Consider the following 62,537-nt stretch of genomic DNA (forward strand, 5'->3'; position numbering starts at 1 on the left):
TCATAATGTGGGTGTAAATTTTTACCCTGAAATACACTYTTGCTTGTTGTGTTCTGCAGCTACTTCTGTGTACCTGTAACGCCATAATCTGTATGGAGCTGAGGCGTTCAGTGTTGTGCCTCCAGGGCCGCCCATGACTTGTCTGTGGGTAGAAGTGCTCTGTGTAGGTGGGAACATGTGTTTTTCAGAGTACACATGCTTTTGTTCCTCCCCCCCAAGGAATGACATCAACCTCGGAACGCAGTTTTTTAGTATAGTATGTGCAGGACAATGTTTCTTTTATATTTGTCTTGCGTGTTGGCTTGCCAAGCCCTCAGCTTGTATAAATTGGCATAGTTCCACTGAATTTGATAAAATTATGTTGACTAAAACCAACAGAGATTATGAATTAATTAGTTATCAGACCATCACTCACTTGAATTTCTGTAATGATCTCCTGTGATTGTTTTAGGGACACAATCAATGTTCCGGAGGGGGCTGCAAAGTCTTTCTTCTCTAGACCACAGCTCCCTCCTGRTCTTTAAGTGCTGTTTATCTGTCTCCTACAGTCATATCCTGAATATGTGTCTTAAAGTTAGTTCTGTTAGTGCTCAGCAGCAGTTAGTGGCCTTCGTGCCCTGGGCGGGACGGGACAGCAGCTGGATAGCTTCAATGTGTCTGTCAGTATGGTAACTAGCAATGTATTGGTACTRAGGCGCTTGGGCTGGATGGCATTTAAGCTTAAATCTATTACCATGAACTCGAGGCTTTTCAAGACTCACTGTTTTGAGGCAAATACAGTAATTAGCATGGGGTGTACTTTATGGTAATTAGGAATGTTTTACACATCAGATGGTGTTAACTTTTGAGGGCAACCACCTGGACTCAACTCTTTGTAGCTAATATGAAGAAATATAAAATAATAATATTTCAGTGGTACAAAATGCCTATGATAAAATATTTTAACTGTTTAACCACTAAATAATAAAGTCATCAAGTCAATTGGCCTAACATGATTTTTTTTTGTGATAACTTGTTGTTGCTACAGGTCATTCTGTAGTTTGTTATACTGTAGTTTCTGCAGTCTAGATATAAAATATATGTATATTGTGGTAAGCTATAAAGTGGTGTAAAAGGGACTATCATAATAGCTGAAAATTGACATTTACCTGGATGTCCTGCCAACATTTTTAGTGCCAGCTTGGATGTAATTTTAACTGTATCTTATGAATCAAAATCAGGAAAGGTCAGCATATGTATCTTTACTGTATGTTCTAGTTGCAGAGCTAGGGWTTTATTTCTGGTTACTTTGCATCATCTGACAAAGTTCTGTTGTAGTCTGTGGTGGTGTGGATTAGAGATCCTGCACCTGAAGCTTTCACCAGATTTTTGATGCCAGTTTAGATCCAGACCTAGAAGAAATTATTTGATGATTCCAGTGACAATATAAAGGCAATCTGTTAATCAACAGATGTTGCAGAAGTGCTACAATTTTCTAACACCTCTTTTACTAAGAGCTGTGGCTCTTTCTAAGTGGTGTGGCTTGAATATTAGTCCTATTTTCCTCCTCATGGCCAATATTTCTTAAGTATAAACTTCATTTATGTATATTTGGGCTAAGCACACTTGTATTTTCCATTTGTGATTACAAGTTGTTATGCAGTGAGGACTCTAATACTGCCGTGAAAATCTTGAAATTTATAGACTTCATATGGACTGCAGGAAGGATTTTGTAAGAGAATGATCTTGTGGTGACAAATTTGTCACTTAGAGGAGCCGTTATGTGTTATGGCTGCTGCATGAACAAAGAATAAGGCAACAATAATGTGAAATAGTTCTGYCTCTTTAGTAGAATTCTTATTGGCCAATTATTAAATTTTAACTGAATTCTTTTTTTAAAAAAACTGTACCATTTGCTGTATTGCTGAACTGTAAAAAAGGACAATGTTTTAAGCATTCCCTTGTTATGTCTGTGCACCTCGAAAGCTYTCCTCACTTATGTATGGGATGAAACTTTTTTCTAGCTCATGAAAAACTTGCTGGTTTCATGTTTGTTCTTTCCATTGCCTCCTTGTAGTCTTTCCTTTTAATTAAAAATAAAGAATGAAAGGGGAGGGAGAAAAGGAAATACAATGGCAAGCTTTTATTTTTACTGAATTATGAGTTCATGACTACTGATATATGTTCCTGTGGATTTTGTTTCAAAACGTTAGTGAAATACAGGTTTTATTTTGGGGATAAACTATATTTTGGAGTAATTGCTCTATGACCAATAAATGGCAAGGACTGCATTTCAGAGGAATTAAATCACCTACTTCAAAGTAGTAAAGGACTTATGGACATCTGTGTATCTATGGAATAATGTTAGATAAATCTGTTAATTATGTGGTGCCATTAGAAATGCTATTTTTGGCTGAAAAGGATCAGTACTTGCCTGTAAAGTAAGGAGACATCAGACTATTTCAGCTAGCCTTGGCAGGGCTGATTGGAATGCGGTCTGCATTTCTGGCATTTGTGCCTAAGGAGGATGCAAAGGAAGGCTAAAAAAATGAAAAGTTAGACAAAATTATATAAGGCTTTAAGTAAAAGAAAGGGCAAGATGTACAAATTAACTTGAAAAAAACTATAATATAGTACATCCCATTGTGTAAATTCTTAAAAATTAAGTCTACATAGTAATTCTGCGAAGCAACAAAGATAAACATAAATGCAATAGGAAAAAGAAACTGTGTTCATGTGGAGGGGAGAAAGTCTAGATTACAAGTTTGTCTCTTTTTCTGAAAGACATAGGATTGGGATGTGAGGTTTAGATACTGCTTCCAGTTTAACTATAGACTATTTCTGTATTAAACTCATACTGAATAGCACTCTGCAATCTGTAAAGGAAAAATGTTAGCATTAGCTCCTTCTTGGCGCTGTCAGGCTGCACCAAAAAGTGAGATTAACTGGTTCTTCATGCCGTAGTCCTGTATAGCACAGACAATTTCCATCATAGACATCCTTATGGCTTACAGTTTAAAATGCAAGACCAGTGAAGCAGATGATACAAACTTGATGCAGAAACTCTTTTTATATGTTTTGTTTTTTTCTTATTCCAGAAGTTGCTGGGGGGGGGAGGGGGGGCGGAGGGGAAGCATGGTTACTTATAGGTAACGAGACAGGCTCTTGACTTCTAGCAACCCCTCAGTACCACCCGCCCCTGTTTCCAAGCTCAGTACTGAGGACACTTCTTGAGGAAGATTTGCCCCACTCTCATGTGACAGGCGTATTCCTTCTCCTCTCCCTCCTTCTTGTAGAACTACTGCTCTTGCTGTGCCAAGGTCCATTGCTTCCACTGGAACTTTGATGTGCTTGACCTAAAAATGAGTGAATTATTTACGATGGCACTGAGGAGACATTTTATGCAACATCACTGTGGCCTATGGGAGGTGGTATCAGTACATACATGTGCTATTAACCATCAAAAAAYACAGAAATGATCACGAAACCTTTCCTCAGTGTTTTACAGCTACAGTTACTTTCTAGGGATTGTACTGTGGCCTTACAGCACAAGGCAGATGCTCCKGTGGGCTGTTGGGTAATGCTGTGTCATGCCGCAAGTGAGAGTCCTGCCTCGAGAAGCAGGTTTTCAGTTCTCTATCTTGGTATGAAAAGATGATATCATTGAAAGATTACTAGTAATTTATGCTAGATACTATTTGAGCTGAGAGCTTGTTCTGTAGGAATGCATAAAAACATGTAGTCTGGGTGAAAATCTGTGTTTTGCCATTAATTGGGTGTGTACTGGCTGTGGCTAGGTTGGTGCTGTCTGAGGTTTCTTCATGGTTCTCCACTAGCAGGTGAGTTGTTGCTACTTAGTATTTAGTGAGTGTAGGAAATAAAATTAAGGTAGAAATCCCTTAGTGGGGAAAGCACTTGTGTAGCCTGTTTATACTGAGAACTGTTAATTGTASGAAAGGTTATAAATGACTTTATTTTCTCTCTGCACTGCAACTGGTGTGTCTACACAACTATCATTTAACCATTCCCAGTTACAGCTGGAATGGTTCCTAGTGTTCTCCTGTGCCTGCAGGTGATTGCCTGCCAGGATGCCAGTTCTTTCCTGTGCTGTCAAATTCTACTGTCTTGTCTTCTGGTAAGTCTCCTGTCTGTTATAAATGCATAGTACCTCTGTAGCTTGCATTAAACAATGCATTGCAGAAACAGAATTTCATCTATTCTAGCTTGCAGTATTCAATCTTGGTGAATATTCTTGTCAGAACATCCTAGCTACAGCTTAGTTTGAAAGTTACCTTCTAGGTGACTTACCACTGAAATAAATATTGCAAATAAGTAAAGCCCATATTAAAAGCAGGACTCAGTTTTATATTCTAAGTTCCCATTTCTGTAGGAATGAGTAAACATAAAGATACAGGCTTATCTCTAAACAGTGTCACTGAGAATTCATACATCCATAGTGCCCTTCCTGTTAGCATTGAACTCTGCGCCTCTGGCAGCAATAACATCCTGCAAGCAGCAGAAACCTGGATGGTGTTGTCCTGAATATTTTGGAGTTAAAAACAAACAAATCCCCAACCATGAATCTTGCGGAGTGCCCAAACACGGGATTAATTCAGTTTCACGTCAGTGTGGTTATCTCTGAGGAACTGATTTCTCTCCCCCTCGTCCAGGAATGCAGCTTCAAATAAAATCAGACTTGCATGGTATTCAAGAGACCTTTATAACTGAAATATATATTTATCATATAATTAGACTGCTAATACAAAGTTGAAGAACCAAGTATGGATGGATGTATCTTTCTGTGATAGATTTGATGTTTTATATCTGTTTAGCAAGTACAGTGGTTAAGAGAACCATTGTGTAGCTTATTATTTATAAAAGATCCTCAGGCTTTTCTCAAACAATTGCTAATGGACGTCTCTTTTACAAGGAGGAACAATAAAAATGACCTGTGATTACTGAACTTTAGGAAGTTGTGCCTTCTCTGGAATATTTGACTTGCAACTAAATCTAAAGGCAAAACTTACCTTGGAGACCTACATGGTGTTAGAAATTTACAATTGTCCTGTATGTATGTGTGGGGTAAGGAAATAAAGACAGAGTAGTGTGCTTTTTAATTAAACCTTTGTTGTTATATTGCTATCAAATTCTGAGCATGTGACTTGGGTACCCAAAGCTTATACTAAGTTTTACGGTTTAACTACAGTCTGTTATAGTTACTACCAGAAAGACAGTTCTTTATTCCTGGTTTATTGTTTAACACAAAAAAGAGGCAAGTCCAATAATGTTGTTTGATAGTGTTTATTAAATCCTTAAGCTTAATGTGAAACCAATCCTTTTTCTGCTTTTTCTGCTATAATATTTTATCTATATCTTTGAATTGTCTCCTGTTGGTACGTTTATCTTGACAAGACAGCGGAGTTTGTATACTAAGCTTATATATACTAAGCTAAGATGATGTTAAATATCTTTCCTTCCTGTATTCAGAGTCCTCAGGAATGCAGGTACACAAACAATTCCCCCGATAGCATTGATTTCCACATACATACTGCTTGTACATTCTGGTGGCTTGACGAGCCTGAGCTCTGGGGACGACACTGCTTCAGAAAAAGGCAGCTTTTTTCATCCCCTATTCCCCAGCCGCCTGACTTAAGCACCCTTAAAAACAATAGACAAAAAAAGTGAACATTCTCAACTACTTTTCAACCAGAAAATACCAAGCTATAAGAACGTGCTTCTCGCTATGGCTCTCAGAGATGATGTTCCTCTTATCGGCAACTGTAAAATGTGGGGCCACAGTTGCATTCATTGTTCAGTGAGCTTGTCCACATAGTTAAACCCACCGACAGCAATGAATGTTGATTGTGACCTTTTGTGTAAAGCTTGGCAAGGTGAGGGGGAGGCCTCGTGTGCTGGGTAGGTTGTTATCTTCGGTGGTAAGGCCTGAAAGCATGAAGTAAGGAGGAGGATGGTTAGCTGGAGGGTACAATCAACGGTCGATGGTTTTCACTTTAATTCCAAACTCACCGACAGCGTTGAATGTTCACTGAAGCAACCACTACAAGAGAACTCCATTGACTTGACAGCATCCTTAAATGTCTGAAAGGAGGGGGGGAAGATCAAAATTGACACAGTGATTTTAATCGCACAGATGATGCAATTTCTGTCGTTGTTCTCTTACCGACACCAATACCCTTCTCTGCCCATCCTATTTCAGTCTTCAGGCAGGAAGCTGGCAGTTTTCCAAGCTTCTTATCTATGGAAAGAAAAGATATTTATTCAGGTTTTAACTATATAGGTTGGGCATCCCGGCAGAAATGGTTTAATATGGTCTGTTTTATCAGAATGAATTTTGTGTTGGCAAATAAAAACAAAAAATCCCACTATTTATCAAAGCTGGCAAAGAGATTATGAATCAGTGTTGCCCAATTGACATAAAATGTCTTCTGTTGATGTGGTTCAGTTGGAATTAACCTTGTTTAGAATTGATGAAAAAACACTTGCTTTTAAGACTTGATTTCTTCATAAACTTCATAGGGACAGAAGAACTTGTTTGTCTTTCAATGTCATGCGTGCAGGACCTGCTACAATAGTTTTCAGAAGGGAGAAAAATGAGCTTATGTCAAGGTTTGATACAAATTCATTCTCTTTTTTATCTTAAGTGGCAGCATGCTGTTGGTATCAAGAAATGAATCATCACAAAGTGAAAGGCTCATTCTTAAACTTCCAAGATAGCACAACACCGATTTCCAATTTTGCCAACTCTCCAATTTGCCCCTTTTCTAAAAGGGGAAAAGCCTCAAGTAAATGTAGCGTGCTGCAGTTTTCATCTTATTGAAAAGATGTGTCTTCACTGGGAGTGGGTGAAGATTTTAGAGAACAGATTAGAGGGCAAGGGTGACAGCCTAGAAATTTACTGTGCTTATGTGCAATTGTGAGCCAGCTTCTTTTGCAGAAGAGATCGGGCTCCTGAAGCCGCTTGGTCTGAGTGCTTTTCCTTGGGGCTGTATGTGCCTCACAGCACTCAGACTGACTGGTTCATTGGCTTCCATGAACTGCTACTTATAAAACTACCTTGTCTTTTGGTAAAGTATTTAATGCTCTGTTTTTTATAACTTTATTTTAACATAAAACAAATGCTCTTTCTTAAGGAGCACAAAGGGAGCCAGAACCTAAAGACCGCATGCAATTTATAAGTGTGCTGCTTGGGTAAACTCGACAAAGAAATGTCATGACAAGCACCTAGCTGTTTCTTTCAACTAATTGCTTGGTAGATATTTTTCTTGTTTAGCTTAACTGTTTTCTGTCAAATGAATCTAAAGGACAGCAAGTCACTCATATCTGCTACTGGAGAGCTAGACATGAATGGGATGAAACACATCTCTGGTAGATTAGGCCTATTTTGTGTAGGAATGCTGCTGTGATTATGAATGTGTGGGACTTCAAAGCAGTGTGGCGGCGAGCTCCTCTGCTGACGCAGCAGCACGGGATAGCTGCTGCCCATGAATGCGTTAACCCTCGAGCTGCATTTTCCATTTGTTTGTACTGGCTTGAGCACAGGAACCCCATGGATGTTAGGGAAGGAGTTCTGGGTTACACCAGCATGAACGATGAGAGAATAAGGCTCTTGAGCTCAATAGTCTTTTGTACTTATCTGCATGTGTTCAACATTGTTCTAGCCAAATGAATAGACTTGATGGTTTAAGGTCACTCGTGTTTACCATTCTCCTTGTTATAGGCCTGCTTCTGTAAGACACTTCTTTTAGTGTTATTTGTATGCTCTTACACCCTGCTTCCCTCTGCCACTTCATATCTCAGTACGGGGCCTGAAGCCTGGCCCTTTGCGATGGGTGTAGGGAAGGAGGGGAGCTGTGCTGATGTTACGGCTGGGTGAAGCGCTTTCAAGTTATTTTCACTGCTTACTGTTACGTTCCCCCTYCCTGCACTCCTAGTGGAAAAACCTCAGTACATCTTGGTTGCCCAGTCTGTGTTAAAGGGGATGAAGACTTGTCCAGAGCACAAAATAAGTAATTCTGTGTTACAGCCCTGATGTGTGCAGGTTGTGCCGGGTAAAAATGCTTTCATCTTCTGTCATCTGGTTTTCATTTTTTATCCCCCCACTGGGCTTAGCTAGCTGTGTTACAAATGCCAGCTTTATTTTAAGTTTTATTTCAGATCTGCAGGCTTATGAGAACATTCAGACTGGATTTTTTAAATATTTTTTTATCTTTTAATTTAAGGTTAGTAGGTCATAAATAAACCAGAGCACTTCCCTGGCTATGAGCTACAGAGTCATAGTGTACATGAAATATCACTTTAAAAAATTAAAACAAAAAAATAAAATAAACCCGGGAATCTAATGTGAATTGACAGAGGCACATGAGGAAGTAGTTCATTGTGTTGCCATAAAGGCCATAGGGATTTGGACTGCTGGAGTTGCCTGTCTTATGAATAGATAAGGTATCTTGTCTGATGACCTGTACCTAATTTAAGTGACTGCTTTTGCCTGCCCTTCCAGAGGGCAATTGTGTGAAATAGAGCATCTCATCTTCAGTCTTCAGTTCTTTTCCTCCTCTTGATGGCCTGACCTAAATGGAAGATATGGGTGGTGTTCTGCACACACAAACAATTACCTCACTACTAGGCAAGCTGCATCTTTTGTTCTAATTAGCTAGCTCCTGCTTTGATTTCTATATATCTCAAATCAAAARGCAACTGTTCAGCTTCATTATACTGGTTAATACTGGCAACTAGATTTTGTCATATGGTACACATGCTTAACAGCTGCTGTGTATAAAACAAGAATAAAAGCTCCCTTTGCCGGCCTAGGAATGGTGGCTGGAGCCGTAAGGAACTCTTCTGCCCTGCTTAGTGCCCCACTTCTTCCTTCTCCCTTTCTTCCTTCCCCACACAAGCGCTCGTGGATATTTTTGTGTGGAGATGGCAGATGTTACACAGGTCTGGCTCTGCTGGTGGCATCACTCTGTGTGTGTGTGAAGCAGCCTTGCTAATCCTCTGGCAGTGCAATCCTTCGGGAACAAATATGTAACTGAATTAACAGATCTCAGGTTGGGGTTTATTGAATTTCCCAACTCTTAGATCATTTCCCTAATGATGCATTAGAATAATGTATACAGTTGTACATGGTCAGAATAGTATGTTAGCAAACTTCGGTGGTAGATACTTAACATCTTTTTSTTTTCCTGACATTAAATTTTTCCTGGGAGGGGGAATAAGACCTTTYGAAGGCAAATACTCATTTTTCAAAAAGAGACACCGGAACAATGGTATTAATGCTGATACTGCCAAGTTATCTTGGAGGCACAGTTGTAGGCTGCWTGCATTAATTTCATCTCCCACTTGCCCTCTGCCACAGTCTGTCAGCAAGTTTCCAGTTACACGCTTGGGGACAGGAAGAAATGCAGTGAGGCTGGATGTATTTGTAATTTTGTCACAAAAGTGAATTCCAGTGGCAGTGTCTAAAAATGGCACTAGCGCACTTGGGATCAGATTCTCAGCCAGTGTAAAATGACACAGCTTCCTTGACGTCACTGGAATCTGCCTTTACACCAGCTGGCATCTGGAGGTTCATCTGGAAAAAAAGTGAAGTAGAAGGATCAGTCATTAGTTTTTAGTATCCTTTTTATTTTTCATCTCTGATTAAAGTATCCTTCAATGCCAAATCTTCAGGTACCTGCAATAAATTAACCACGATAATAAATCTTGTTAAGCATTGACATTATGATGTGCTTCTACTAAAGGAATTAAATCCAGCTGACTGTATTAGAACTTCAAGCTAGTCTTGCATGTCYGCACGCTATACGCTGAAAGAAAAAAGGCTTCATTGGACAAAATGAAGAGTGTGCTTTTTGGTGACCACCTTGAGGTACAAACAGCAAGAACAGGGAGCTGCTGTTTTGGATCACAGCGTGCACAGTCCTGTGGCTGCCGCAGTGCTCTGCAAACACGCACTCCAGTTGTTGGCGCGGTGTGTGCAGCACAGGATTGACTGTAATTGTTTCTAGAGAAATCAACCAGACAATCACAATGTTTTCATTCTGTCTTCAACCTATGGAAACATGGTAACATCTTTRTAAACTTCTCCTGGAAGAAGATGCATTAGGGAATATTTTCCCATTTACAGGAGTACAGCTGTCTCTAGAGAAGAGCAGCAGCTGTGCAACATCTTGAAGTGCTAGTGCCTGCCAGCCYGAGGCAGAAGGGAACATGGTGCTTGCCTTGTTTAAATGCTGCATTCTGTAGGGTTGCTTTTCCTTACATTGTGGTGTGAAGAAATCTCAAGTTATGCAGAACTATTCTCATGATTGCCAGTGAAGTAGGAGTGGACATACCAAAAAAGCATTCTGAAGTGAAATAATAACCACAAGATCCCTTTTAAACCAAATGAAAGCATGGTGGCATGCATGCAGATTGACCTACAAACAGTCTGCATTTTGTGGAGTCTTCTCAAAATTCTGCTCACTCCAAACCAAGTACGTCCCCAAATGTGCTAGTTCATCTGTTTCTAGCCTCTGACAAGCTTTCTGAGCGAGTCTGGTGTGAAAAAGATGACTGTGCTTTTGAAACTAAACCCATCAGATAATATTACATGTCTACAACATGTCAAAGAGAAGGGATGCTGATTAGCCGAGCTAATTTAGCAGCAGCTCATATGTGAGGAGTACTGGTGATATCAATTCAATCAAATATTTGATTGCACCTTCAGAAATAATTTAATTGCAGAGTCTAAGGGAATGCTTTGCCCATTAGAATGYTGCCTGGCTAGTGATTTATTAAAACTAGATATTAAAGACACTTCCAAAACAAAATTTAATGTAAAAATACCCAAGATAGCACTGCCTTTTTGCTTACTGCGTTAAACTTATTGTACCTCATACACTACAAGTATTACTTGACTATTATATTTAGAAAACCACAATTACATTTTTTTCTTTTTCTAAGCAGGATTTTATATCTGGGCTGCTTTGCCTGACTATGCAATTTATGTGCATATTACTTCAGGTTTTTAGTCCTGTTTGCAATTGTAAGAGCTTTTCCAGCATATAAGGTTGCAGCTCTGGACCTGTTAACTTTGTCTTTTAATTTAAAGACAAGAAATGGGCAAATAAATTTTAATACTGTCTGCACTTTCCCAGTCTTTTTGGACTACAATTTCACTTTTTGTTGCTGGAACACATTACTATTTATGGAAGATATGCACATATTTCAGTGTCCATAAATCATATGCAAACATCTGCTCTTTAGATCAGGACATGGTGTATGGTAACTGTTTTTTACATTAATATCCATGAACCAGTGCTCACCTACTGACACTATGCTTAGAGTTTAATATTTAGCAGTAATATAACTTTTTCGAGAATGGAAGTCAAAATGTTAGCATAGGTTGTGTGTGACCCATACCCCAAAACATGTAAGGAACTTTAAGCAATAGCTGGGGTAAAGATTAAGAGCCTTGTGATCAGCTTGACCTAAAGCACACGAGGTTGTGTTAGCTATACTCTGTAGTCATTGCTGCCTTTGAAGGTAATTTCTTGCCCTCCCACTTCTTGTGATACCTTAAACAGGTACCCTTTGCTTAGCYGAGAAATCCAGGTTATGTGTGAAGATCTGCGAGTTTGTCTTCATGCTGCCCTGTTCCTGTGTGAGCATGTGGAGTCTAAGACCAATACTTGCAAAACAGTTTTATATTTTGCTTAGCTTTTATTTGAAGCTTGTATGTAGCTATCCTAGGTAGCAAGACTGGTGTTATTTCAATATATACTCCTTTATCTTAAAATCTTATTTGAGAAATAAGACTAAATGTTGATCTCATGGAAATGAAGGCTTAATATTTTGAGGCTGGAATGCTAGCAAAGGATCTGAATTTTGTTGGGATGGAAGTCAGCATAAAAATGGAAAGAAAAATATTCAATATGAATAAGAGGTATTAGTCTGAATTCTACTGTAATCAAGTCTTGGACAATAGCTTGCAGTTTTTAGCAGCTGAAGGGGATGATTACTTTTGACTTGCCTGGTCTTTCGTGCCTCTTAATCCTCTTGGTTTAAAATAAATTAAAATCAACCAAAGCTGTTGCAGAATAAGTGAATGAGAATCTTCATCTTATATGGTACCTATGGACTAATTCCAGATAGTTTGTATAGTTTTTCTTTTTTTCTTTGCTTTGGGCCTCATGCCAGTAATGTGGGGTATGAATGGGTTTTGTCTTCACAGTGACTATATAGCTGCAAATTTAAAAACATGTTTATTGCTTTTTAATTTTTATTTTGGCTTATATTTATAAAGGTTCCTTGATGCAGAAATAAAAATCTGCTTAAGCACAGCTTGGCTTGGGTATTCTCTGTGTGCCTGTATCTGACTGTGGCAGAGCCCGGTGCAGTAACAACTGGCACTAATATCCTCTCCTCCTCTTCCTGGGATGCTATGCAAACGGATTGCAAGAATTACCAAAATGAAATAATCATGTTCTTGCTACACAAGGTTACTTCTGACTAATGGCAAGTTATTTAACCCTTAAACTTAGTGGCTAATACTTAGAGCCTTGTAAAATGTGGTGATGGTGATATCTGAGATGTCCCTTCATACGTTCATAGGACTGCACTGCACACAACTTGAGCAGAGAGCTTGAGGCGCCTGCCCTGGGCCCTCAAAGGGAGACACGTTGTCCTTGGGAAGGTGCTGCTTGTTCTCTGCCTCTTTCCAGGTTAAGCATCAAGAACTTGTCTCTACCTGCTACCTGGAAACGTGAGGGGTGGGAGGGGGGGAAGACATTTTAAATGCCCTGTATCTCACAGTGCTGGGTACTAACTAAACACAGACTGCATTCAGCTAGAAGTGATTTCTGAGAACTTAAGGAAGTAAATGACTATCTGATAGCATTTTCCTGTGTTTTAAGTGTGTTTTGGTATTCCTGTGTGGTCTTTCTTCTGAAAATTCAGTATGCAAACCTATGAGGGTTGTGAACAAAGACTCAGTAACTTATGTAGTTCGACACAGTAGAGAGATTGTGCTTCTGCTTTATTCCTAAAAATACCGTTAGTCTTTCACAGAAGTTGCACAAATGCAATTTGAAAACACATTCAGGCTTCATGCCTGTCTGTACATGTTGGGTGAAATCTGCTTAAGTATTAGCATTAGTAGTTAAAGTATTTGAGGGGCGCTTGAATAAACAGCGAGTGTAACCCCTGCCTAGCAGAGCTGGAAAACAAGATTTTCACAGGGGCGGCTGGAACGGCCYCGCTCCCGCTGCCCGTCACCCTCTGTGCGCGCGGGTAAACAAAGGCCCTCGCGTAGGGCTCCCAAGACCTGCCCCTTTGGTGCTCACCGTGGCGTGCGGTCTGGTGCAGCCGAGCCTTGGGGACAAGAGGAAACACCCTGAAACCCTTTTACTGCTCCAGTTGAAAAACAAAATTGGTTTGCGTCCAGGGTTGGCAAAGAATCCTTTTTTGCCTTTTGGTAGGGTAAGTTCTTATTTTCAACAGTACAGACCCTTCTTAAACACTTTATGCTTGTTTTTTCTTTTTTTATGGCTTTTAGTGTCTTCAGCTAAGCCTTTAGGCATGCTAAATGATGTAAACAGAAGTTTTGGATTTTTGTTGCTGTTATCTAGGAACAACCACTCGGAACAAATATGCTATTGACCCAACCCTGTAAAGCTCTAAAAACAGCATCAACTGAGACTTTGAGGAATTGGCTACATGGTTTAAATGTTTAGCATAGCAAAAGCCACTCTAGTACAAAGCTTCTTGTACTGGATCCAACGACTTACAGCACAGGCAAAGCATAATCCTGTGTGCTCATAGAGCACATGTCTAGTTTATTTTCTGCTTAAGTTTAAAATAAAACAAACAGTCCCCCACCACACACATGCAAAATACCCTGGTGAGAGTGTTTGTAAGTAGTCTATTTTGTCTTGAAAAAAAAAAACCTTTACAACAAAAAGGTAGGGGATTGCAGAAAAAGCTATAAAAGCCTTATCTTTATTGTTGAAAATAGATGCGCCCTTAATGTTTTTAATCTGTCTGTACTCTCTTGGCTATCCCAACATCCTCCTCCTTGTCCTTGTTGAGCTTAACTGCCCTTTGAAAAGCACTTTGTGCTCCAGTGACCACTTTAAACTTTCTATTGATAAAATTAAACTGGACTCCTAATTTATTTTTCCAGCAGAAGGTGCAAGTTGAAAGTGGTCATTGGCCCACAAACATCTGTTGAGAGCAAAGATGATTTGGGTGGGAAAGGCAGAGTGAGGTTTAGTCTCCTTTTCTGTGTTTCTCAATCCCTTTCTGCTGCCAATTTATCATATTCTTTTTGCCTTTTTCCCCCTCTGAGTCCCAGGAAAYTGCAGTTGAGTTCCTATTTCCATCCTCTAGTTGCCAGGTCGTACCCTGGTGGCGTGTTGGGCTCTTTCCCCAGCCTAGCAGCAGCAACGCGGCTTTTCTCCTGCTGCCCCCGCTGCAGTGAGCAAGGTCAGGGCACAGAATAAAGCAGGGTCTGGTGCAGCAACTGAAACTGCTGTAAGAGTTCAGATCCTGTAGGAGTTGGGCAAAGTGAAGGAGTAAACAGGGATGAGGGACACGGTATGCAGCCATGGAAAGCACGGATAAGGGAGAAAATGTGTAGCTACTGGAAGTGGATTTAATAAACTGCTCCATATGCTTTGCATATGCTCAGATTTTTTTTTAACTATATGAAACATGCACACTATATAATGTAAGGAAGAAATTCCTTTTGGCTGTTTAAGGACCAGGTATTGTATAACTGAAGCATCAAAAGGCTCAGCAAAATCAGGAGTTATTTCAGGATGACTGGGTTTTACTCTTCGGCAGTAACTTGTGTGTTTACGCTCCTTGCCTGTAATGAAGGAGCCCTCCTTAGCGAGAGAGGATGGCACTTTGTGCAATCAGCACCTTTAAAAGCAGTTCTGGCTGAGAGATCAGCTATTACCATCCCAGTAAGGGCTCTTAATCACCACGCTGTAACTTAAAGCTTGGGGGRAGATGTGGGCTGTTCTGCACAACTTCGTGTCTGTGAAGTGGTGTTTTTGCAACAAAACCTCTGGATTTCTAAAGCCTTTCTTTCATACCTGCAAATTTTATTACTGATAGTAATTGGGGAATTGTGGCTCACAGAGTCAGGTTCCTGTGTTGCTTAAAGGTGTTTTATTGGTATTTTTCTTTAGAGACGTTTGGATGAAATTCCCTTTGGTGGGATGGCTGGACCACTTAAGTTCTGTATAAATTCTACACTGTTGAACGCCTAATGCACAGACATTAGGTTGGCTTTTAGCAGATAGGGTGATTTTCTTTCTTAAGTGAATATGACCCAGGTGCTAAAAAGCTGTAGCTGAGGTGCCATGGTAAAAGCACAAGTCAGCTAGGTACATAAATATTACATGGCTACATCTTTAATGGGTTCCTGTTGTAGACTTGCTTTGTTTAAATATTTCCATAACCCTGCTGATTTATTGCGTCTTTCCTAGGAGTATGCTGTTAGCAGGAAACGCGGCTGAAGCGCTTTCAATCATGCTGGAGGATCATTATACTTTCACTTGAATAACTAATTAGTTGCAAGAAATTAACCACTGCTGTTTAGCACAAAAACATGTCCAAGAGGGCTTTCATTTTTGTTGTGGAAAATGACCTCAGGCGCTTGAGGAGGGGGCAGAAAGGAGAAATAATGATCCTGCTGTCTTTTAATGTAACTTTTGTTTTCAATTCAGCCTGATAACTTGCAGGCAGCAAGGCCGGCTGAATAGGGCGTGCTGCACTTGGGCTTGGGATAAATACCTTTGGATCCCGTCTGTGCMTGGGTCTGGCACTGACCTCATTCCATTGACTGGAGCTGGTTTGGGTTTCTGGATCCTGGCCTTCGAGGCTGCAGGAGGCAGCGTTTGCGACTGACAAAGAAGTGAACTAGTGAATGGGGTGCAGGATATAACCAAAGAAAAGATATCGCCCAGCTGGTCAAGTCTCTGGACCTTGTTTTTCCTGTTAAGTGATGATCCTGCTTTGCTGGAATGGGAGGGAGGGGAGGTGTCTCTGAGTACACTGCGCAAGGGCTCAGTGTTACTCCCRTATGCCATTAACAGCGCTACTAATGAAATGCAAGACGGAGTGAAATGAAGGAGGAGAGTGAAGGATAGCCAAAATATTTAGCAATCTGCTTCTTCTAATTGAGGGGGATCTGAGGACAAATGACTTCCAAGATCTGGGCTCTTAATATATAAAAACAGCTTGATGGGGCCAAGTGAAATCATGGCCACTGACTTTTCTGGAGCTACCGTTTCTTCCCAACTATTTGAGAAATAGGTGTATTTATAAAACAAAAATGTTCCAACCAAAGATGCRTTAAGTCTTCTCTCATCTGTCAGTTTTCTTCTCCCTCTCTTGCAGAGGAAGTGAATTCCTCAAATATTTGGAGAACGGGAGAGAAGTATCGTGCAGTAATGTAAGGGCAAAGAGGTTGGGAAGTATATTCATATATCTTGCTCTGCCCTTCTCTCTACCCCTGCTTGCAAAGTTAGAAAGCTAAATCTTCAGTATGTGCCTATCAGCTGTAGTGACATAGAAATGCTGGGAATTACTCAGGGTAAAAAGAGAGCAGGCTGCTGTGGCCATAACAAATTCCTGCTGAATATCACAAGTAAGGAGCTGGAGCCAAAAGAAGGGGGGAAAGGGGCAATKCAAGTTCTTATCTACTGAAAATCACCTACTAGCCTGTGCAGAGTGTGCGTTACCACGCAGCTGCACGCTCCCTGCACGCCCAGTGGAATTTCTGCTGCAATTCCAAGCCTCCCTCTTCTGTTTCGCTCCAAAGCGCGCTCCGAGTGCCAGATTAGTGCCGACATTCGTTAAATTATGAGACCATTGTAGCTTGTTCTAATACCTGTAATTCATTTAAACTATATAGATATGTCTTTTGGTGATTACAGCTGAGTAATGTAACACGTAACACTTGAATGTAAAACCATCCAGAAACATCCAAGTCAGAGGCTATTGACAGATGCCTCAACCCAATGCCTTCCCTCCCCCTCCATCACATATTCTAGTTTCAGCTGCTCCATTTCTATCTGTAAGCTCCTGTTGAAGGAGCTGAATGTGCCTTCAAATTACAGGATCTGTATCTAAGAGCAGTTTCAGACTCCAGTTTGGACTTGTGCCTGTGGTTCAGATTGGGTTCATTTAAGAAATGAGTGCTTAATCGAATTTGAGTCTGGAAGCTCTTTCCTGCTTTGTCACGTTAGACTCCAGTTATTGCCTTGCTAATGTTCAGATAGCAGCTATCTCTGCTGTGAAAATCCATGGTCCTTCCTAGTCTTGCGTATTCAAATGAGGTGGCGAATGTGTATTTTAAAAAGAAATAACTATCTACAGAGAAGAGAATGTAAGACTGCCTTGTTTAATAAAAAAAAGAAAAAGAAAAAAAGAGTTAAAATACAATTAAAACAAACAGACCACTAAGTTTGCTTTATGTTCAAACCTTGGTAATTGAATGAAATTGCAAATCGTAGATTGCTTGTTTAGCTCATGTTGTGCAACAACTGCAAATGAATTGGTAGCAAAGCAAACCCTGCGCTGCTTTACTGAGGAAATGCATTTATACAGGCCACATGTGCTAAGCCAAGGTATTACAGGGAATATCACCTTAAGTGCACTATAGGAAAAGTAGGTCGTTATGTGCCATTGTCTCCATTAGGAAAACTCATTCATATCACTTGCATGTAGTTAACTTTCTATGGGTGCATGCAGYGGAAAAGGCCAAACGAGAAGGTGGGTTTGTCACACTTCCGAGAATCTGCCCTGCATTTGGGTCTGTGCTGTGCAGACAAAATATGAAGGGATTAGGTAGAAAAGTGTGTTCCAGACGTTTGATTTCTTCATAGCAGTGGAAAGAAAGGTTCACTGTGCAACTGAAAGAGACTCTGGATAGGAGAGGGAATGGTTGCTTGCCTGGTATGGGTGTCTGGTCTGCATCTTGTCCTCTTTTCACCCTTCTGCCGTCTCCTGAGGCTGCTGAACCAACCTGATTTGTTTTCCTTGCCGGTCTCCGTGAGCTGCAGGTCTATAAACATAGTTTTATGTGTATGAGAAAACATGTTTCTCTAGCATTTTAGCATGAGCTAGTATTTCCAAGCTTTTAGGTTTTACCGATTGATTCCACTTTTGCATTTGGCAACAAAATGTGCCTGCTCTTTTCAGGCAATAACCGATTGCCTCACGCACTTGGTGGTAGCGAGTTGGGGGTTCTGTAGGTCACAACTCCTTGTAAATGCAGTGAACATGGATGACCTCACGTCTTTATGACTGCAAAGGCTGGCTGGAACAGTATACCTCTGGATAAATAACTGCTGCTATTATTTTTAAGGAATGGAAATAGGGATGCTTTTACTAGTCAAAAATAAGAACCAAATCTGTGCTTTGTAGTGTATGCTCTTGCAAAAGTTAAGGAAAGAACTAGCAGTATTTCTTGGATTGTGGCTTCTTTGTACCTAATATGTTTGATATGTTATAGATGTTTGTCAAAGCTGCATAGTCAGGAGCAGAACAATGCACACGGTCAACATTGCCTTAACTTTGGCATTCTGCCCAGGATATTTTTTTCTGTCTCTTTTTTCAAAAAAAAAAAAAAAAAAAAAAAAAAAAAAAGCCCCCAGTGTCTGTGTCTAGGGGCTTAGGACCAACTCTGTCTCATTCTTTCCTTTTTGAGCCTTTGTATAATACTAGTATCAACTATTCAATCAGCATCTTTGAAAAGCACCTACCAGGCTGCCAGATTCGTGAGGGAGAGAAGTTAAATGGTGCCAAAAATCAATCACTTTGTGCTAAATATGGTTGCTGGCTCCTTTCCCTGTCTGTCAGAGCCTGTAAAGAAGTCTAATGCTCTGCTTTTCAGTGAAAAGATGGCAGAGTTTAAAGAAAATGACATCTGAAGCTTCTGTTACGTAACACTCTCCTTGCCAGCCTGGATGGCTAGGAGTAGAACTGGTCTCAAATAGTAGCAAGGTCCTATCTTGACTCCTTTCTGGCATCTTACGTGGCATGGGATGCGTTTCTGTCCAGCTACTCTACTTGCCTTTGGGCTCCACACTTTTGTTTAGGAAATTTACATTTAAAAAAAGTTCTAATTTAAGCAAAAAAAATCTTTAACACCCACTTTTGAAAACCCAAGCTGAAGACTACTTTTAAACAGTGATCTAGAGTGGATGAAAAGGAATAGACTCATTCACCACAGTAGATCACTTTAGTCCTTTTATTAGGAAAAGGTGGGGAAAAGTAATTTTCAACTATTTTGCTGCCAAACCGCCTTGCTCTTGTGCCGAGCTTCAACCTGCAGAATACCCATCAAGCTGCTCAGCTGCCCTTTGCTTGCATCAGCCAGATGTCCGCATGGGCTCGGCACATTGAAAGCCRGAATGGTGTAATATTAAACTGAAAAAAGTAATGCTGAATCTACAGTGCAAACCAGTCTTTTTCACAACCCTAAATGGCACTAGAAGAAAAGCCTTTTTATTTTTTTATTTTTTTTCTCCTCCTCACCCCCTTCTCTGTAGAGTGAAAGGCCCAGGATAGAAGGTGGAAGAGCGAGAGCTCTCCTGCCTGCAGGAGCAAATAGGAGACGCGAGGTCTCTGCCTCTGTGTTGCCTAACGMGCTCTAGCTTAGCCTCCTCTCTTGCAGACGTGAATGTTTAATTGCTCCTTGCAATTAAATTGCTCCTTGCAAAAAGGAGAGGGCTTGCTGCTGTAGTGGCAAGAGAAAACTGCATAACTTTCTAGGCTGCAATTTTAGGCTCAYGACTCCTCGTTACTCCTCTGCCTGATGTAGGAGCTCTCTTCACCATGCTGACTTCTCAGTGCTTTTAGTACAGATTCCCTGGACATTCTACATAGTTGACTAGACATATATATCTCGACAGATACTTTCAGGATAAATGGTTGAAAGATAACAGCATTTATCATTTTTGTAACTGTCTCTGTTGATTTGGTTTTGGAGTTTTGGGTTTTTTTCTCCATATTTAAAAAAAAAAAAAAAACTTTAAAATTTTATTTTTGATTGGCTCTGTCCTCAACTAAGAGGCTAATGTTTCTTTGCTGGATATTCTCTTTCCTTCTTAGGTCTGACTTGACATGACTCTTTATGCTGAAGGGAGAGTTCCTGAGTGCTGTATGACACAACCCAGCCAAGCTGTCTGCATTTGGGAGGCATTTTCTCCAGCTGGATTGTCCTCTGTGAAGAGGCTTAACAGGTAAGAGAGAGCCACTAAGAGCCTACTTTCATAACTGATTTGTTGCTGAAACTTTATGCTGATATTTTTGGCACTTTCTGCTCCTTCATAAGATTTAGTCTTAAACAACCTTGTTATTCCTCTCCAGCTGCCTCTGGGGATGCTTGGGAAAAATAGTTTTTAAAATGTGCAATAATATGAACCTTGCTGTCTCTCACTTGATTTTTTTTTAATTTGTTAATTTGAGACAATGAAGGAGAACAAATGTTGCTTATGTAAAATAAGACTGCAAGTGCACAAACACGAAAAATCTGTCTCGAGTGCTGTGGTGAGCAATAGCGGACAATGAGGCACAATTGAAGAGCTATTTTGTCTAAGGTGGATGCTTTCTAAAGTAGTTCTGGTAGAGCTACTCCTTCAGACTGCACTTCTTGCCTTRACCTTCTGTACCTCTCTTCTTTCTATCCGTGCAGCATTGTCCTGCATCTTCTCTTCGTGGTGAGGTGAGGTTCATGGGGGAATGCTGCCTGACAATGAGCATGTACCTGCAGCTGGGGTCTAATGATAAAAATCAAAAATATGTTGCAAACATGCAAGGCAAGGTGGGTAGAGAGTAGCCTCAGGAGCTGGCCTTGTGAACTGTGGCAATATAGATTGCATTGCAAGGTGCTATGTGTCTGTGGCTCATGACAAGATGGTAATTTTAACTAGGAGATAAGTCAATGCACTGTTAACGAGTTGGTAGTGAACTTGTCACAGACACTCACTTAGGACCTGGTTATGTTTAGGTTTGTTTAACTTTTTTGTTATATAATATTCACATCTCCTCCTGACTTTTTTTTCCTCTCCTCTTGCAATGAAGCAGGGGCAACAAAACAAAAACCTAGAAACTGGGCCCATGTTGAACAAAAGGGCATTATGTTATAGGTGTTTCTAAGGGTATTAATTCCTTGGAAACTTGATTACTGGTAAAGTAACATTTGTTTTACTCAATTTGAAAGTATCAAACAATACATGTTGTTTTCCTACTAAGCTTAGGAAAAGTCAAAGATATGAAAATCTTTGTACGATATGAAGCAAGATATGAAAATAATTGTACAACAARGTATAAACAGAATGTATTTAATTTCCTGAGACTCATGGAAATACTTTCTCTAACATAAGACTTGTAATCTTAAGATGGGGATTCTAGGAGGGGAGTTCGTTTCTCAAGAAATGAGGAAAAATCAGCTTCTACAACAGTAGATCAGAATAAATTAAAGATATATACTTTAAAAGCCATAATAATCCATGTCAGAATAAAGCATTGAAAGTAATGTTAAATCTTATGAATGTTCATGGAGAACACGTGCTTTAATTCCAGGTTTATACACATACGTGGGAGTGGTGCTCAGGTGCTTACAGTAGAAGACTGAAATGGAACAAACACAGATKATTGTCATTTGGTTCTTGTTGAAATGCAGTGCTGTTGCTATTCTGCCACTGTAATCAGGCAGGCACTTYAGAGTTCAGCAGGGTCATATCAGTTAATTCTAGGCTGTTTCCCCATTTTACCCCTGAAACTCAAGTTGTATCCAAAATGAATTAAATTTCTATGTGCTTTTCCCTTGCTATATAATACTTCTTTTTCAAGCAAATGTCTGAACAGACTATCTCGTGTTTTTATCATTGCCTGAAGGTTAATAATCCAYACCTTTATCAAAGCAGCAAACTCCTTACAGAATAGACGGTGGTAGGAAATCAAACCTAGTATCTTGGAAAAGTTTTTCATATTCACTTAAAAGCAGTGAATTGTTCCAGGGTTTGCTTTAGGCTAAACAGTAAGTCTTTGGAGTAATTTTTTTTTCCAGAAGGACCTGTTGTTAAGTGGGAATTTTATGCTGACTTTTAATTAGAGTTGAATTTAGGAAAGACTAATTACTTCTCTGCAAGGAAAATTTTTTTTTCAGATCAAATCATCAGAACAAGCCATCAGTACTTGGAATGAATCCAGTCCAGGCTGACTGTACCAACTCTGAATAGCCATTGAAACAGTTCTAATGAACATTATTTTTAAAGAAACTGAATATTAGTAAGGCATTGATGAATTGGTCAGATTAAAATGATGAAATAGTAAAAGTATCTTCAATTAATTGTCCATAGCTAGACCCAGTGATCACTAGCAAATCACTTAATACACTGTTAACACAGTGGTCATGACTAAATTTAGAGTATTTCCCAGCAGTTGCCATGGTGTAGTATCTGGCATACCACAGTTATTTCTTAGTAAAAGGACAGCTAAGCAAAGTTTGGAAATTAAATGCTATAGCTAAAATGTAGGTATTTTCCATTTCCCTCATTGGCTGATGATGCAGGCTCATGTATAGACTTGACTGCATATTTACTARGTGCTTAAAGTTTATCTCTGAATATTACTGACATGTCAGAAGAGGCTGAAGGAGATGGAGAGAATAAGGGGGAACTAACAGTGGTACTCAACCTGAGGAATGGGTTATAGAGTAGATGAAGCCAAACTCTTCTCAGAGTACAGTAAAATTTTAAAATGTTAAAAGGTACCGCATGGGAAATTCTGACTAAGTTTAGGAAAACCGTGAGATGGCAAAGCCCTGACATAATTTGCCCCAAGAGGCATTGGTAACTTAACATATTTAATCAATGGGACAAGATCCTGCAAGAAGTAATGCAAGATCTAGCCCTGGTTTGGCAGGACATTGGACTAGATGTGCTTCCAGCCTCAGTTCTTCCTGGAGTCTCTTTGTCAGTCATGTTGGGTACATTGGGGAGGCTTGGTGGCACCACCCAGAGGCACTTTGCTTAGTAAAGATGTTTCAGAAATCTGTATTGTTATTTAAGGGTATATGTACGATATTTAAGGATTCATTTGTGTCCCAGGAGTAGTAATATCCATTTCTGAAGCTTACATGTATAAAACCATTGACATTTCTTGCAGTGTCATGTAAAAGCTGGTACTGAAGCAAAGGGGGTATGCAAGTGGCCAACTTTCTAATGGCTAGATGTATTTTGCCTCCCACTCAGTAAAAGTATTAAGTATTTCTGACCTTTTTTGCATCAAAATCCTTTTCTGGTCTAATAACRGATTTTTGATATGCTCTAGAGAGCATTAAACCTCACAAGACTTCAAAAAGCAGATCTGTTTCTACATGGTTTTGTCAGCTGCTTGACAAGAACCCTTATATCTGAAGGACACTCTGAGCTTTCTGTTCTAAAGGTCAGGAGTAATAAATGTATCTCTTTGACTATTGGCACTTTACATTTTCAAGAGAACTCTGCATTATTTGGGCTCTTCATATGTGTAGATAACTTCAGTGCCTGTTTAATGTTCTGTTTGAATGGTGGGAAGTGCTGAGTGAATAACAGAGTGCGGCCTCTTTTTTGTTTTGTTTTGCTTTTATACTCAGCTATTCAATGCTAAATCATTGTAGTTTTGGCTGAAGTTTAAAATAGAATGCTTCACCATTAAATTGCAGGAGAAAAAAGCTAGATCTCTCTTAAATATAAAGTACAATTCTGTTTGCAGTGGAAAGCACGCCGCTCATTTGGAACAAATGAAGACAAAGCACTGATAGTTGGAAAAAAAGTTGTATGTCTTTTGATAGAATCAATTTTACAAGATGAGTTGAACTTATGAATATATTCTCTTGCTTTGATAGTCTTGGTGGCTTTGGTGTTTGCTCAAAAGTTTCATGGATTTCTGATATTTAGCTCCTCTGATCTGCCTTTACTGAGTAAAAATCATTAGAAATTTGTGTACTGTCTTAGAGGTTAATCCAATATTGAAAAAGCTGGTTTACTGTAGTTTAATAAACTACTTTCTTAGCCTGAATATTATGAAGAACTAGCTTGAATTTTTAATGTTCACAGTGATTATCAGAACTTTATTATGGGAAATCCTGAAATCTGAAAAGAGGCATAATGCAAGCTTAATTCTTCTTTAAATGAATAAACCTTTTCAGTACAAGTGGAGTTGGTTGCTTGAGAGCTTCCAGCAGCTCTCATGAGCAGACCTTCCCCACATCGATTCTGTGACCAGGAGGCAGCTAGTTCCCTTTCAATTTTGATAGAATAATAATAATAAAACCCTTAACTAATCTCAGGTCAAAAATCAGTATTTATTCAGCTTAATGACATTATATGACCAGAGGTTCACTGTTCAACTYCTCAGGATCATCTAGAAGAAAATGCCTCAGATCTGTCACATAGTTTTGAAGTTGAATGTATTCTTACTTGAGATGTCAGTGCAATTTAATTGCTATTTGTTACTGTGAATAACTTTGTTATTGCGAATTACACGTGCAGGTAAACGTCCGACTCCAGAGTACAGTATTTCAGTATATCTGGGATATGTTATTGCAACTAGAAACAAAAGCTTAATGTTAAAACAAAAATATATATACCTGATCTGGTTTAGTTTAACTATGCTAGCTTCTATCCATGGCTTCCTAATCATATCCTGTATTTTCAGTTTAAATTCTCACACAAAGTCTTTTGTCTGGCCCTGTATTTTGTACTTCTAAAAAACTTCATTAATGTAGACAGGAGTCTTGGCTATGTGAGGAATGAATTATTACGGCCATCTGTGTAACAAATTTCTGTGGCCTCTACAGGTGGCAGGTTGGGTGCCGCCTCCTAGCACAGGCAGGCATTTTCTGCCCACATTTCTGGGCTCGCAGCATTACCAAGATCCAAGGCCAAGTGAGGCTGCTTATATTTTTGAGTGACTCACGGTCAGTTCACGCATTTTGTATAGAAGTTGCTTTTGTGGATAGTTATCACTGTGTTTTCTTTGTGCCTGCTGGTTTTGAATATGCTGCTTTATGCTCCCCTGAAGCTGCACACAGAGCTAATGTGCCCAGAAGCTGCCGGTGTTCAGCTGCCCCGGAGCAGCGCGCGGTCCTGTGACTGCGCCCCGGCCATAATATCTCACTTGTTCCTACCAGGCTGCTGTAATGCTCTGGTTTCTAGCCTTGTTGTCCTCGCCCTCACACACGTGTGTCTGCACTTGCCTGCTCATGCTTGTGCGTGCTCGTGTGCACGCACCCTCTCGCTCGGTCTCTTTATGTTAAAGTATTTTTATGCACAGCTGACTCTGTTCAGCTTTTTGGACGTGAGTGTGGGCGAGCAGGCTCCCTTTCCTGCACAAAAGCCAGGCGCTCGCTGCACTGAGGCGTCATGTTTGGGGTAACTGTTTGCCGTGTTTGGTGTGCAGCTTTCTAGAAACAGTCTCTGAATTCTGAGAACCTTCCAAAACTCCACAGTGGTAATTGTGAAGCTTCCCCCTCCTTTTTTAGTAACTATTTCTAAAAGAAAAGAAATGCTGTGTGAGTGAAACTTGTTTAAAGTGCATCAGCATTTCTAGCAAGAGGCTGGGGTAGTGGCCCCAGTGATAGTACATTACTACTTTGTGCTGTTAGAAGCCAAGCTAAAGGGTGCAGCTGTTGTTAGTTGTGGGGTTTCCTCTTAATTTCTTTTATTTTTCCTWTGTCCTTCTCCCTCTTTACCCTGAATCCCCATATGCACGCCTTGTGCTAGTTGTTAGGCTRGTGTATGCTATGAATGCTAGTGGTTACCGATTTTGGTTAAACTCTTTTCAAAATATTATGCAGTACTAGCAGAGTTTAAATCCAACTTCTGTGAATATGTTGAAACTAAAACATTAGAAGGATGCTAAACAGATGTATAGAAAAGCTATTTTTATTAGAACAAACTCAAATTCAGTGCTCAAGTGTGTGCATATAGGTATGTCTTATGCTATGAACTTTAGTCATGATTTTTTAAAAAACATTTCTCTGCTAGGAAAATATATGAAAGAGGTCTTTATCTCTAGGATAAAGACAGGTAAAGAAAAATAAGACTGTTATATTAATTCAAAAATTTTTGCTCTTAGAAGTTGCTTAGATTTGTGTTATCTGTACATGTTAGTCATCTGTAGCTGCTCTTCTAAGCAGAGGCTTTGAAACATATGATAAGCTGAGCATCATAATGGTGCTTTTTATTTATCCTGTGCACGCACTTAGGTAACAGCTCGAGTTCATGCAGAGCCTGGTGCCAGAATGGGCACCGAAAACCCCTTGTGATTGTTTGGCCTTGGGGAGGAGCCTTGATCCACAGTCAGGGGAATGTTGGAGATGCAGGGCCAAATGGAAGCACTCTGCGCTCCTCCTGTCTCGGCGCTAGCAAAGGAAGGGCTCAGGGAAAGCAGGATCTCATCCTGCACAACTACTGTGATGAGTCACTTCAAGCTTTTTTTTTTTTTTCCCTTGTAAGCAAATGTTTACTGGCTTTAAATAAGGTTTATTTGTCAGGAAATTCATCATCATACAAATTCATACATCATACAACTGAGTTGTCCTGTACTTCTGGTTCCTACTGTAGATTTTTTTTTCTCTCCCTTGCTATCGCCTAGGAATCATTGCTTATGAAATCCYTTGGCTCAGTGTGACTTTCTTACTCTGGCTTGTCAGTAATTAAAACAGCCTGTTGTATACTTAGTACTGCAAACTCTAGTACTGCAGTTAGAGGCTGTTGCAGAATTTGGCAAGTTTAGTATGCAAAAATCATTTTGTAGATACATGTGTGCGAGTTGACCATTCATCGGATATTACATAGGTGTGCAATCTGTGGGTGTGAAACTGGAGTACTTCTTTGCTTATTAATTTCTGTGGTTTGTATTTCATGAAAGGTGCTGAAGCTTACAGAATTTACATGTGCCACAAGGGACTATGGACTGTGGTAATTTCTGCAAATTATTTTGAGCTTTTGGAAAAAGGCATGACTTCTCCCATAGAGTTCCTGTTGTCATAAAAAGCTTSGCTGGCAGGCTGGTAATATCTTACTTTTTATTGAAACTCAGGGAGAACTAGAGTTTCCCTACAGCCTAATCTGTGCTAGAATATTGTTCAAGTTAGCGGAGGCATTTGAAGAGGAGTGTCTGGAAGAGCTTCTGGGTCTTGCAACAGATGTTGTCAAGCCAAATTGCCAATACCTGTGAGTGGTCATGAACTTTCARAGGAAAGTTACTTTCCATGTGGTAACTGTTGCAAAGCCTATGTCCTTCGGTTTCATGTCATTCTTCTCTACTTGGGAAAAGTAGAGAATACAGAGGGAGAGAAGGAAACTTGTCTAGGRGAGTGTTCAACACCAGTGATTCTCCCGCTGCCAAGTAGGGCTGTTCTTATAGGACAAGAAAAGCTCCGTAAAATTTGGATTCAGTAGAAGCAAAGAAACATGAACAACTTGAAGCCCTTGACATTTGTGTGTCTTGACTCATTTTGGAACATATGCTAGCATGGTTCAATGCATGTGCACTCCAGTTCCTTTAATGTGTTCATGACAAGGTTGGGGGGTGACCTTTGATTCCTTCTACTCATTTTCTACAGGGCTGCTCATTACTATTCATCAGCTTCCTATGTTCGTACTATTCAGCAGCTTCCTTTRACCTGCCTGTGGATACACACCACCAAATGGGAGTTAGAAGGGAAGGAACATTAGCCCTGATTTTCCTCTCAGTAAATGGAAAAACTCAGAGAAGTGCTCAAGGAAAACCTTGATTTTTTTTTTTTCTTCTTTCAGTTTATCAGAGTTTGATGCAGCTGCATAGTTCTTTTTCGATGTGTTCTGAACTATGACCTTAAAGTGAAACAGAGCCTTTTTCAGGAGAGATCAAGATTTGTACTTCTGTCTTGATCACCAGGGTATTGGCCATGGTCACCTTTATGAAGGATCAGAAAATGCAGGTGGAGCTGAATTGCATTGTACTGCTGTCTACTATCAAGTGCTGTGCGCAGGAAACTAAACTCTTCTTGCTGGGAAAGAAACTTTACTTTCTAGCGAAAACCCTGCAACACTACTTAATGCATAGTGAGCATGGGATGCCATGCAGGAGGCTCCCAGTTTGGCCAACCCAACCTGCAGTTGGCCTGTTAATCCAAACCCAGATTATGGCTGGGTRTGAGTATATGGAGAAGAGGAAGGACAACTTCTTCAATAGAGGGGCTTTGAGAAACTCAGCCTAAAAGGTCTGGCTGCAGGGCTGTTTTACTTGTATCCCACAAACAGTACAGTTACTATAGTGTAGTTTATATCTAAAGATTGCATGGAACTTGGCCTGGATTAATTACTTAGGAACTGAACGTGCAGTTTTTATTATAGTTCAGGCTGTGTTGGTACCTGAAGAGACTAACTTAAAAGCTGGACTTGCGTGCTGAGGAGACAGCTTTAGATCTTCTCTTTTACCTTCTCTGTAAAGAACAATAATCGCTAATGAAACTTCCCTCTCCCTTGAGGAGGAATGTCTAATGTGGAACCAACTTTTTATAACTTAATATCTTAGAGGTAGGAGGAGGAGACATCCATCCGCTTATGCCAAGCTTAGACATTTTGAATTCCACATGTTGTCAGTTCCTGCCGCTCTGTCAGTGGCCTGTTGGCTCCGGGCACAGAGCAGTTCCTGTACTGCATGGAAAGTGCAGCTGAAGCTCATGCCCCTAGGGCGACAGAAACCTTTATTTTATTTTCCTGTGCTTATACTTTGTGGCCAACTTTCTTTTTCCTTCCTAACCTGCTTAGCCTGAAAACTTAAAAAATTTGAAATAGAAAGTTGTGAGATGATAGTTTGTATCTGTCAAGAGTATATGCAACTCAGCTGTCTGGAAAGAAAAATCGAGATGGTGGTTTGCAAATTCCTAGCAGCATACATTGCTTCAGGGTGGAAGAGGCTGGCACCGAGTTAGGAGTGGGGAGAAAAGGATCTACCCACCCTTCAGAGTCTGAGAAGTTGGACATTCACTTTGCCTGTGGTCTAGAGTTGTCACTGAATGACCGAACGAACCCAAGACATCTCCTAAATGAGACTGTCTGTGCAGCTTAAACTCAACTCGGCCTCTGTTCCTTACATCCTACAGCAATTAAAGTGATGTTCGGATGGCATGGTGAGGGACAGATGTGAGGGTCCCCACAGCCAGCCCCTTTACTCATCTTGTGCAGGGGTCACATGTATTTTGTGTGCATGTGTCTGTCAAATATTGACACGTAAATGGCACTATAAGAGAGGATGCTGAAAAAGGTAACTCAGCACAGAGAAATAAGTGATTTAACTTCCACTACCTGACACGAGACTCCTTTAAAGTACAAAGAATGTGCAGTTGTGCTGTGCTTTGTGTAATCCTGGCATGACAGGCTTGCCCCGTGGGTATTTTGCCACACAGGACTCTTGAGCTTTGTGGGCTTGGGCAAAACGCTGGCTTGTGATGCGGTTGCTTTTTTTCTCTCAACTATTACTAATACAAAAGAAGTGTCCTAAGGAAATCCCTATGTGCAGAATTAAGAACGAAATAGAATGTATTTAACAAAGCAGTGKGACCATATGTTACTTAATAAAAACTACTAATATGTGTCTTAAAGAAGAAAGCTTTGTTAGGGTTCAAGCACAAGAATATATTAGGCATGGTTTGAACAGCAGTATTTTTGTACTGTGTAACATGCTTTTGTKGGATCAAAATCTTCACCCCTCCTGTTTGATCTAAAGGTCCAACTGTGTTCCATTAATTTGTTAAGTTAACRCATTATGCTTGTTATGTGATTAAAGGYGGATTAGGACTTTGTAGAAGGGACAATTTTTCATTCTGTTAGTGTTGCTTTGCTTTTTCAGAAATATGTCAAGTTAACTACTCCAGTTGACAATCTGTTTTTTTCCTTTCCCTTCTGTGGGGGAATAACCCAAGATGTTTTAAAGAAATATATTTTTCCGTGGGCTTTTTTTCTGGGGAGACTTTGCATAAGGAAAAGAGAAGAAGCCCCCTTGCTGCCCCAGCRTGGTCGATAACCTGGTGTTTATGGTGCGCCTCCGGAATGTCAGAGCTCTGCTTTTTTTGGAGAAGGGCCTGGAAACCTGGGTTTCCAATAGTCTGTGTGAATGTCTTAGCTGTCAGATGACTCTTCATCTGGGAAGAGGTCRTGCTGATAGTGTTTTCTATTCCACCCTTTCTTTTGTCATGGCCTGCTTTGCCCCAAAGAAATATTTAGTAACTTAGAAATACCTTTTCTTAAAACTTGATGGAAAGAAAAGAGCTCTTCAAACCTATCAAACCTCTATCATTTTGTGAAACAATCGTCCTTTCTAATCATCCCTACAAGTAATAACCCATCGGTTGCTTATAGTATCTCATAAAGAACAGACTTGGACCTAGACTTTTCTCTTAGCAATGAAGTACTGCAGCTGTGTCTGTGTGCAGGGAGGATGGATCTGTAGTTAYAGCTGAAGAGCTCTGTTTGGAGCAGTGGAAAATTTCTAGACTTATTCCACTCAGTCTTGTGCAGAAGCATCTTGCTGTCCTGCACATGTATGTACTTGATGTTTTGCTCTTTTTCACACGCAGTGGACACTACAATAAATGCTGTCACTATAAAAGCTGCTCCAAGAAACAAAACCTGCAGTGTAAGGGGAAAAATATCCTGTTTTATAAGGCCAAAATGATCCTATTATGGAAATGAAAGTAATATTCAGTATCACATGTTGAAATCCTTCTCCTTAATTCATACAAAAATATACAAAACTTTAATTTTATCATTGAATATAAGTAGAAATTGATGAGGTCTATTCCAAAAGGTACAGCATGCATGTGTACTAGGACACGTGTTTAGTTGATGCTTTTTTCTTAACACTTATCAGTAAAACATGTCTTCATGGATTTCTGAATGATTGCAAAAGGAAATTGGTTCTGACATGCATCTCAAGATAGGTTTCCACCTTGTTTAAAGATGGTTTCTTTTTTTATTAGAACAATTTACTAAATTAAATTCTACCTTATTTCTAACTAAGCTGCTCTTTATTGCAGAGGAACAAGAGGAGGTAGCACTAGGTACAGTTGATGTCCTTCAGAAAGACTGAAAAAACAGTTGAGTCTTTCTCTAAATACAGCACTGAGTCTTTCTCTTGCAAGGCTGCTCTGACATTCAGATGTTTGGCTGCACTTGACAGTGTGCTTTGGGTACTGTTTAGAAAAATCTAGTGCCCCATAAGTGCAGTACACGATGAAAGGAAGCAATGTTCAAGACCTGTTGTGTTGGGGTTGTTGTGAACCGCTTTTCTCTTAGTGCTTTCAGATTGCTGGAAGCAAGTTTTCAGGGTCTCTGAGTGCAAGTCTTATTTTCAGGTCCTCCTTGACTTTGCAGTTTTGACTTTTCTAAACCTGTTTTTACAGTTCTTACTGCTGCCTTCCTAACACATGCGGTGAACAGCTGCAGCACTGAGTTGACATGGATGATGTGAGCTAGACTGATTTTGATCTGCTATGATGTGCAAGCACAGAGGCTTGATTTAAGAAGGAAGAATTATATCCAGTAAGGGATGTCTGCAAATGTCTTAACCCAGACCTGGGAAAGAAACGCAATATGGTGTTTTCTGACCCTCTCTGTACTGAGTGGCCCCTGAGCACATCAGATAAAAGTTCAGAGCCTTTGARTAATTGCACATTCCAGGTTCCTCATAACACCTTCAGCAATCTTGTTGCTCTTACCCCTTTTTAGGGCTCTGGCAGTAAAATCTGTCAGGTAAAAGGCTGCACGTTCTGGATTTCTATTCTGAGACCCGTTTCACACACACAGACTCAGTGTCTGTGCCAACTGACCGACCTCTGAGCCGGGCTTCCCACTGAAGTTTTATTGACCAGTTAACTATACACAGCAACTCCTCACTCCCTTGTCGGGAGGGTGGATTTTGTTCACTGGATCACTTCTGTCTCCCTTATTTTCCTGACTTCATGTCTGGACTTGTATAGGAAATGTATCTCTATATTTTGGGTGTGTTTTTTTGTGTTGGCTYGTGGTTAGAAGTTCAAAATAACTGTTGAAATAGTATCCGTGACACCACTGTATTGTATTTACATTTAGTACTATTTAGTACATTTAGTATCTGCATTTCTAGATATAAAATTCATAGTTGAGTTTCAAGTTAAAAATTTCAGAAAGGCAAAGGAARTTCTAAACAGACCAGTATCAACATCCTTTTTCTGTGATCAGTTGGATATTAGTATCTGTGAGAGTTGGATATTAGGACTATAACACTGTGTATGGATGGCTCTCTGCTTTTTTCTCTATCTTCCCCTCAGCTCCTTCTTTTTCTTCTGTTAAACTGCAGTTTAACAGTTTGGTAGTGGTTGTGGGGGCAGTAGGAGGTTTGCAGGATTCAAGCGTGTGTAGATTTTTGGGTTGTCTCTTGCCTGTGAGAGGTAAGTGTTTTGTGACATCCCCTAAGAGCTCTCCTCCTCATCTCCTCTCTTTGCCATCAACTGACTGTATCCTGGGTGTATATACAAGACTGTGTGTGTGCTCATGGCATTTGCTAAAGGAATGCTGCCAGGTTATTGAGTCATAGATGTCATCGCTGCTGTAAAATGCGTTCTTCAGACATGGAGCTTGAATGGGATGATAACAAAATAGTTACTGCTACTCAAGAGCTGCAGCAAGTGCTGACTAGTGGCCAGGCTGTTATCAGCAAAACCAGGGCTCCTGGGTCCTCCTCTCTCTTCTGCTGCTGCATCAAATGGTCATCTTGTCTCATGCTTACACCCACCACAAAACCTTGGCTGCACCCCCCTCCAATTTGGGGGAAGTAGAAACGTAAAGATGTAATCTCCACTCTTTACATTTCTAGCTCTTTTCCTTGGTAAGACAGAATGGAAAGCATAAACTAATGGTAAATGTCAACTAACCACTAGACTTGAAAGAACCAGCAGCTGGTTTCTGCTTACGAAGCAGAGAGCTGTGTGGGAAGAGATGTAAAGAACAGACCAATACCCACTCTTGCTGTTAAAAAAGGACTGCACTGAATATGGGCTTTAACCTTCAGAATGCTTTTGCTGTTCTCRCATATTCTTAATTTAGACTTGTATGAAAATCCAAATGGCAATTGATTAGTTTCAAGCAAAAGCTTTAGACAGAGGCCTCTGCCCACCCAAAATGTTAAATTCTTCTAATTCTTCATATAAAATGGGGCACTTAATTTCTCTAGATCTGTGCTATAGTTGTTAAATTGTTATATGCCTTTCCCTAAGGCTTGTGAAATGTCTTTAGAGAAGCACAGTTTAGAGGTTGAGAGCTTTTCAAATCCACTGCAATGTTTCTGTGCAGCAACACTGTTAATGCTGTTAGATGAGGATGGAAATGGAAGCACTTAAAATGCATCAGCAGCAAATCTGAACTGGTGGTTTTGCATTGACTACAAATATGCACAAAGGAAATGGAATGGGTGATACAGATTCTTGATGCATAATCTGAGATCAAAAATGGTCCCCRAGTTTATGATAATGCAAAGTGAGAAATTCTAGGTTGGTAGCACCTGTTGACCTAAAAKCTGTCCAAGCAAGGTACAAAGGTTTCTTCTGAGAAGTCCATACCTGGTGTGGAGGACAGGGTTAAGGCTCAAGTAGAGTGTGCATGTTGGTGACTTCAAATTGTTTTGTTGCACTAGTTCACAGACCCTCTATCATTTTTGGAGGTAGAAAGTAATATGTAGCACCATGAGTTCACGGCTCAATGTCTGTCTCCCCACTTCTCCCTTCCCTCCTCCCCCCCTCAAAATAAAAACTGGATCAACAAGCAGCGAAAGTCCTGGTCTCTGTCCAAATACGGTCAAAAGAATCACTTAACCAGTGTATCTGAAAAAGAATTAGTGTCTATTTTATTTTTTTAATCTTAAATTCTTTCTCTGCACTGAATATACTAGGCAGATGACGCTACTCTTGGCAAGTCTGATAAATATTGTTCAAAATGGAAAGGTTGTTTTTACATGTCTGTTTTAACGACTTGCATGGGCAAAGAAGAGTTGAATAGAAACTGTTATTTCACCTGCTTTTCTTCTAGAAGTGTCATCTTCTGTTTGTTGACAACTCCCACATGCACATTTGTCTGAAGAGCCAGGAATTAATTACTAGTAACTCCCCAAAACTGGGTAGGAAATTAGAACTGGCGAGCTGGGGCTGGAAGGGTACCAGCTGGAGGGTATTTGTGAGTGAGAGAGAGAAGGGTAACAGAGGGAGGGAGCAAAATAAGTGGTCAGCACTTCTGGCTCTTCAAAAGTGGAGTGCAGATGACTTGCCCTTACAGTTTGCAATGTTGTGTTTCTGGGCTGCCCACTCTTTCATTTGCCTGGTCTGTAACAGCTGCTTCTGCTGCTACCACAGGAAGAAATTATAGTTTCCAAGCCTTCATTTCATCTCTCTTACCTATAATCCTTGAATTCCACTCTGTCTGACCACTTGACAGGGCTTTTTAAATTAGCAGGTCTTTTGGGGAGCCCTTAAATATGTTTTGCCTATACAGAAATACTGAACAGCCTTGGAAACTTTGGGATGGAAAACATTCTGCTGGGGTATGAAATGGCACATAGTGCTTAAAAATAATGATTTATGTAAGTGAGATTTTCCTGTGCCTTAGTAGTAGGCATCATTTACCTGTGGTCATGCTTTAAAAGAAAAAAAAAAGCCTTTTAAAAACTCTAGTCTTTTAGTTTCTACACTGTGTTGTTAGTTCCTCTGAAAAAAGTCTTACAAGCTTTGGGGGGACAGGGGTAAAGGGAACTGAGATGACAAGCTGCACTTTGACCTCCTGCGCTCTCCGTGACAGCCGTGCTTGCTGCGTTGTCCGGGCAAGACTGGGTTTAACCAGCTTGTCCCTCACGTTTGAGACCACTCTGCTGCCTGGTGGTTTGGCCGAGGTGGCACGTTGCTARTAAGACGCCAGTAAACAACATCACTTAGGGAAGACGCGCTCCGCTGCAGAGGGTAATAGCTCTCCCTGCTGCAAGTATTTTAATGCAATCAAAGGAAATGGCTTGTTTTAATCACTTACTAATTGTATAGCAGAACCAACTAATCTCTGGGACGTACCTTGGAGACCCGATAACATGATTGGAGTGCTAGGGAGCTGACACAGAAGACGTTGGTCAAATTGCCCTCGCTTAGCTTCATTTGTTGGTCTGCAGCTCTGTTGTGAAGCCTCTGGAAGACAAAGAAATAAGAGGTTTTTGTTTGATAGCTCAGGATATGCCCAATAAATCAACCACTAATTGGCCTTGCCTTGGATTACCCAAGGGAAAATCGCTAGTGTCTCTACAAAGGCCTGTCAGTGGTTTTGCACTGATGCTTTTCTTTGGCTTTTCAAGTGTACCATGCTTTGAGTTTGCTCTGAATGAAACTGGATTATTCAGAATATTAAACTGAGACACAGTACTGAGGGGAGAACCCTTATTTTTGATAGCTTAAAAAATCACAAGTAGGGCTGTGGTATTTTGTTGCTTGCTCCTCTGGTTTGCTGTTCTGGCGAAATTATTCAGACATACAAAACAAAGAATTCACCAGAGTAAGTTTCAGGCTTACTTGTAWATAAATATTTCTCATCAGTGCTGTAGATAATGGTATTAATAAAATCCTCTGAAAAATCAAGYGTTAAACCTGTACACACAGAAGTTCTACCACAGTGCAGCCTTCAGTTTATTTTCCTTCATGAAAACATGCCCACTTGCACGTATGCACGCACGCGCACATACCCCCAACTCCTCCCTGCTTAGATATTCTAAATACTCAAGAATCTTGCTCGGAAAGAAATACAGCTCTAGGTAATGGTCTGATCCTTGCTGGTGCCCTGCGCTAATCCTGCTGAAATCTGAGGGGAGGGGGGAAAATATAATGCGGCTTTTCAGTAGCGAGTTGGTCTGTCCTCGGGCTGTGATGCTCAAGGATGTGGTGTGGGGGGGCCAGCTACCAAATCGCCTGCCCCTTTCCCTTGCAGTGCAGAGCCTAGGTGACGGGTCCCCAAGGCTGCCTGGGCCTTGCCATTTGGGAGGAAAATGCCAGCACCCCCTAACAAATGCTTCCATTTGTTACTGAAGTTGATTTGTTAAACTCAGTGAATTAAGGCTAATATCAAACAAGTATGGCATGTTAAATCTTAAAAAGGCATTTTCTCAAAGCTATACTTTTCAGTGGTCTCATGATGATACTTTGAAGAGCTTGTGGTCTGCAGAATATTATAATTGCGAGGCTTAAGCTTAATAAGGCTGTTTTGTGCAGTTAATCTTCATGCATTTTCATAGGAGACATTTTGAGATTTTTCGGATCCATCTTGTAAGTGCAGCTACACCTTCTGCAGCCCTCGTAATGGAGGAACACGYGAGGCTGAATTCTCCGGATAACTCTGAAAATCCCGTGTTCGTTATTTCCCTGTTTTATAGGACATGGCGGGGGGAAGCCCTCGGGATTAAATCACCTTAAACCCCAATGCTTAAATGATGATAAAGCTGAACATTCAGTGCAAGGCATGGTGCTTTAATTACATAATGGCCAGTAATGCTAATAAACTTTATGCTAAATGCCTACACTGTACCGAAGCCAACTAAAACACAAGTCCCCTTGCTCCTCATGCTGGGCTGTGTACTGCTGGGACAAGTGGCCATTAAAAGGAACCTGGTTGCAGTGACAGGCATTGATTAGGTAATGATGCAAGGTTTGGTTTTGACTTCCTTGGCTTTTTACGTTAAAATTATTTAAGTAATCTTTAAAGGCATGCAAATAGCAATGGTATAGCTGAGCAAAAGAAGAAGGTATTTACATGAGCTAAGTGGTAGCATTTGTCAACTGCAGTGGTGTTTCTACAGTCTGATAGTTCTTACTCCTAAGAAGACTCTGGCGAGCCTGTGGAATGAGTTTCGCAGCTGCACTGCAGCCTGCTTGTTACGCCCTGTTCATAAATCTGCTCTGGTTTCCTACTTCATTTGCTGTTCTGTGTCTTTCACCTGGTCAATAACTACCCTTTTTTTCCCCTTCTTTGCACATCTAGCTCTGCTGTTAGTATTCCTGCCAGARTTTGTCCACAGAGCTAAGTCCTCTTCTCTTGCAAGACTCCAGGAAATCAGGCAATTAAATCGCTTCCTCTTTTTAATCTATGTAAACGGAGCAGCCCTCCTTTCTCTGGCGGGGAGGACAGGGGAGCTTGGGCTCAGCTGTGGAAATATGAAAGGAACGCAATTGCAACCCCCCTCCACACACACACACACAAAACCTGCAAGAGGATCAAACTGCTTGGCAGCGATGCCTTCCTGTGCCTGGCAGAGGCTCATGCTGCCTGYCATGAGTGGGAGATTCCCTGTTGCCCTGTGTGCTGCAGCTGGGGCAGGTGCCAGGGAAGGGGCCCTGGTGGCAGCCAGGGCTGGCATGGGAGTTTTACAGGCACGTTTGGAGCAGGTTCTGGGTTGCGTGGCAGCACCGGAGCTTTTCTCTGGGATGGTGAGGAGGGTGCCTGTCCRAGGGACCCCAGCATTGGGGTGAGCAGGTAGCATGGCTGCAGCTAAGTGCATCCTGCTCGCTTGGTCTGGTGCAGCCTGGAGCCCAGATGGAGGGAGGGAGGGAGAGGTGGTGCCTTTGTTGTGGTCCTGGGAATGGCTGTGCTGGGACTGTGGCAGCGATGGGAGCAGAGGAGAGGACTTGTGGTGCTTGGGGCAGTGCTGTGAGGAGAGACTGKGATGCCCGTGGGGCGAGTGTGCAGAGACGGCAGCAAACGCTCTTGCTGCAGTGGTTTAGAAATGCCTGGCCTGGGCAAGCRGGAGGATGGTGGGATCAACCAAAGGACGGTGAAGACATTTTTAAAAACAAATAAAGAAAATGTGAGCTTGTAGCTAAGCTAACATAGAGTGCTCAGGGTATGTTCTTATAACCCTGGTCCTTCACTCTGTACGGGATGAGAGAAGATTGCATGGTGTCTATGGCCCAGGGACTCTGGGAACTGCCATGGGGGGCTCTCACCACCTCTGTTATCCTGTAATTGTCAAACTGCTGCTGATACTGGGGCGTGAAGGAGCGGATGGGTCCTGGCAGAGCCCAGGTGACCCMGTTGCTTGTTGCCAGTGTGCGGAGGCAGCTGTGTGTGCGAGGCAAGGGCTAGTGCAAGCGGAGGCTTGGGAGGAATGCGCTACATGATTACCCAGCAGAGAGGCTGCAGTCAGTCAGCCCTCGTCCTTTTGGCTCTGCTTCCAAAATTCCCTGTCCTGTGGGAGCCCATGTCACTGCTAAAAGCAGCCACTTCTGCTGCTAAATCCAAATAGAYTGGAATTGCTTCTATCCAAGCCTAAAATAATGGATAGCTTTTAATCTTTGATGCTGTTGTTGTAAACATCCTTTCCATGTTTAAGCTAATGAGAAGCTCGAACGGTCTTGAATTTTCCCATTGCCAGTTGTGCTTTATCCCAACTTCCTGATGGGGCGATTTCAAAGGGAAAGGCCCCCTCTGCCTTCCTGTCTCTCAGCTCGCTGCGTTCCCTCTCTGCGTGGCGCAGCCTGCTCGAGCGGTGGCACAGGCCAAGAGCAGGAATCGCATCCCAGGAAGCTTGTGGCCTTGTCCGTGCTGAGCTGCTTTCAGCTTGTGGCACCTCGTGGTGCCCTGGCGGTGGGAGGAGAGGCGGCCGTGGGCTGGGGCAGGGGCAGCACCCGGCTGTGCCGCGGCGCCYGCCTCGCTCCCTGCCAGGGAGCTGCAGCAGCACGCGGGAGGCGGCCGCCGCCCTGCCTAGGGAGAGCTACGGGCCCAGGGCTCTAGAAAACCGCGCTTCTTGCGACCACATGATTTCTCCCTCTGTATCTGTATAGGTGGTGTTACTTGTTGTCTGTCAAAACCAAACTTTTTTAACCCCGATGAAAATTATTTCTTTAGTATGCGTGAGATTGGATTCTTTCCAATGAAGATTAATTGAAGTCATTTAAAGTTGTATCTGCCTTCCTTCTAATTCTGCACTAGTCTTCTTTCCCGGGCCATGTACATTCAGCCTTCTCGTGATGTAGTCAAACAAAAATTAGCTATTTTTTCATAAGAGACGATAGATCCCTTTGTATTAGAGGAAGCATTTTTCCTCTTCAGCATTTTATGGAATATTAACGCTGATCTCCTCGTTTCAGGCGGCAATTTAAGCTCAGGGCTCATACTGTGAGCTGCTAATTAATCAGTGTGACAGATGAAGCAAGTATCCAACTATGAAAGAAAACCTTACTTCAGTGCCTCACAATAAGGATGGGAGCATGAGAGATTTAAAGGATTTTTTTTTTTTTTTTGTGGGTGTGTGATAAGGAGTCTTAAGCTTTTTGAGGCAGCGATGTTTTCTCGCAGTTTGTGTCTCTGTACAAACATTAAAGAGCCCATCAGTATTTCGCCTTGGAAAGTCTAGACAGGAGTTAAAARAGCTTCTCCTGCAGTTTGAAGAGATCCTGTTTCCCATAATTAATAACAGGAAGCGAGTAAATACGGCTTTACTCAGAAATGAGATGGCAGCAGCGCTGCCTACCCAGAAACATCAGCTCCTAGCTGAGGTCTGCTGGAATTAGCACCCAGGAAAAGATGGCTGGGCAGGCACAGCTGAGCTTTGCTGCAGCCTCACGCAGATACACGGTATCAGACTAGGAGGGCAAGAGTAAAGATAATGCGTTTTAATTATTGATAATGGTTCCTGCCCTTTGTTTACATCAGCCTCGTAGCCCAAGAACCCGACCCTCTTTATGTGAAGTCATTATGTGAAACTCTTTGAACTCGAAAGGAGATTTTGTGTTTATTTAAAAGCTACCAGAAGGCATTTCAGACATTTCCTGGAACAAACTGTATATATGTATTTTAGGAAGATAAAAAATGAAAGGAAATTGAGGAAAAGCTTTTATTTTTTTCTTTGTGAACACAGCATTGTCCCTTCAAGACAGCTTTACAGAAGGCTCTGTGTGTGTGTCTGTATGGAGGGCCCCCCTCTGCAAATTCTTCTTGGACTTGTGCACAACAAGGGGAGCAATTCCCAGCTCCTCAGTGCTCCTGTAAAACAGGGACAGGCTATCTGCCTAACTATTAAGCTATTAAGATCAATTAACTAATTCCACATTGCGGTGCTAAAAACTCAGTCTCACCCTCCTTCACCTGATGTGCGTGTAACTTTGGAGGCAAAAGAGGGGCTTGTGGGGGTGGCAGGATTTTCTTAGGCTGTTGTTTTCCTAGGCAGCAGCAGTGACTTAARTGGATACTGGGAAGCATGAGGCAGTGCATTCAACTGGATGTTTGTGCTGGACCTGAAGTCTGAGCCGCTTGAATTATAGGTTCATCATCTGATGCGTCTACTATATGATATGATTGTATGATAGGGATTTTGTTATCTTAGAGCTGACCTTGAGAAGAGCAGTGAAGGTTTTGCTGATCCTTAGGCATGCTGGGCAGTAAATTCTTACTTTAGCTGTTTAATTTACAGTTAACTACTAGGACTGTGGTGTGTGTGTGTGTGTGTGTTTTTTTTTTTTTTTGGAAAACCTCAACGGCAGATCTAGTAAAAATGACAAGATAGGCGAAAATAAGGCTGTCTGTACAGCTAGTATGCTTTTCCTTTTCTGTACATTTTAGAAGATTAACAGCCATCGCTATACAGGAACATGGTGATGAATACTAAATAGCCAGTCCATATTTTGTAAGAAATTCAGTAAACTCAAAGAAGATCCCCAGCACTTCAACTCATGATTTTCTTTAATTTTGCCACTGTTTGCTTACTACAGTTACAAGAGACTATACACAAATGGAAGTTTTTTTTTTTCATTGCATCTGCATTGCTGTTGCTGCTATCTGGCCGCATGTAGATGTTTCCTGGCACATACTCTGTTCCTGACCTGTTCGAAGAAATATTTCAGCACCTCGGCCTAACCTGGCAAGACTTTTTCCATTCAAGTGAAGGAAATCATGTATTTTCAATTTGTAACTGGACTTTTGCTTTCTAAATTTTCTTTCTCAGTTAAGTTCTGAGTTCTGCCACTCTTAATCATACGTAGCCAGTTGGATTAACTGCTCTTAAATGAGGCAACTGATGGAACATGATGCTAATTTGACACAACTGCTTGGGCTGTTAATGGGAATGTTAGTATCTTAAATGTCACTTCAAATGACTATTGTCATGGGCAAAGGTCAAAAAATAACTTCTCAGTTGAAGGTGTACTTTTGGGATGACTGTAAGCTGTCCTGTGCAGATTTTTTTTACCTCATCACGTAAGAATTTGTGCAGTGAAGATCTATTTTCTTTACCGCAAAACTCCAAAGAAAATTGTGCAAATTTCAAAAATTTGCACCTTCAAAAACCAGGCATTTACCTACTGCATAATAAATCCAAGGTTAGAAAAATCTCCAATTACAGAGCAAACAATTTGCAAACTCTTTTAATAAAGAATAAATGTCTTGACTTGCACGTTCCAGAGAATTTTCACACTGAGCGTAATCTTTGTGTTCAGGTCTCAATGTGCCCTTTTCCTCAATAGGGAGGGAATTTTCATGGTTAGGCTGCTGCTTTTATTAAGTAACACTTTGATTTCTGTTCTTCTACCACTGCGCTGCTTGGAGTCCTCAACCTGTAACGTTAGAGTCAAATTCTGCACCGTTTTGCTGGTGCCTTCTGTCATGGCCCCTGTATATTGATTATGTGATTTCAGAAAGGTTCAGGAGGACCATAAATAAGATGATGTAAAATAATTTTCCAGATCTATTCTTGGCTTAATATGAAAGATGCTGATATGTGAAAAGTGCAGCATTGAGAGGGCTGKCCACTGACCACTGTCTTCTGCGGCTTCCAGCTATGCTCAGTATCTAACTGAAGCTCTCTTGAACTACTAGTTTCTCGGGTATTTTGTAGTTTTGTTTATTTTATGGTAGGTTTATGGTTTATTGTATTTTAGTTCATTAGAAGCACTCTCTTGTGCTGTAGTGCCCCTTTCTCAAAAGGATGAAGGCATTTTTTTTGTAAGAAATTATCCAAAGCCCTCACTGGTAAAAGAGCAAGGTTTAAAGTAATTGTAGGTACCCTGATTATACTACATCTTTTAACTATATTTAATTTTGCCCTCTAGGATTTTTAATTACTCTGTGCATGTTCTTTTTTTCTGTGTGTGACCTGACCTGATTCACTCCTACCTCAGCCTTCTTGAATGTTTTTCACTGCCTAATTTACTGCAGGGGARAAAGGATGTTTGTTTTTGATTCAGTGATAGACTTCTTGTAAGAAACCTAACTAGAATAAAGTTGAAGTTAAAATGCATTCAGGTTCAGCTTCAAATACTGAAGTTTCTAGTTGCATTCCAGGCTCTACTTTAAGTACTTTAGGGTTTATTTTTATAGCTCTCCATATTAGAGTGGGAATTGTTGGCAAAAACATCTCTTTAATCCCCAGCAGTTGGGAAGCTCTACTTATTTCTTTAAAGCAATAACCTAATTCTGGCATGCAATTTAGACAAGATATTCCTATTCATCCTGCTTCTAAATGAAAGTATAATTGTACAGATGTCACTAACATGCAGTTATTGTGAGCCTGTGAAAGTAGATTCAGGCAGCTAGAATAGGATTAAAGAATTTGCCTGAAGTTTTACTTTTGCTGGCAGCCCATTTGGGGGAAGTTGACCCTGTTGGGCTCAGGAGCTCTCCAGGAAGCAATGCCAAAGGGGAAAGAGTGTTCTGGGATACCAGCAGGTAATAAAAAGTAGGGATTGCCAGCAGGATAGGTGAATTCAGACATTTAACTCTGGAAGGTAGTCATTTTAGGCACATTTAGGCCTTTTTTCATTGCTTAATATCCTAGTCTAAGCTCCATCTTGCCAAATTGATGCATGTGCTTTGCCTGGTTTTAGTGCTGTTCTCACTCGTGTAAACATAACTACTAGTATTCCTTGGAAAGCCAGGAGGGGGATATGTGATGAGGAGGCTGGACTCTTGTTTATTTGCTTTAAGATTTGCTTAAAGGTTTTTCTAACTACCTTGGATTGCTTCTTTCCCGAAATGTTATTTCTCACAGATAATCTAAATATAATATGATTGGGAGGCAGGCTGAGGAAGTGGGTGTTTGTTTGTTTGCTTTTATAGTAGATGCTCTAGGTGGAGAGACCAGAGAGGTCAAGGTTAATTTCCTCTAGCACCACACTTTCCTGAATGGGCAACAAATTCCATCCTGACTACCAGCAAGCTCTGGTCTCTTCTCTAAGCAGCCAACACAACACTTTCTTTTGGCAAGTTCTCATCCTTTGCTAGCTTATATACTTGACACAGGTGTAGTAGGAGCCTTCATTTATGATGCAGGAAGGGAGTTTTTGTTAAATAAGAAAACCACAGACTTTACACTTTGATTTTTTGGCAAGCTCTGTACAGTGCTTTTTCCTTGAGTAAAGTTAGTGTAGGAATTGGGACTGATAGAGCCAAACTTGTTTCATGAGGATATAAATCATACCATTCAACAAGAAGCTTTTTAGTAAATCATTCTCTTCACAGGATGTTGAATAACATCTTGGTGCATGCAGTTAGTCATGCTTTTTGAGCAGTGTGCTTATATAATGCCTTCATTTTGCTAATTAAATTAGCATATATAGATGTTAAGATGTTAATGTCATATACCTGCAAGTTAAGACTTGAAATCTTTCTCAGGGCTTCTAGTCCATCTTTTTTCATGTGCAGAACTTAAATCTGTCCTTCACCTGTGTAAGGTCCCAGCTGGCACACAGGCGCTGCGTGCACTGCCGCCCCGTGCCGGCGCCAGAACTTGCCCTCGGGCTCTGGAGCCGCCAAGGTTCGTGGCACAGCCAGGCACACCCCGGGCAGCCTCACGGTGCTGCTGCGCACCAGGCTGCTGGCCTGAGTCACTGAGACCTTTTATCCTTCAGTAATTAAAGTTCTGAGCGGCTTGGCCTCCAGAAAACRCTCTATCTGGCTGTATTTACTGCTGTGACTCTGGCTCTCCCTTGCCGCTTCTGCTCTGTTTCTCTGGGTGCTGAGACAATTGACTCAAGAGCATTTTTCTCTCTAAATATGGAATTTATTCTTTTCAAAATCAATTCTTAAGATTTTTTGTACTGATCTTCTTAAAAGTACATACTAAATCTTTGATTTAAAAAAAAAAGCCATAAGTCCATAGCTATCAAAAACATGAAGTACCTGAAGGATTAAAAGTATGTAGAGAGTAGTCACTATATTCTGCTTCTTTCTGTGGAGCTGTCTGAATCTCTTTAGACTCCCCTCAAATGACACTTGAGCCCAGAAGAAAAGTTAGTCCATCTCTACCTTTTATTCACAAGCACAGTGCCAAGAGCCCGGGTTGTAATCAATAGAGGAATGTGTGTTTAAATAGTTTCCATGGCTCTCAATCACAGAAAACCTTCTATTTTTTTACATATTTCAGATTTTTTTTGTCTTATTAAAGTAACAACTATTGGGCAAGGCGGCAACATCCTTTTTTTCTAATTAATGCTTAGTATTTTTTGAGGTGACTTTCTAGTCCAAGACCAAAGAAAATAAGTGCAGTATATGTCTCACAGTGGAAAAAAAAAATCTTCAGAGGTCCAGTTTAAGCTCATTCAGAATGTACATACAAGTTGGTTATTTCTGTCTTATTTTCCTCAGTTGGCATTGTATGCAGTTCAGTCTGTAAAGATCCTTTCAAGTACCCAGATTTTTTATTTCCTGAGCTCCAACTAGCCTCCTTTTAACAGAGGTAAAGACTGGCTGCAGGGCTGGGAGAGCCCTGGGGTCTCCCCGTGCCACGGAGCGTTGCCGCTGGCTGAACATCCCAAGGGCCCTTGCAGGAGCAGCACCCTGGGCTGCTTGTGCCTCTAGGGTGAAGGTTGCGAAGATCAGGGAACAGGTATCCAGGCACCTCTGTTTGCTACCTGCATCCTTCTGTTCTGTTAAATAATTTCACTGCAGTTTGCGTGTGAAGAGTTGACTCTTTGGAGGCATTAAGTAGCTGTTTTTACCCAGAACAGACTAAAAGTTCTTCCCTAGAGACTCTGCAGCAGGAACTCTTCTATATAGGCTGGTGAGCAAAAAAGCATCCCACAACATGTCTATTCAGTTCTATCTGTCACTTGTAAATTATGGATCATAGTTTGGGCAATATTTGCTAAAAGCAACTTCAAGGTGCTTCTGGCCAATGAGATTAAACACCAAGATAGTCAATGGGAAGCCACTTTGTTGTTGCTTTGCCTATATGAGGGAGGGATCCAGAAATGTGACTCAGTATGTTGAGTACCTGTGACCACCTAGATCCTGATTTATGAGGACCTTCTCATAGTGAAATGAATCACTGCGTGATGGCTATTTTTTCTTGGAAAACTGATAAATACTTTGAGTATGGCTGGGCAGAAAACTCACTCTTTCCACTCCACAAAACTTTAGGTTTCAAAACTAGGTCTGTTCTGCACCAACTTTGAGTGAAATTCAGGTAGAAGGAGGAGATCTGTTTAAAGCAGTTGAGATRATACCAGATGGGAAACCAGTTCGGAGATGGGAAACCTAGTTATTTTGAGCGTGTGTGTACGTTTAGGGCTACAGATTCCCTTTTAATTCTTAGAAATGTTTCCAATGGCGATTTCTTTAAAATGGCACAACCCCACAAGGTTATTTTCATGAATCGTCCTTTTCTGGCTAGCAGAAATGTTGATATTCGAAGGCTGCACTGCTTGGGAATTAGAGTCAAACATGAAGTGAAATCTTCTTACGCTGCTGGTGAGAAGTGGCACTTGATCCTTGAGGCAAACAACTTCACTTCAACCTACATGACACATCACATCACTAACAAGTGCATCAGCAACGCTAGAAGATGAAGTGCCACTTTCTGTTAAAAGAAAAGTAGGGCACATTTTCCCTTTTCAAAAGCCCTATCACTTCATATAGTTGCATTTGCAAATGAGACGTGGCAATGGTCCTGAGCAGAAGTGGTATCTGAATTACAGAAAAGCAGCTTATGTTGAGCTGGGTGGCATGAGGAGATGCCAGGGCTCTTCTAAGGRGAGGCAGCAGCAGAGCCAGGCAGAGATTATGGACCCCACGGAATTGGCTGTGCGAAGTCTCGCCCTGGACCAGGGAGGAGGAAGAATAACATACATTGGTTGGCTCTATTTCTATTTGAGCTGGCTCAAATACAGGGATCTTAGAGACAGGCGCAAGTACAGAAATAAAGTGCACAGGTTTTCTATTTTAATTTCCTAGGCYTTCCATGGTATCCTGATCTGCATTACCACTCCCAACTCTTGAGGAAGCCAGGCAGTTGCTGTGCATACTAGACCATGTATATGTACGCTGCTGCAGTACATGCTCGTGTTGCTGATCACTCGCTGTGTTCTGGGCTGGAGCTAGGAAGGTGAAAGGTGGCACCCCCGGCCTGGCAGCTCGGGCGTGAGCAGTGAGGAGTTTCCACCTTGGATCCCTTTGAATCTGCAGCAGGAGCCTTGAAAAACCTGGCTCTCCTGCTCTCTCCAACAGGAACTTGCCCTTTCTCTCCCCGGGAAGTGCTTCAGCTTTGATAATGAAGTTTCACATAAGTGTTTAAATCAATGCTAATATGCTTTGTTTATAATACTTTTTAATGCTGTTTATCTTGGAATTGTGTGATAGGTAGGGATAAAAGCAACTGAAAGGYTGGCCCATAGAGGTAAAGAAATGAATTGAAAGAAATTGTATTCTCTATGTAGCTAAGTATGTTGTCTTGTTATAATCCTTTTTGCTTGTTTTTAACGCCTTTGACACAATTCATAAAGGGTCTGAATCAGTGGAAGAAGGAAAAATAAAGTTAGACTTAYATAAAACGCAGTGAGGAATGTACTCTTGCTAACAAATGCTTTAGCTTATAATAAGACTGGAGCTGTAATTAGATTTTCTGGAGTATTTTTCACTCCAGCTGCACTAGACAATACTCTGGCTTGTAGTTATACATACAGACACATCTACTTATTTTACTTTGCATTGCAGCATGTGAATCTCTAATTGGCAGCTTGCCATTTATATGTGGAAAATGGGATTGTATTAACAAGAGGGAGAGGCTGAGATATTTCCAATGTCTGCAGTGCACAAATGTCTTAGTTAATGGAGAAGAGGTTTAAATTTGAATTCAAGTATTTGGATCATAATGCACTAAGTCTCTGTATGTCTAGCCCTAAGTTACCTAAAAGTCAAAASGCAACTCAACTCAGATTGCCCTTAGAAGACTTTATATTAGGACAACCTTTTAGTTTCATGTAATAGYAGCTCTATGTAGATATCCAGCAAGGGTAAATGCATAAAATCTAAGTATTTTTACCTTAATGCTGAAATTTATCAGAAATCGGTATCATCAAAAAAGTGGAGGTATTCTATTTTTTTATGGAGTCCAACATAATAGATATAAATAGCAAGATACTTGTGTATGATGCTCCAGAAAATAAATATTCTCTAGTCTCTTCCACAACCAAAAATTGATCATTAATCTCCCACATTTGCTGGCAACTCAGAGAACTCCTGAGCTATTTCCAAGTGTGCTATTGGGCACTGAGTTACTGCCCTCTTAAATGGARGTAACTGGAACTCTTGGAGCACTTTGGGATCAAGCTTGTTTCTGCAAAATGCTTAAATGGAAACCATGAGGTTTAACCAACTGCCTAATTCCTAGACTTTTTATAAAGTTCTTTTAATCAAAGACCTTAGGTGTATTTTCTGTCTCTTCAGTGCCATAAAATCTTCTAAAAGTGCTTTAGAGAGATTCTGTTTAGGGCTTTGGTTCTGCTGTCTCTTTATTCTGTCAAGTGCACRGTGAGTGCTTCTAGTAACTCAGGTGCTACAGATGACAGCATGTTAATAGTTCCTACATTAATCCTATCCTATTTTAATAGTTACAGACAGCAAAGTGCTTTTTGTGTGTTCTGGAGAATGTGCCCGCCAGCGTAAGGAGTGTATGAGGAGTTGGAGCATGTTAAAGCTTGCGCCCTCCTCGCCAGAGTGCTTGACTGGACAGAGCCTCTGAAGGCTTTCTGAAATGGGCAGTCTGCTGTAGCTTGTGTAAYGAATGCTGAATTGCTTGAGGAGATGTTGTAGAAGTATGGACACGGGAGCCTACCTGTTCTCTGTGTTTCTGTAATGCCAAGCTGGTCATCAGAAAGCTCATTTATTAATATATTCCTGATTTTATTAGAGATGATCTGAACAGTGAGTCAGTATGTTAAAAATTACAAGGCTTGATCCTTTCTAGATCTCATGTTGAAATAGGGAGTTCAGTAACTTCCCCATTGTAATCAGCTAGAGGTGCCACTGTTGAATTCTTACAAAACATTCATTTAAGCATGATTGCTCTTAAAGAAAACCCTCAAGTGATGCTGCTAACATTCCACTGCTGTGAATTTATCCAGTCCCTCCCGCAAGTCACTGGCTTCCATAATGAACTGGAACGCATTTTCTCCTCCTTTTCCCTTTGATTTCTAAATATAGGTCTCTGGATTCTCTAGGTTTTGTCAACTGAGACAACAGAGGGCAAGCCAGACCCCAAAAATGGCTTTCCTAAGCAACATCATCAATAGCCTCTTAAATATTTCCAATTTCTGATGGTAACTCTATCCTTCATGTCTGGCTTCAAGATTAGGAGGGAAATCATAACATCTTGTGACATTTCTAACTCTCTTTACCACGTGACCTGGATGACAATGAAGGTGACACTAATGAAAAGGTACATTTCAGCAGAGTTAGCGTTGGATGGCCTAACTTGATTCTTAGTTAGCTTATACCTAATCCCACTTATGCCTTTTCACATCAGCCAAATCTGTGTCTTATTGCACAGCTCTGAATCTGGCCTCAGTTTTGAGGTAGTCACTTTCCATRGTTAGTTTCATTTTTTTTAATGAGAAACTAAATCTTTTAGAAGTCTGCCTGCAAATAGTAACAAGTTGAGATTCTGCAATATGACCTAAAAATGACATGATCCCTGGCTCTGTGTCAGGTTTTAGGCATGCCTGCCTAGTTCACCTAAATGTGCGTTTCTCTCGCAATCTCTGCATCTGCTTCCTTGTCCTGCCCCAGCAGGTAGAAGCCATTGACTTTCTCAAGCGTTCAGACGAAGCAATTTATTTTTATCTGACTGCATCCTTTGATGGCTTGCACACATTTAAATGCTCTGTAGCCTTTGAGTCTCTTGGAGTCTCTTTTGGCCTGAAAATTAACTTTTCATAGAAAGCCATTTATTATATACTTTTTTCTGGTGGGCATCCTTTATTAAAGACAGGAAAATACTTGCTAAAGTCAGTGACCAAATCATGGGTCAGTTATTATAAGAAGAAATAAATGCCAAGGAAAAAAATACTTGAAAAAAGTTTCATGTTCTTTTGGCATCACTGAGACARACTAGTGCTGGCCTGTTGAGGAACCTGCTTACTCACCGTTTGTTTTGAAGTGAGACTTCGCAGGTTTTGCTCATCTCAGTAAAAGGCCRAATTACCACTTGTGGAGAGCAAAGGTGCCCAAATTCATTTGCCTTGTGGCAAATTTCAACATTCATTTCTAAGCAATCTGGAAGTAATTTGGGGATGAAAATAAGAACTCTGAAGTTATGTGCATGTCTGCCTTAATGTTGCTTCTCACCAGCAAGTTCAGGAAACATGTTCAGGATTTATCAGGATAGGTAACATGATGGATAAAAATCAGTATGATACTATAGGAGCAAGTCATTTTCTTCTTATCGTTCCCAAAAGGGTAAATCCAAGACTTCTCTGACTTTATGAGAAATAAGTTCTTGGTATGTGAGATGTTTTGACTTGAAACTAAAAGGTTGAATTCCGCAGTGCCACCATCTTTTAAAGATGAAATCCACATGGCACTATATGGAATACAATATCCATTGTTCATATTTCTTGAGTGACTTGGAATATTGTGTTAACATGATGAAACCAGATGTGCAAACATTAAACTCCACTTAGTGCTCAGTGTTCAGATGTTTTCCTGGAGGATGGGGGAGGGATTCTCCAAACAGCAATTTCAGAAAAAAATATTAATCATCAAAGTTTAGGCCTCTGATCATCTGGTTCAAGTGATGAATATGCTATAGTGAATAACTGGTAATTACTTATCTGCAGTTGGCTAAGTTTGCCCTGATTTCTACTTCTAGGTTCAGATGTGAATGTCTGTGAATGTTGAAAATGCTTGCTTTTCTCCCCCCACTTAACTGAATAAGTAAAACAATGTAAAATTAATCTACCAAGTACTTTGGGGTGACAGGGGTTTGCTTTTGTTGCTCAAACTAACATCTTAAAATCAGGACACAACAATAGAGAAAAACTAAGTAATTCCAAAGCAAGCTATATTAAAAAATGCTATCAGCGTGGTTAGCACTGCTCTGAATGAGATTAACAACTGTTTCTAAAATGAGCGAGCCATGTGCATAGCTAGGTTTGCAGAAAGTGTGTATCAATCTTCTTTGTGTCTTAAAAAAAACAACCAAAACACAAACTCTTCAGTTATGCTACCTCTGACCCTTAGAGACATTCCACTACAGTGGGCTCGAAGCAGAGCAGAGAGACTGTAAATATGTTTAGACAGCTGGTACAGTCTGAGGCCTCCGCAAGGAAAGGGGACACAATACAGAAGGTCTTCATTCAGAAGTGCACTCGCACCATGAGGAGTGCCCAGGATCTCTCAATGTAGACTTTCAGTGACTCACATTGTTTGGCATGAAATATAAAGTATGGATTTTCAAACAGAGCAACTGAAAAGTAGGTCTTCTCCCCCACACTTCTCTTTCATGCCATGGTAACCTCACTTCATATCTGTGCAGTAAAAGAAATGCCAGCCAAGTTATGTTTCTGGATTTAAAAATACTGGGTGATAAATCTTTGAAAATAAGGAATTTGCAGTTCTAGTTTTCTTTATGCTTGCCACCTCTCATTGTAAAAACCTAAGTAAAAAAGCAGCGGGAAGCTCACTGAGATGGTGCAGCCATTGGCTACTAGCTACTCTCCCAGAAAGGCTTCAAATTTTCCTGACTTTGCTCTGCCTGTTCCTAGCAATGTTAGGCAGTGAATCCTGAGGGCATCCGGCGGGAAATCATTGCTGTCTGCTCTGTGTAAATCAGTGGGAAGGGAAGAAAGGGAGTGGACGTCGGAGCRATGCGTAATGCAGCAGAGTGGTGCTGCGGAAGGGCAGGCTTGAGATGTGGCCCCTAATAAAATASAGCTCGTTGCTGCAGCCAGTTCCCTCTGGTGGCGCTGGTGGCCTTGAGGGGCTCTTGGCCTGAGCCCGCAGGCTCCAGAGTGAGTCTCCTCCTAGCAGGGATGCTGATGTGTCTGGTGGCAAGGCCACAGGAGCTCTGAGATTCGCACCCCGAAGGGGCACCTGGGTTTCTCCACTGGGGCAGCTGCAAGGGAGCAACCTGCCTGGGGAGCAGATACATTGTGTGCATCTCACATACGGTTTCCTAATGAAGAAAGCTTCATGAACTTGATGCACAGGGTCACCTCGAGCCTTCTTTCACCTGTTTGTGTCTTAAAATTCTTATTTGTGTAGAATTAAACTTTATCATTCAACAGATACCTCCTTAGCTCAACCCTTTGAGAAAGGGCATGAGCTTCACCAGCTTTTCAGGTAGCTCAGGTGCCTGCCTTCATTAATGTGACCAACAGATTCTCAATGGCAAATTTCTTAAGCTACCAAAATTTTGCTACTGAACCTGAGAGGCTTACTGAGAATATAGGCATTAACAGGTTAGTCACAATGAATTATGACTTTCTAAGTGGAGTTATATAAATTGTAGCTATTCCCTGAGCCAGAAGTACAAAACTGGCAGGGGGGTTTGGTTAAAGGGATAAGGCTTTCTTTTCTTTTTTTTTTTTTTTTTTTCTTTATTAGCGGACAGGCTTTATAGGATTCATTTGTAGTATTTATAGGAAATTTAACCACAAAATAAAACAGTATTTTTAAATTTTATTTTTTAATTTTATTTTTGTTGTTTTTAAAAAGGCATATGTACCTGAGTTGCAAATAAGAAATGAGGGGAGGAAGGAGAAAGCTTGAGTTTTGAAATAAAATGCCGACAGATGAATCCCACAGATTGAAGTAACAATGTCTGATATTGTGACTCGCTGCAGTTTCACAAGACTAAATGCTCACTTCACCATACTATTCTGTGCTCTGAGCAAACTTGTCTCTAATTTTATACGTAGGATGAATACAGACTAGATGCCAACCTGGTGATGTATCTGCTGTTTCCACTAATAATGAAATGGCAGATTTGAGGTCCTAATCTTTCCGGAGTGAATTTAATGAATTTGTCTAAGTATCTGTGCAGTACTGACAAAAACGCAGTTTTACTTGTATTTATGCTTTTAGGTAAAAACAACCCCCCAGAATCCCATCCTATCCGGAGTGACTTTTTCCATTTTCTTAGGGCAAAAATCAGTRGATACATGCACGCAAGTAGTAATAATTGCATTTTGCAGGAGAATTCAGTGATTTTGGTGCAGAGCAGAGTGGTTTTAGATGGGATAGCAGAGATGAGTGAGGTGCAGCTCAGCAGCACGGAGGCTGAATGGGAGAATCCGCCTCCTCCCTAGGCTGAGGTGAGCTGGTGGTGTGGATTATGGCTGGGTTCTCATCCTGAGCCACGCTTCTGTTCTTTTTTCCTTCTGTTCCATGTCTTTGACTTTTTTTAACTGAGGTTTTTTTTCAGTAAATAACTCTTAGAAAAGAAATGTTGAAGACTGAAGTTAAAATTACAGAAGGAATAAAAATTACAGGAGGAAACACCCACTTTTTTCATTATGGCTTAGATTAATGAACATGGAAAAGAGACTAAAAAAAGAAGCATGGCTCAGATCCTTTGTTCCGATTTCCGTTCTCTGATAAAATTTGTACCAAAGGCAATAGGAGTCAGCATAAGCTAGAGGAGGAGGAATATATATTTTCACGGAGAAGGAAAAAAAAAAAAGTTCAGTGGACAGCTTCCTATATTTGAAGGTGGGCTTCTGTATAACCTGCATTGTGTTGCAAGGAAATGATCATTCATAACAGCAAATGAATCAAGGCATAAATATACTGTCCTACTTCTACCAGGCTATTTTTGCTGCAGGATTGATATAGAATGTAACAAGTTGGTTTAGAATTTGCAGAGAATAAGCTTTACATCACCTTTTTTTGAGCTAAGCTTTGAGAGGCATATTTTTTTGACATTCCAGAATAGCAGAAGACTATAAAGAAGATTTGCATTCTTGGCTATCTATTTCTTAGAATTATCTACTGAGCCTGAGAAGTTCAGTGAGAATATTGGCACTAACAGATTAGTCACGTCAAATTATGACTCTCTAGATCAAGACACTCTTCTGAGTTAAGTTTTATTTGATTGTATACTTGCAAATCAGTATTAAATCAGTCCTTTACGAGCATTACAAGGACTTCACCTTACTAGATAGTATATAATTAATATATAATTAAATAGATTTTTTTAAGACATCATTAAAATGAGCTAGAGCTCTTTACTCCTTGGGTAGATTCAGGCTGTGTAAGGAATGATTTCCCACTTTAGGGGTTTCACAGCCAGTCTTTTCTAGAAGACAAGCTGATGTTATGGGGGTGAAGTGCTGCCTCTGAACAAGAGCAGGCATTCCGGGAAGCACCCTGTGCACGTTCACAGGAACTAGAAAGAGGTGACAAAATATCTGCAAAAGGAGAAACTGTGCTGCAAAAATACCATCACGAATGAACCAAATTGCTTAAAACCGTTTTTTTCTTATTTTTGTTTATCCAGACAAAGAATGCTGAAGTTCTTTAGGTTTTGTACCCAAATGGTGCTTCCGCTGATAAACAGCAACCTCGAAACTAGTGCTCTTGCAGGAATACTAAGCGGACAGTGTGAAATATTATGGCATTCTGTGTATTCCAAGATCAGCTTTTCAGTGCTGTGCTTCCTTCACAGAAACAATGTCTGTCTGTTCAGTCTACAGAAGTAGCCGAATTCTCAGCTGTGCAAAAAACACAATTATGACAAGTACACTTGACCTTCAGTGAAATTAAGGACAGTACCACCTGCACTAAATATGTGCCTTGTAAATAATGTCAGGAGCAAAGAGTCTGGATAGAAATCAAATGCAATTGGCTGGTTAGTAAAATAATAACATTTCAGGTTGCTTTAATGTTTTGACTTCTAATTGTAAGCTACTCTTAAACAAGGAGTGTTGATGAGTAGTTAGCAGCTGCACTGTGAACAGGAGCTCTCTTTGTGCAGGGATGAAGCTGCCCAGCTCTAGAAATAGTCCGTTGTGCAGCAAACAATTTTTCTTTTTCCCCCTCCCTATTTCCCTTGTAGTTCAAATGAAACAAATAAAGAGCCAGAACAGAAAGGTGCCTCAGAACCTTTACCAGAATTCTGGGGGCTTTTGACTTCTGCCTAATTCTTGAACAATCCGGTATGCACGCAAAGTGAAGCATTTTTCTTAAAAAAAAAAAAAAAAAGAGAAGAAAAAAAAAAAAAAAAAAAAAAAAAGAACCTTTTAAAAATACCTGAAGAAATGAAGGTGGCCTAATTTATACCAATGTCATAGGAAAACCACAAAATACTCTTTTAGAGACACTGTCCTTGCCATATGTGGGAAAACGTTGAACTAGTTGAGACCAAAACAAATTTCAGGAAAGCTCCCTAAATGTAAGCCCTGGTCAGACTTTGCACATGCTGCTCTGCAGTCCCGCGGGGCCGGGGAGGTGTGGAAACCTGTGCTGTTTGGGCTGGCGAGTCCTGAAGGGCTCTGCTCCTCTATAAGGAACATGCTGCCACTAGCCACCTCTCTTGAATCAAAGCCATTCTTTTCTCCTCCTCCAGCTTAATGACCCTTTTGCAAAATAGCTCAGAGATGAATGAGGGGAAGTTGGTGAGCTGTTCTGGGCTTTGAATGTTGAAACCCTTATACTTGTAAGTTTTTCCTAAGCATGGTTGGGTAACGTAGCTCACAAAGTGCTGGCTACCTGCTTCCATGTCCTGGACAGTTCAGTCCTTCCAATAAAATTAATACCTTAGTCCGGCAGAGTGCATTTARTAAATGGTATCATGAGGTGGAAAAGTTAGAGATTTTAATTGCTAGGTCCACATTTGAAGGGGCAGTTGCTGTTGTGTAGTGCCATACGAATGGAGGAAATGGCTTTCTGCAGCGCAGGAAAGCACTGCTCAAGCTGTTCTAGCAATATCACAAAATCTTCAATGGCTTTGAAAATGATGGTGCTCAGTTTACACTCTTTCCCCCAGAGAAAGTCAAACTGCAAATCCTCAAAAATCTTGGTAATCTATTGAGTCTAAGGATGAATAAACATTACATCGTGTGTGCCATCTTTCCTATGATATAAATCACCGACAGTTCTGGCCTCTTCTCTTTATATATGCTGTTACTGTACTCCTTATTTCTGTTAATCAGAGTTGGAATTTGTGTGATTTAGGTCCTTTTATTGCAAGGCTATACAACTGTTAGGGTTTTTCTTTAAAGTTTATCAGGATAGAAAATTAATAACAGTACAAGAAATCACTTGGTTTTTTTTTTTTTCTGAGGGAAAACAGCTAAGTGCTGTGGCTATATTGTAGCAATGGTTCTCTTGTTTTTGTTTCCCATTTCCATAGCAAAGAGAATTAATTTGAGAGATCAGCAGTGTCTCTGGCATACATTGCATACTCTTGCTGTAATGCACGATGCTTGGGAATGCGTGACACTAGTTTAAACTTAATCTTGCGCCTTGCCATTTAGAATTATGCAAATAGCATGCTCTTTCAAAGAAGCTTYTGTTTTTATTAATTTAATGCAGTAATGGCTAAAAGTAGAAAATGCATAGAATAAATCACTGTGTGTACTTACAAAGGAAAAAAATTGCTAAGCCTCGATATCGCGTGCCTGTGTGTAATGGATGTGGCTGCGTAGAGCCCTCTGTGCACTCTGCAGCATGGGAAACCTGCACAAACTTTCTAATAATGTTAAAGCACTTGTGAAAATGTTGCACCTGGAGCAGGGAGGAGTGAAGGGGGCAGAGGTCAGCACCAGGCATTAAGACACTGACTAAACAGACCTTCCACTCGGTGAAAAGTCCAGACAACCCCTGCAGTGTCATCTTACAACTCTGGTTTTCTTCTTTTCAGGATGTAGTAATCCATAAATACACTCAAGTCACCAGCAGCTTAGCTCTTTCCCCTCCCTCTCCCCCTTTTTAACTCTCCTTTCATTTTTGATTCCTACATAAAGATCGGAAATTTTAACCCTTTCTGTGCTCCTTAATGAACCCTGGCAGCTGCTTTTCTCCTTCAATGCTGTTGCTCCTTAGACTTTTCATCTTTTCAAATCTTGCATTTTGCAAATTATGTCCTTGGAAAATTAGTAGCAAAACAAACTAAAGATATTGCTGGAAAACAAAAGCCCCAACTCAGTATAGGGCCAGGAAATTCTCAGATTCCATTAAAAAAAATAGCAATTTCAGACTCCGAGAAAAAAAGTGCATCTGTTTTCAGAAGAGTTTCTAAACTGGAAGCTTAAAATATTTCATGGAAAGTAGTGTTAGGTTTGTTTTTACAGTTTCTTTTGAAATTATTTGTTTAGCCAGAAGAAACCAGTTTCAGCTGGGCTGCTGCAGGAAAACAGGCATCTTGTTTGTCACTGCTGCTCTCTGCAGTCGAACAAACCCGCTCATAAACTATTGCTCTAAACTGGAAAAACGCAGAGGTTAAATCATAAAGCACCGCTGATACTTTTATCATATAATTAAGCCTTTCATTCTTGCGTCTGCTACATTTACTAACYGAAATCATGAGACCAAGATGATTTTAATCATTGTATCCAATCCCATTAGCCACATCCCATGGCTTAAGGGACTGGGGAGACAGCTAATATAGTCTGGAGCCTTGACAGTAAAAACAGGCTGGTGAAATACAGCCCATTAATTGCATGTAACCTTACATATTTTGCTCGCTTCCTCTTTTTATCCGGAGCCCGGCATGAGGCTGCGCTTCCCCACAGGATATTTCCCTGCGGCCCCTCGCCGCTCCCCCACCCCGACACAAGCRGCAGTGCGGCCGCCTTGCCGCTTTCTTAATGAATTTTTATAACTCTTGAACAGCGCTGACAAAAGGCGGTTGACAGTCTGAGTATTTCTTTCATAGTGTGCATGAATATTAACACGAACATTCAGCAGAAAGTGGGGTTTTTCTCTGGCCCGAAGTCGGGCCCCGCTTGCCCACTGGGGCCGGACGTGGCGGCCAGTGCCTCACAAAATGGCGCCTGACAAACGCGCGCGGGGCCTCGTGACCGTCCGCAGGCCCCCGGTTCCTGCTYCAGCCTCTGCCCCAGGGTTTGCAGCGCAGTCTTGTTAGCCGGCAAATCAAAGGATCGGCAAAAGAGGTGGAAAGTTGAACCCGTGAGTGTAGCTTAGCCAGTGCATCGGCCGACGGAGCGCTTATGCTTGCAAGGGCTACTCCAGAARTTAAGACCTAGTTCAGCGCGATACTGAAAACTTACGCTCAGCTTTAGGTACAAACTTGACGTATATGCTCCTGTTATGTACAGGGCACCTCAGTGCCCAGGCGCTGCAGGTTAGGGGCAGGGCAGGGTTGGCTGCCCTTAGTCCTGCACAACAGCKGCCCCCTCAGCCAATGCTCTACCAGAGCCAGCCCTCTGAGTTGGGCCTACCAGGGCACTCCCTCACAGTGAGTGCAGCCTGTCCTAACAGACAGAGTCATGTCTCCCACTCATGCCAAGTACCCGTGTCAAGCATGTGAAAAACTTAAACTAAAAAACTGAACGAAACCAGAGTACTGTCCCTGCCGAGACACAGACCAGCCTACCTAAAGAAACAGCACACCAGGACAGCCTGGCTGCTGAGCACAAAACCGCCAGCCCGTGCGGCCCTGGCTGCAGCGTCAGCCTCYATCTGCTCGCGCACGCGAGGGGCCGTTTCTCAGTGGAGGCCTCGCAATAACCACGCGCTCGACGCTTGCGTTGGCTTCACATCACGTAGACGAAGAGCCAGGCGGGTAAACGATTTTCCCAAGGCCACCAAGTGTCTTGCTGGGGAGCTGAAACCAGACCTCTTGGCGAGCGCATGGGACCCGTCCCAGAGGCTGCGCTTTGTTCTGCGTTCGCGGGCATGTTCCTTCACGTGCGCCAYGCTGCCGGCGTGCTCGCCGCAGCGACCGCCGTGCCGCCCGCCGCCGCCTCCTCTGCTGCTTTCACCCTTCACTTGACAAGCGATCCAGCTTTTAGCTTAGAAAAAGTTTAGTTTAGGAAAAACAGGACTGCCTAAACAGCTTCCATGATTGTTTTCTGGATATGATTTTTCCAGAGCTGCCTGATTGCTTCTTCATTCAGGCTTATGGTGATGATCTAAAACCAACCATAATRTTACACCAAACTGTGAACGGTAGAGGGAATTTGTACTAAATGGTGCAGTAAAAATAAATCTGGAGCCAAATATCATGCTGCTTTAAAAGTGCTTGCTCTGTATTGCTTTCAAGCGGTCTTTTCTTCCTTCTAAAGGATTTCATTCTGCTCCTATCAGTAGATGAAATAAACATCTAAGTAGGAGCCTGTGTGCCTTTTGCACACTCTACTTGCTAAATATCAAACAAAATAATTTTATTAGTTCACATGATATTTCACTAAAGGCAAACAATATAGGAAGGTCTTGTGATGTGATCTATGTGCATGTTTCTGTAGGTAGTATTTGTGCGATGTATACAGTACTTCCAGGCCGTGCCTTATGCATATATCCCTTGGACACAAACAAGTCTGTGCTCTAAAACCTGTTTAGCATGGGGGTGAGGTGTAAAAATCTGCATAGGCAAGTTTTAGTAATTAAAGATTTCAGGTGTTTTAATGAGGGATATCTTKTGAATATTTTTGTATAATTTTTAGATGCTAATTTTCTTGTATTTGAGAAGTACCATATAATCAATGTTTCTGACTTCATGAGAAAAGGGAAAGCAGTTCATGAAGCCTTAATTCACCCACACCTTTCCTTTCCTTTTATTCCCTCTTTGTTTTGAGGGGTTTTCTGTCCGTCTTAAGCATTTGGCAATGAAATGATGCTGAATACCTGTTTTTCTGATGTGTGATAGACACAGCGCTTGTTGCAGATGTTTGCAGAAAAGACACTTGCAATGATTTTTGCCTGAATGCAACTAGATTTGCTGCTGTAGAACTCCTATAAATTAAATATTCCTAATTATTGTAGCTCATGCTAGAAAAGATTTGGGACAAAGGGGAGATTGATGCAGTGTGCCTTACAATGGCCCTACTGATTTCTCTACTGGCCCTTCCTCTGCACATGGTCAATTAGAATTGAAAATCCTGTGCTGATTTCATTCGCTGGAATTTTTAAGCAGGTCAGGAAGAAAGATGTTATTGAAAGGAAAAGTCTCATCTAAATAAGAAAAGAACACGTGGCCATCTGGTCTAACTGTACCATGCCGAAAGTCATTTTGGCTCAGCCATAGTTAGGTCTTTGCAAGAGTTTGCCAAAATATCAAACAGAAATCTGTTTACATTAAAGCACTCTGTGCTTTTTAACTATAAAAGCACACGGCACAGCTCTCCCCCTATCTGTAATGCATGAGCTCATTTGACCCCGTTACCTTAGTGAGACTGGCTGCGTTTCTGGTAGGCTCTCAAGTTACTCCTGCTTCAGAAAGGTACCGTTGGAACAACCAATCTTTTGAGGGTTTGGGGAGTAATCTGGAGCAGTTTGTTCTTGTGACTGAAACTTGCACTTCTGCTTGAGCAGCAACAGCCTTCTGCAAGCAGATACAGTAGGGGAAGTATGGGGAGGAGAGTGTTTGGAGCAGAAATTGCAACGTGAAGTTTCTGTGAGTGCACCATGGAGTTTGTACAGCCAACTGGAGGCCATGGGCTCGGAGAGCGCGTGTAACAGCCAGCCAGCTTGTAAGGAACGGAGTCATAAATATGCATGAACTCCTACRGTTGCTTGGCTTCAACATCAGCAACTATTTAAAAGTTTAAAGAAGCTACCAAAAAATGCAGGTCAKAATTTTTGAATGTGGGTAAATAAATTTTTCGGGCTAAACGCTTAATGGCATAGCTCCAAATCGAGGTCCCTGGGCAGCAGCATCTTCAGGCTAAAGATGCAGAGTGTTTTTCTCCTACCTTCTTGGGTGGGAGTTCCTTAATGTCCAGCACTTAAATCAAGCCATCTTACTGSGTAGAAAGGAATGGTGAACTAAAACATGGATCTGAGGCCTTACATTAACATGCCCATGTTTAACACTAGGCTTCCCTGTGAATGAGAAGGTGACGACTAATCACAAACTGAACATGTAAATAGCTGGCTGAAACATCCCTTCTCTTGAAAGGCGGTGTAAATATCACTTCCCAAGTTCAGCGAAATTGATTTGCGCAGCATGTTAGTCTCCAGGAAATAGATCCAGCTACTCCTGCTTATTGTCACTAGCTTAGGAAAATTAAAGTCATCACTTCAAAATGTAGCTGTAGTCAGTATTTTGGTACACATTTGTGAAAGAGAAGTGATGAATTTTGTTTTTCAAGCATAATGTGCCAAAAAATAGTAAAAGGGAATTAGCATATTAATACAATTGAAGTTGCAAATATATCCAAGTAACAGATCTATACTTCTCTTGTATGATTATTGTGTTGAGTTAGCTGCCGGTGTGTGATACATTCCTTCAGGAAGGTGTCAAATCACTTGTTTTAATGTTACAGGAATACAAGTGTGACTAGCATTTCCAATCCTTCCCTTCTTGGGAATGCATTTTCTAGACTCTCGAGCTACCCCGTGGACACTGCTGTCGCTGGATGCAGCCTTTTATTTGTCTGTGTCTGCTGCTGCTTGCGAAGGAAGTTGTATGGGGGCTTTGGGCCTCTTCATTTTCTCTTTGTTTCTGTAAGACTCCGTTAATGTTATACCTATGCTGAGCTYCTTTTTTTTAACAGTTCTTATTAGTAATAAGAAAGAAAATCACTAAAAATATACTTTCTATTTAAAGATGTGTGGTAGTGTGACCAAAGGGTAGTTTCTTAAACCTTTTCAGGGTGTAAATTGAGAACAGGATATGTGCGTCTGTGTACGTGCAAATATAAAAGCATTTTCCTTCTTGCCTTGTTCCCACAAAGTTCATTTTGAGAAGCACAAATTAATCACCATTTGTACAAGCCGACAAAGCAGTTCAAAAGCGTTTTTAAAAAAGCGTCCCCACTGCATACGTTCAAACGGAGGGGGGAAGAGCTTTGAATAATCTCCCTTCCCCTGGGTGTTGCTGCCAAGCCCACGGCGGCCTCGCCAAGCCGAGAGCAGCTATTTCGGGGAGCACCCACCGTGCTCCGAGGGCCAACCCTGCGGTTCTGCGCACGGCAGCACAGTCCCCTTTGGAGACAGCCTTGCCCACAAGGCGCCCGCCTAAGATAGGCTTGAAAGGCGGCCGGGAGGTCTTGCTACTCCCCCTAAACCCAAGTATGTTCAAGTATTTCTGCCGTTCCGATACAGGTCGCTGTACATTATCTATGTATCTTTATGCAATGTGCTCTACATGCACACAAACGGTTTACGTAATCCCCACGCGCTCCCGYGGGCACTGAGGTAGCGACGGTGAACTTGGCAGAAACGGCTGCCCTGCCCTGAGAGCGCGAGCGGCGCCCGGCACTGCCCCGCGCCCAGCGCTGCCGCGGAGCGCGCGGGCACCTGGCGCGGCGCCCCGGCCGCTGCTCCGGCCGGCCTCCCTCCGGTGCCCCGGCCGAGGGGCCCGCGGCAGGGCGCGCAGAGAGCGAAACGGGGTACTGAAGGGGAAAACACGCCCGAAATTCACAGCAAATCCTCCGTCTTTGAACAACACCAAAAAGAAAGCTTCTTCTAATGTTCCTTTCCCTGCAGTGGGAGCATGCAAACATCTGTCCAGGAAGATTTATTTAAGCCATAATTAGTAGCGTCTGGAGTCTTTCAACAATTTCTCCTTATTGCACTCATTTTTTCTTTTTTTCCTTTTAAAAAGAAGTCTGCTCCTCTTTCACTCGGGAACTGTTTTCACTTCATGCTTTATTAGAGATCCAGTGGCGCTCGGACCGAGACACATTCCTATTGTCTCTGCTCGCTCCCTTCTGCCCGGAGTTTTCAGGATCCAACTTTTGGCAGGGGAAGGGTGGGAAGGCGCGCGCGTGCTGGGGGGCAGAGCTCTCACGGAGCTGCCCGCGATCTATGAGCAGGGCGGGGAGGAGGGTTTCTCGGGCCACCCTGCTCCCTGGGGCTGCTTTCTCAGAGCCCGCTTTGTCTGTCGCTCCTCTTGGAGAACTGTCGCCAGTGCCGCCCGGCTGGCGCAGGGCCGCGGCGGCCGCTGCCGCCCACAAGTGTCAGCGCGGAGTTTGCCCGCGCAGGCTGCGCGGCGGGCGCGCGCGGAGCCGCGAGCCTTTGTTGTGCGCGGCGCACAAAGCGGCGCCGCGCTGCCCCCCCGCCGCCTGCCGCGCCGCTCCGCTCCGCGCCGCGCGTGGGAACAAGCAGGGTCTCTAC

At 41.4% G+C, this 62,537-nt stretch overlaps 2 long non-coding RNA genes across 3 annotated transcripts; one reads left to right on the forward strand and one right to left on the reverse strand.

Moving 5' to 3' along the window:
- Positions 1–5,308: 5,308 nt before the first annotated feature.
- On the reverse strand, positions 5,309–35,224 carry LOC112951239. 2 transcript variants are annotated; one of them, XR_003250160.1, is made up of 4 exons: positions 35,123–35,224; positions 6,161–6,235; positions 6,007–6,078; positions 5,309–5,922 (listed from the first exon to the last, which is right to left on the reverse strand). It is a non-coding gene; the product is annotated as an uncharacterized LOC112951239 (long non-coding RNA). The 2 variants fall into 2 exon arrangements; XR_003250159.1 differs by lacking the exon at positions 35,123–35,224 and having other exon boundaries at positions 6,161–6,328.
- LOC112951241 lies at positions 20,113–21,766 on the forward strand. Its single transcript, XR_003250161.1, has 3 exons — positions 20,113–20,240; positions 20,693–20,722; positions 21,583–21,766. It is a non-coding gene; the product is annotated as an uncharacterized LOC112951241 (long non-coding RNA).
- Positions 35,225–62,537: the final 27,313 nt, after the last annotated feature.

Source organism: Nothoprocta perdicaria, unplaced genomic scaffold (genome assembly GCF_003342845.1).
Source record: "Nothoprocta perdicaria isolate Ctin4 unplaced genomic scaffold, notPer1 scaffold_34, whole genome shotgun sequence".
Taxonomy (NCBI): domain Eukaryota; kingdom Metazoa; phylum Chordata; class Aves; order Tinamiformes; family Tinamidae; genus Nothoprocta; species Nothoprocta perdicaria.